Source organism: Lepidochelys kempii, chromosome 1 (assembly GCF_965140265.1).
Source record: "Lepidochelys kempii isolate rLepKem1 chromosome 1, rLepKem1.hap2, whole genome shotgun sequence".
Classification (NCBI taxonomy): domain Eukaryota; kingdom Metazoa; phylum Chordata; order Testudines; family Cheloniidae; genus Lepidochelys; species Lepidochelys kempii.
In genome coordinates, this window is record NC_133256.1 from 35,911,114 (window position 1) to 35,983,202 (window position 72,089).

General features: G+C 43.4%; 2 protein-coding genes across 4 annotated transcripts in view; one reads left to right on the plus strand and one right to left on the minus strand.

Moving 5' to 3' along the window:
- Nucleotides 1-4,976: 4,976 nt before the first annotated feature.
- On the minus strand, nucleotides 4,977-38,279 carry SLC35F2 (solute carrier family 35 member F2). 2 transcript variants are annotated; one of them, XM_073320315.1, is made up of 8 exons: nucleotides 38,078-38,279; nucleotides 26,213-26,388; nucleotides 25,251-25,378; nucleotides 19,088-19,247; nucleotides 15,933-16,089; nucleotides 14,955-15,007; nucleotides 13,611-13,765; nucleotides 4,977-5,792 (listed from the first exon to the last, which is right to left on the minus strand). In XM_073320315.1, the coding sequence occupies exons 1-8, from the start codon at nucleotides 38,212-38,214 to the stop codon at nucleotides 5,568-5,570; spliced, it is 1,191 nt and encodes a 396-aa protein (XP_073176416.1). In that variant the 5' UTR covers nucleotides 38,215-38,279; the 3' UTR covers nucleotides 4,977-5,567. The 2 variants fall into 2 exon arrangements, with proteins under 2 accessions (XP_073176416.1, XP_073176503.1); XM_073320402.1 differs by lacking the exon at nucleotides 4,977-5,792 and adding an exon at nucleotides 7,902-7,953.
- A 14,724-nt stretch (nucleotides 38,280-53,003) lies between these two features.
- Nucleotides 53,004-72,089, plus strand: part of RAB39A (RAB39A, member RAS oncogene family) — a 25,145-nt gene continuing 6,059 nt past the window's right edge. The window contains exons 1-2 of one of the 2 annotated variants that reach the window (XR_012158236.1): nucleotides 53,004-53,523; nucleotides 69,427-70,620. Coding sequence is in view for 1 of the 2 variants with exons in the window: in XM_073338858.1 (XP_073194959.1) it covers nucleotides 53,069-53,523; nucleotides 69,427-69,853 (882 nt within the window). In the remaining variant the exon portion in view is untranslated. Of the gene's footprint in view, nucleotides 53,524-69,426 lie in introns of both variants that reach the window. The other variant, XM_073338858.1, reaches the window with a different exon arrangement.

Sequence of the window (72,089 nt, forward strand, 5' to 3'; positions counted from 1 at the left end):
GGGGGAAGGTGGAGCACGGCAGAATTGAACCTGGATCTCCATATCCCAGGTGAATGCTGTAACCTCTGGTTACATCCTGAATGGGACCTGATCCACCAGGTGTACTCACAGGCCACCTACTGGATCAGGTCCTGCATGTGCCTGAGGCAGCTGAACTCCTGCCTTCCCCCGGTTCATGAATTGTGCTGGGGCGTTGGCACCCAGATGCCTAGAGGGAGGCAGTGGTATGTGTGCCCATAGGCAGGAACAGAGGTGTCTAGGGATCCTTTACTTTGAAACACTTAGGCACCAAATGACAGTAATCTCGCTTACACCAATTTTACACAGATTTAATGCCATTGGCTACAAAGCAAATGAAGAGTAGCTGATATTGGGTCCCATCTACTTACTTATATGCTAAGCTGTAACTAATCTTATATAATATGCAGACAGACTTTTCTGAATTACCAGCATTAGACTTGGCAGCACTTCATTTTGTAGATTAGCCAAAATTTGAATTTGCGCCCTTATCTATATGTATTTCCAGACAAAAATCTACATTCAGATGGCATTAAGGTTGAGTGTATCTCAGTAATTTAGCATAAGTACATTACAGGACTATTGCAATTATCTCAAAAAGAAGCATAAGCCCAGGAAATTCAGATAAGGTTAAAACTAAAAGTAATCCAAACATGTTAAACTATGGGAATAAACAATAAGTGCAGCCTAACAACGTTAATTCTGCCCTGTCATGACACCATGTGATAACCATCTGATTACGATTAAGACATTTTAGTATTTGTTGGCCCAGATTAGCTGAAAGTCTTTAAAAGTCAGTTATTAGATATTTATTTCCCTCTTGATGTCAACACATGGCAGAGTTAACGTTCTTTAATGTAGCCTACACACAACACTTAGGTGGGTTTAAACTACAGGGCAAGATTGAAGCATTTGTGTTTACTCTGTAATAATCATTTGGGACAAATAAAACTGAACCTGGGTGCTGAACTTCTTAAAGGAACTATTTAAAACCTTTAATCCCTGGAAGCATTGTGATTTTGGGGAGAATACACTTCCCCCCTTCCCCTGCCCCATCATACATAAAGGGTTGAGTCCCTGCTTTAAGTGTAAAATTCAATTTAGCATTCTCTTTGGAGATGCAGCTAAACCCTCTACAATATGTAGGAACATTAAATGTTCTAGTTCACCTTTTTTAAGGTTTATAGGCATTTCTAGGGTGTTTGCCACTGCAGGTGTATTTGACTTCCTCACAAATAGAGATTAATTAAACCTCACGAGCGCCTGGCAAGCTAGGTAAGTATTGTTATAGCAGGGGACGTTAGAGGGCTTTCCCTTCACCCTCTTGCCTGGTTCTTGTCACGCAGACAGAAAGCAGAAGACCAGAAGTCCAAAGTGCAGGCAATTTGATGTTTATTGGGGTTCATTCCAAGGAAGCATATCCACAGCTCTCCATGCCGGCAGAGTCTGTTTCCCATTGTTCCATTCCCAGCTCTGATCTTTACCCCGTGTCCCCCTTCCCAGCTCTGATGCTGCAGAGCCTTTCCTGTGTCCCCCTTCCCCATTCCCACCTCCCATCCCCCACTCCTTAGCAGGCCCAATATACCTTGAGTGCACACCCCTAGTCACACCCCTTACAACTTATGGTCATGTTCCGTTTGGGAGGGTCGTGAGTTGGAGTCTTCATCCCACCTCTTTTGTATCCCAGGGGAGGGTAAGGAGTGAGGTTGTAATCTGGTCAGAGGCAGGCATTTCTCTGGTCTTTCAGTGTTTTACCTTCCCCCCATCCAATCCCAGCTTGTCCCTCCTGACTGGTTGCTTGACCTTGACTTGAAATAAGGAGCTGAGGCAGTCTTCAAGTGTGCACTCATATATTTACATTTCCACCACCATGCCCAGTAACACTTTAGATGTATCCCTTATCTTTTCCCATTGTACCATTGCCCCATTTGGTTGTGGAAATTCAACACACAGTCTCTTTGTTCGTTGTTCTTCACACATATTAGTATAAGATACAAAACGTCAAACCCAGAATTCTATCTCAGGCTGGCAAACAAGCCTATATACTAACAAGGATCACCAGCTGACCCTGGTAGTCACTCTTACAAGCTCCTTTTTCGTGACATGTGAGCAAGTCTATGATTTTATGAAGTATTTGGTCTTAGAAGTAAATGTCGCATTGATGTGCTGGTTTGGGGGTTTTTCTGATTTTGTTTCTTTAGGAGAGATATGGTAAGCAGAAAAAGAGTTTTTCCTTTGGCCTTTCTCTCTCTACCTTTGAGAGAGAATTCTAGAGACAGAGTTGCTCCCTGGAAACCAGGCATTCAAGTTTGGGCTGATCGCAGAAAGAGGGGATGGCCCTGCATGATGTTTGTGACCACCACTAAGCTAGGATAGCATATGTGTAAATAAAACAAGTTTCACTGAGAATATACCCCGCCTCCACATAGCTGATTCTTCTACAAATAGGAAGCTCCGCTGCAAGGCCTCAACAGCTGCTTTACTCAGCCAAGGAATGACAGTCTTATCATTCTCCTTTTACATATAGGGAAAGTGAAGTGCAAAGAGTAAGGCCAAAAAAACAAGTTCTTATTGACTTTTAGACAAAGAAATACACACCCACCACACATCTTAAGTACAGGTAAAATCCCTGTTATATCCACCGCTGGTTAGCTAATTTACCAAATTCTTGCCCCATAAAAGGAAGAGTTTTTACACCAATGAGTCACAGATGAAACGGGATGAACCCAGTGCTTCATTTGTGCCAGGACTTGCCAGGTACCGGGCACAAATGGTACCTCAAATGGCACAAATGGCACCCTGGTACCTCTAGGCTTGGCAGTTCCTAACCCCTGCACCTCTGGGCTTGCTGCATCCGTTATGAACGTAAAAACGTTGCTTGAGCCCCAGCACCCAATTGCTTGAGCCCTGGCACCTCTTTCATTACAAATTAAGCACTGGATGAACCCTTACATTTTATATTATTGAGTCACTTTGGAACCATGCTGTCATGGACACCTGCCCATGCCTGGCCTACCCCAGTGGGAGTTTTCAAAGCATAGAGTAAGAGCTTGTATAAATCAGCGCTAACAGGGCACCCTCAGACAGTGGGAAAGATCTCCAGGGGGCTCTAGGAGTTTGATGGAGAGCTTTGCCTGCTGCCAAAGCACAATGGAATACCAGTTGAGTACCCCTCACATTCAAGGACTGCTGTGACATGAGGCGAATGATGCCACATAGCCACAATGCCCTCCCCCGCCACCGTTTTGAGGAAAGATTTTGGCACACAGGAGCAGACCTTCCTCTCCTTTCATCCCCTCAATGGGACATATCAGAGGGGAGGGTGTGAATAGCAGAGCTCACTTACCTTTGTTTTCACCATTCTCCCAAGCAGTGTGGTCACTGCCTCTTATTTTGCCTGTGTCCGTTTCTGATGGACTACAAGTCAGGTAGCGTTTCTGTTGGGATGATTATTAGATGCTAGTGCTGTAGCCTTGTACTTTCTTTTCTTTGTTCTATGATTAATTCACCACTTGGGTAAAGGAACACACTGTTCTTTTGTGTGTCCTACTTTCCTGCTTTAACTAAAATGGCTGTAAGTAAAGACAAAAATGCACAGTCTTTGCCATGCAGCACTGCATACGGTACATGTCAACGCGCTATGGAATATGACAAACCATGTTGTTATAATATAAACTCTTAGTTTAGAGAATGGATTCTTGACGCTCCATCTAGTGCCCACACAAAGTCAATACTAGTACAATATGCCTATGGTGTGATCGTAGAGAGACAAGGTGGATGAGGTAATATCTTTTATTGGACCAACTTCCTTTGATGAGAGAAGCAAGCTTTGGAAGAGCTCTGTGTAGTTCGAAAGCTTATCTCTTTCACCAACGGAAGTTGGTCCAATAAAAGATATTACCTCCCCCACCTTGTCTCTCTAATATCCTGGGACCAACATGGCTACAACATTGCAATACAGTCTGATCTGTAACTAAGGAATTAGGTTCAGTGTTATGTACCCTTCACCTATGAATCCTGAGTGGTAGCATTTTGCACTCATGTTGCACTGGTGCAAATGGCAACACAAGGTGCAAGGCAACAGAGAATTGGACCCAAATGCTTTTCAAAAAGCATCAGCAACTCTTCTAATCCTTGTCTGTATGAAGTATTCAGTGTAAAGGCAATATTGAAAAATAGCCACCTCACTGTGTATTGAATATTTATTTTGTGATTGCTGAAGAAAATTGGATAAACCACTTTGCTCAAATGAAGTACAACAGACCTATACAAAAAACAATCACATTGTAATTTGATACCCAGTATCTTCTAAAGAGGATCATTTACCATTTAAGACAAAACCTGTTAATTTAAAAAATAGTTTGGTCAGTAAAAATCGATAAATACAGTCTTTAACAGAAAGTGAAATTCCAACAGGCAAAAACAGAGTGAGAACCAGATCTTCAGCTGGTGTAAATTGACACAGTGGAACTATGCAGATTTACACCTAAAAGTCTGGCCACAGAATGTCTAAACAATCTCAAAACCTCACTTTCATGTAGTGACAGATCAGTTTTAATCACAGATTAGAAATGAAAAAAAATGGCACAAATAAAGACAAATTAATTACAAGTCTAACAAAAGTACTTAACATTTTGGAGAGCCAGAGATCATTGCTACAAAGAATGAGCTGATGTGGGGCACCAGCAGCATCCCCACCCATGTTCACTTAGCGGCATCTCCCCCTTTTTAAAAAAAAAAATGTGAACTGCCAATTTTGCGTGTGGCTCCAGTGAAGGAATGAGGTCCTACATCACTTTGTAGATGTACATAGGTATTATGAGAGAGAGTGAGAAGGGGGATGAGGAATATCTTTTATTGGACTAGTTTCTGTTAGTGGAAGGCACAAGCTTTCAAGCTTCACAAAGCGCTTCTTTCCTGAGACCTGAGGAAGGGCTTTGTGAAGCTTGAAAGCCTGTCTTTTCCACTAACGGAAGCTGGTCCAATACAAGATATACCTCACCCACCTTATGTGTCTCATATCCTGGGACCAACACAGCTACAACATTGTAAACATATGTATGATGGCATGTAGAGCTAGATCTTGCAAGGTGCTGAGGGCCTCTTGAGAAGTGCCGAGTGCTCTCAAATCCCACTCATTTCAATGGGAGCAGAGGACACTCCCTTAGCACCTTGCAGGATTGGGCCCTTAATAGTTAACACACAACAAAGGATTTCTGCTCCAGCTAGTGACCTGAGAGCTAGCTTTGGCTTCATCTTTGTAAGGCATTTGCTCTTAAATTAATCAAACTTTCTGAACATGAGGTTCTGTCACTTCCCAGAGGCTTCCAAATATATTTCTACTTCACTTTAAGGGACAGATCTTCAGTTGGATTAGATTAACATAGCTTCATTGATTGAGGATCCAGCTTTAACAGCTAAGCGTTTATCCAGTGTACTAAAACAAATGCAGCATGATGTACACTCTTGGCAACAGAGCAGTTCTCCATATCGATATTGAGAGATAATTTTGGCAGTATAAAGGCTTCCTTTAAAACGCTGCTAGTTTTCTAACCCGTGTTCACCCGCACATTTTCCTCTTTAGTAAACTGTACAGTAGCAGCAGGAGTTTCCTGGTGGTTCTCCTCAATTTTTAGTCCAAGGTTATCAAACCCAATGCTGGCTGGTTGTGGCAAACTGGTTGTGGCTTCTTCTGCTGTTCGAGTTGGAGTAGAACAGTACAAAATGAAGCCCACCATAATGACACCAAAGGACAGGAGGTAGAGACCTGAAAACTGACAAGGATATGGGGAGGGGAAGGGAAATAGATGTGGTTAGTAATCCTGACTTATGATTGTACCTTGCAGAAAGAGCATCAGTTACAGCTACACTTTCTTTATGACTCAATATTTAGAGTGCATCCATCACCATAGTATATAGGGCCCAAAAAACAAAATTCAGAAGCTCAGTCCACTGTCAGACTCAGACTGCCTTATTGTTCTCTCCACTTCCCCTTCTTAACACGGGTATACAGGGAATTGTTGTCCTAAGTTTAGACACCCATCTTGACGGATGTGACCAAGGATAACATGGTTCTAGATACGGTGATGGCAAGGAGTAATTGTTTATGCAAGTGAACACTAATGTAATGTACCACTGAGTGTTTTCAATTTTAAATGCAACATGGCCAAATTCTGTGATGGATTTACTCCAGACTTTCACCTGTGAGAAAGAATTTGTCCCTGTTGTTGGAATTCTGCAAGTCACTAGATCAGTAGGTGTGTTGTACATCACTTTTAACCATTTGATGTGCTATATACTTGTTATTACTGGGCCAAACCTGTTTTTCTGTCTCCTGATATACACCAGTTTAATTTCACAGAAGTTATACCAGTGTAAAGAGATAACTACTACTAGGTGGATCAGGCAAACAGGAATTGGTCCATTATTATCATCCAGTAAACTGTTAACATTCTAAAAAAGGAAGGATTACTACAAACCATCTTGATAGGAAAATAAGAGTCCACTTAAAGTGTTGACTTTATAAAATTGGATTTAAAATGTAAAAGGATCAAATTACCCTCAGCTGGGAACAGTTTGTCAGCAGACACAAAAAGCTACAGATTTTCTTTCCAACACCATAATTACTGAAGCAGCTGGATGACTGAAATCAAAATATCCCTGCAAAAAACTAACTCCCCAGTAATAATGCAGGCCTAATATTCTTTTGAGGCCGGACCCTGCTGTCAATAGAAAGACTCCTATTGGTTTCAATGCATGCAGGATTGTTCCATATGTCTTTGTTATCTGGGCTTATTGTCTTATGGCTGAGATTTTCAATTATATCTTATGATTATTGTTTAATACTAAACAATTCTGATGAATTCTGATGGAGGTTTGTATTGTTTCACTTGTCTGCTAATACTTGCACTGACAGTTCTGGTGTCAAGAGGATTCTATTACCAACTACAATTAATGGTGACAAAGTCAGTGTCGAAAATTATTTTCAGCTGAATCAGAATGCAATATAGCAACCCAGCTTTAAACAAGTTCAGTTGCTTGGCGTATTGGCATGAATACTAGCCAGAACTTTTCAAACATTGGCCTCAATTTTAAGGAAAACAAGTAATTCCTCACAGTCACAAAATGAAGGAAAAATTGGGACTTCAGACTCAAGCCTCTTTGATAGCTTTGAAGGGCACCACATGATACTGCACATGGAGAGGTGAGCTGGCTCAGAATGGACAGGGGCCTGAGCTTAATATGGTCACGCAGGCACAACTGAAGTTGAACTACTAAGGAAAGGTAAATGGCTGCTACAATTCCAACTCCTCAGCTTCTACATCGAAGGATTTCAGAAATAATGTAAATTGTGCCAAATTCTGCTCAGTTACACTGATGTTAATCTGGAGTAACTCTTACCTGTAATGGAGTTACAAAAGTTTAAACTGAAGACAGAATTTTGCCTGTGGATGTCTACATTTTATTTATTGGTTCCCACGAAGACGGTCTGTTTTCATAGAGCCTTCGGTTTACGTCCACGGTTATCTTATAGCCAGGCAGCTAAATTCTCATCAGGCACACAGACGTAGCAAAGCAGAGTGTACTGGTGCCCATAATCTCTAATAAGCATGCTCATGCACAGCTTCCCCTGCTATGCCCCACCTAAAAGGATTATTCTTCTTAGGATCTGTGGCTAAGACTTTCAAAGTGACTGATCTGGGGGCGTGACTTTCTAAAAATGCTGAGCACTCAGCCCTGAAACTCAGGCCCTTTTTGGGGTGCAATCAAAACTTGAGGCACACAAAATAATCACCTTTGAAAGTCTTAGCTTAGCTGCAGAGCTATTGCCAGGTCCAAGGGACACACACAGGCATAAACATGAAGATCATACCTTGGCCCACCCAGGAATGCCTCTGCCTCTCAAGGAGGGGTTGTAGGATAGTTTCTTCAGGGCTTTAAAGGGAGATAATGAAAACAATGATCATACCCTTTTCCTTGCACTTTCACTGCTGAACATGGGATTTCTGTACACACAGCACCTGCTGTGACTTGGCATAAGACACACAACTCATCTCCAATCTGCACTGTGGATTTCTGTGACATAACATTGTACCATGCATGAAACTCCCACTGTCATTGATAGGAGGCCTGAGTACATAATGTGCAACAGACTGCTACAATATGGACTGGAGAAAGTTTTGGCTTCTGAATAGCTTGCAGCATAGGAACTGCAAGTAAGCAAAAGGGGTGATTGGAGCCCATTTGTGAGTACCCACAAAATGACTGCTGAAACTTACATCCATCCTGTAATTAGAGATGATGGTTCCCTAAGCTTTCCAATCATATTTATGTTTTACCTAATTATTGCACTGATGTCTTGTACTGACACCAATTATTCCAGAATATTTACCAGCCACTTTAATACAAACTCCGCTGGAATTTCTTTTCAATAGGATACTGCCAACTGCTCTTGGGGCACTCTCCCTCTAGAGGTCCTAGCTTCCTCCTAAGCTGTCCCCCTTTCTACTTCACATTAGCCCATTCAATCAACTTAGCTTAAAATGAGTCAATCAGCCCTTAAACTCTGGGGGTGTCTACCTATCATTTTCTTAGGCCATGTATACACTACAAAATTAAGTCAACCTAACTTATGTCAGCATACAGCCACCACAGTAATTTCTTCACTTGTGCATGCCTACACTTTGCTCATGTCAGCAGTGTGCGTCCTCAACAAGACTGCTTGTATCAATTGTGCTGTCAGTGTGAAGCATTGTGGGACGGCTTCTGAAAGCCAGTAAAGGTCAACCTAAATAACAGTGTCTACACTGACACAACATCGACCTAACTACATTGACCTTAGCTCTATGCCTCTCATGGCGGTGGAGTTATTAAATAGGCATAGCAGGGTGGTTATGTCAGCGGAACTGACATTTAAGTTTAGACACTTCCATAGTTAGGTCGTCATAAGCTGCTTTGCATCGATCTAACTCTGTAGTGTAGACCAGGCCCTAGAGGCAGCTGGGCATGGTGCTATTGTCCCTACACTCTCCCAAACCTTTCTACCTCCCCAGCCCTCTCCGTTTTCCTTCCTTTATAACTGGGCTTGTTTTCCTTATTGGTCCAGGCTGTGGTGCATGCCTCCATGATTGGCAGTCCCAGCACCTGTGCTGGGGTGTGGTCAGCCTGGTCACCTATAAGCCAGGAAGTCTGTCCTCCCACTTCTGCCTATGCTCTGTATGGGGTTTGCACCACAGACACAAAAACATTTTAGATGCAGGCGACTCAACTTTTTAGAGATGAGTCATTAGGAAAATTAAATTTGGATTTTCTGATACATAAGTTACTCTAACCACTAGAGCATGTGCTAGAGAATAAGGTATGTATCTTAGACACCAAGGCAGAGATACTTTTCCTGAAATAATAGAATAAAGGCTAAATCCTGGCTCTGAGTACAGGGGGCGCGCAAGGAGGAGGTGGCTTCATCATGGTCCAGGCATCGTGGCTGGAGCCATTCTCCCCGTGTGTAAATCTCAATGCCTGCATAAATAGCACAGCATTAGTTAGCTAGACGGATGGCTCTGGAAGTTGGGAGGAGGGCACTAAAGCAGCAACGGTCAAAAGCTACAGCCAGCATTCCTCCAGCACAGTCCTACTAGCTCTGTGGGGAGAGGTGTAAGGCCAGGGCTACGCTCCCACCCTGCTTACACAAATGCCCCCTGAAGCGTTGCATGCTAAGACGACTGCTGGCTGGCCTCCATCACTTATGCTCCGAAGACCAATCTGAATCTGTGTAGACAACGGCAGACTTTACAGTGACGGTGATGGGCATCAGATTGGGCCCTAATAACAGAAGCAGCCACACTACTTTGCTTCCTGCACTGGGGCAGGAAAGAGTCTCCCATCCTCCTTCCCCCTCCAGACTCATAGGCAGAGACATGTAATTTAACCCTTCTGGTGCACAGCAAGCAGATGGTCTTGTGGTGAAGGCACTGAACTGGGTTCAATTTCTAGCTCTGTCACAGACTTTCCTGTGTGACATTGGGCAACTTACTTCACTTCTCTGGCCTTCAGATTCTCTAGCTGTAAAATGATGATCAAAATCCTTCCTGACCTCGCAGGGATGGTGTGGGGCTAAATGTTTGGGAGAGTGCTCAGATACGATGGGGATGAGGCCAGATAAGAATGGGGGTTGGGATTAAAGTAGATAGCAGTGCTGCTCAGTAATCCAATGTCACTAGAACTCCTTTGGGTTGAACTCACTAAATTTGGGGGTGTGGAGAAATGTGTGGCACTGACAGCAGCCCCTTCCCTTTGGAACGGAAACAGAAAGGGGGTTATTCCTCAGGCACAAAGTAAGCCATTGTTCCATTCTTTGACACCTTTTGCCTTGGTAGTTCCACAGCTCCAGTGTGTTTTATGCCTCACACTGCTGAAGAAATAAACTCTCGCATAGTTTTGCTTGCCCTCCTCTTGCTGCTTTGAGAGGACAGATTTTGTTTCCCCTTCCACTAGGACACCCTCAGCATGTCTTTTAGGCTACTATATGTGGAAGAGGGCTGAGTTCAGAGGACTAAAAGCCCCATTTTAATTAGTGCCTCATGTACCGTATCTGAAAAACCAATATTCAAGAACAAGTATTTATTTGTTTTACTCTGTTTTATTCAGTCAGGCTTTGTTGCACCAATTTAAAGCAGCATAGAAACTAATTTTCGTTAAATCTGTACAACTTGTGTATGTAGACAAGGCACCATCCAATACCAAATCTAAAGTCTACTATCAATGTGATTGGTAATCCGGTAACTCCACCTAGTGTCCAGATTTGCAATAGACTCTTTCCTAAAAGTTTACACAACAGAAGCACGTTCAGAAAATATTTGTGGCAAACAAACTCTCTGTTCAGTCTTTGGAGAGCTCCTGGGGTTTTGGTTTGTTTGATATTTGCCACTGTATTTCAGATCTCAGCTGCAGCTGCATGTAAGACAATGACAGAAGTGATGTTCCCAAGGGGTGAAAATGTAATTCTGAAAGGGAGGGTTGGCCATATGAAGGCCCCCTGTGGGCCTGATCCTGTAAGGGACCAAATATCCTAATTCCCATCAATTCCAGTGGTAGGCAAGGGCTCACACCACCACACAGGAATAGGAATGGGATCTTCCCCCACCCCAGATACTGTTCTGTGATGAGCTTATTCCAAATGGCAATAATGAAGAAGGTTTCAGAGTAGCAGCCGTGTTAGTCTATATTCGCAAAAAGAAAAGCAGTACTTGTGGCACAAGTACTCCTTTTCTTTTTGCCAATACAGCCATATGGAGTAAAATGAATTTAGCCATATGGAGAAAAATTTTAAATTGGTTAGTCTCTAAGGTGCCACAAGTACTCCTTTTCTTTTTAATAATGAAGAAGGTTAACAAAACCATCATGTACTAGAAGACCACAGCCAAGAACCCCTGGGGTTAGCAGAAATCAGAAATGTAGAGCAGAATAAAGGCACTCTGTGGCATAAAGCTACGATGAAGAAAGAGATACTCTAACTTCACCTGCAACAGCCTCTGAGGGGGCTTATATGGAATATCTTTTGGTGACAAGAGAAAAAGTGTTCTTCTTCGGTAAGAGTTGAGTGGTTCCTTGCATTTTTTGTAGTATATTCAATCCCCTATACCTTTATAATCCATGAAACACCCTTCCTGGTGTCTTTGTGCAACAGCAAAGGAAATATAACATAACTTTGCTGCTGTTAAATACGCAAAAATTGTGCTTCCTGGTGTGTAGTTACCTAGTTCTCCCCTTAGACCTGCTTGTAACTGTAGGTACTGCATTAGTATTGCTCCATTCTCTCGCTGCCTCCCCGTGGCTGTTTTAAATTGCTTATGGAAGCTCTCTGATTGTGGAGTTGTCATTCTCCAGAAAATTTCATTCCTTGATCATTCATAGTGTGATCCAGAGTTCATTACTGCTCCTTTCGCCCAGGAAAAATGTATGATGGTTTCAAACACCACTCACTCCACCTTGCTTTGTGAAGACACTAGCAAAGAATTAATTTAACCTTCAATAAATTAGTCTTGCCATCTCCTCCACTTCCCATCGTGGCCTTCACTCTATTTCTATATGTGCCTGAAATTCTCTTCTAACTTACCCCCAATGCCTTCTGAAATCCCCCCTTCTTTTTTTCCTTTTTTTCTTTTTTTTAAGCCAACATTGGCTGGTACCAGATGCTTCAGAAAGAGATGTAAGAAACTCTGCAGTGGGCAATTATGGGACAATCTGCCTCTAGGGAAAGCTTCCTCCCAACCCCCATCAGTAAGCAGTTGTCTTAAAAAAGCCTCATGCTTCAGGGTTTATATATGTCCCTTCCAAAATTCTTGATTATCTTTTAAAAATATTTACTATTAGCTGTATAAATGTCTAATCCCTTCTTGAATTACACCATTAGCTGTTTGGTGCCAAGACACGTCATTGATAAGTGACTTAGAAATGGATGCAGTAACTGAGCTGCCTGTTACAATGCACAGTGCAGACATTTTCAGTCTCTCGTATTTACTTAATTTTTAAAATGAACACTGTTGAGTAGGTTAGATCCAAAATTTATTAATGCTCAAAACTGTTGTAATCTGGTGGGGAAGGTCAATTGCTACATATCTCTTCGAAAGGAAACTCTAGCCGTTGTGTGTGCCTGACACTACAATATTTCTGTTCTTATGCTTCAGAACTAAAATAAATGGTCCTTCACCTTTACAACCAAATCTGACATAAAAGCTTCTGATTTCTGTATGGCTGAGGGCAAGTGACCTTGTAGAGTAATACAGCTAAGCCTCTTAAGCAAAGTTCTCAAGCTTCTCACTAAGCTTTTCCATCTACTGAGAAGGTCAATGATTAAAAAGGTGATAGTAAGCTCGGAATGACTCTGGGTGCAAAGGATTAGCCAGAGTGGAAGGTTGTTTTTAATAGGACCACATGGCTACAACAGAATGCTAAAGAAACAAATCTTACAGAAGCAGTTCCACAGACTGTCCTAGTCAGAGTGTAGAACAGATACATTTGTGTTCAGAACTCAGTGTCTTGAGTTCTGTTCAGAGATATAACTGCATAGGCTTGATTCTTCTCTCACAGATGTCTCTAATAACTGATTAAACATGCAGAAAACATTTACTTTTCACATCAGCCCAAGCCATAGCTTCAGATGTAGACATGCTTGAACTTTTGATGAACTTTGGATCTGAACTTTTTAACTGGCCTGTGAGGGCTGACCAGATCTGAACACTCTCAAATTTTGGGTGATTCAAAATATGGATTAAGAAAAGAATTCTGGGACTAGGATGAATCACTAATTTATTTACAGTTTCTTGTGCTGATTGCAAGACTTTCTGAGGGTTTTGCAATGGTCTTTAGCAACTTAATCCAGAAAGTGTAAAATGAATTTTAAATCACCATCTACCTAACAATGCAGTATTATCTAATTAAACTTGAGTCTTCTGATTAACTTTTTCATTTCAATGATAAATGAATGATGTAATCTGCACAAACTCACAGCTGCAAATAGCTGTTAGAGACAGTTAAAATGGTTATGCTTTGGAATGAAACTTAACTGAAACCACAATTGGATGTTTGCTTACCTTATAGCCAAACAGGAACAGTCCAAAGAAAAGACTGTAGAGATCAGCTGTCAGAATGCCCAAGTTGACAGAAGTAGCGCTAGTAACTTTAATCACTACTGGCATGAAGCTGTACAGCCCAAACATACAGAAGGCAAATGCCACGAATAGTAACACTGAAAAACAAGACAACAATTTACACTAAAAGGGATGAATAACAAGAGAGCAAAAAAGGCTGAAGTTCTTCAGAACTGTAAACCTTTGCACATTTTATCAGGTGCTACAGTCATACAAATAATAAACGTTAATCAGACTGGGTACAAGCAAATTCCTTACCCACAACTCTCTTGTATGGCAAAAGTAAGCAAGAAAGAAAATTACAGTAACAAGGGAAGTCTTGTACAGATTCAGACGCGGTGTGGATGAATGGCAGGGAGGAGGTACTGAATTTCTATACAGAAATCCCTTGATCACAGGGAGATGAAGGAGGGGGCCTGTCACATCAAAAAAAGGAATAATCCCGTTCCTTCGTTCTTCATTGGATAATATTAGAGCTGGTCAGAGAAACTTTGATGGAACCATATTCCAGCTAATATGTAATTCCATCTAAATCAAAACACTTCATGAAATCATGTCATTTTTGCTGGAGTTTAATTTCAGAAGAAATCAGAAAAACTGCAACAGGTTGAAACATCCCATTTTGACCCTTTCAAAGCAAAACTTTTCAAATTTTCATTTTGAAATGACATTTCATTTCCATTTTTTAAATATTGTCTCATATAATACAAAAGAAAAACATTGGAATTGAAATGAAACATTTTGATTGACCCAAAATGAATTCTATTTTGGAATTTTCCTTTGCAGACAATCTCAAGATTTTTGCTTTTCGCTCAGATTTGAAACAAAGCCAATTCTGAAATCTTGATCTTTTGCAAAACTGAATTTCTGTCCTCCAATCAGCTTTAGTTAAGACTACCTTTGCCTAGAGGGGACACCAGCATCTGCCTGAAATATTCTGGCTGAAACAAACCCAGTCAAGACAACAATGATGTTGGTGGCATGAACAAAATATTATGAAATAGCAGCCAATTCCATAACTTCTGTCTTGATTGGGTCTTCTGTCCTTTGACGGTCAATGTGGTTCAGTTCTATGGACCTACTTGGCTTTTGGGGTCCAAAATCTGTAAAGCTTATCTCTTTGCTACCCAGAGTCTGCACAGAGTACAGCTCTTCTTTAAACACAGTATGAATGTTGCTTGTTTTATGTCAACAAATGAAATAAAGGCAAATGAAGATATCACAGCTCTGATAAATTCATTTTTCTGAGGTTTTTTAATTTATACATTCATTTTACTGTATACATACCAATTTTCCAGTTCCACTGAATGTGAGCTATGTCCGTGTGTTCCACAATGGCTCTACATAAGAAAAGACATGCCACAGTGAAAATTATTTTGCATTGTTTTCACTGTGTATTCAGTGACTTAGAAATGGATGGATTTAATCAAATGATGGATTTAATTACAAGCATGTATAAGAAATGTTTTGACTTTCTGTCTCTTTTATAATAAGGAAACAATACATAAGAGTTAAATAAAAGGGCTCTTGCCTTTCACAGGTTCACTTGCTATTTAACATACCAGCTGAGAAAATGATTAACTGTGATGCTGAGAGGTGAGGAACATAAAATTAGTTAGTCGGCTTTGTTTGCCTGCTCTCTCTGTCTCCATGTTTGTTTGTAATAGTAAATGTTGCCTCATTTTTAAATTCAAGCTTAAACATCACAAATACCCCTCTTTAATCATTCCTTTTCTTTTGAAATAAATTTTAACACTGATTTTTTAGTCACTTTTTAGAAAATCACAGAAGTCATTCTGCCAGGGAGTAACTTCTGCAGGTTCCCACTGGAAAAACCTTTACAGAAATGCAATCCTGTGAGTAGTCTTTCCTCACATGAGTGGTCCCATGAAGGTCAATGAGACTATTCACACAAGTACAGACTATGGCCCAGATCCTCAGAGGTATTTAGGTACCGCACTCCCACTGAAATCAATGGAGTTTAGCACCTAAATGCCTTTGAGGATCTGGGCCCATACTCAGAGAGGTTTGCAGGATTGGGCTTCAAGGGTGCTACATGAAGCAGCAGCATGTATGACCTAGGCAGAAGATGTAAAAAGGAAATGAAATGCATGCTGCAGCTCAAAAAAAGGACCCCAAATGCCTACGTAAATGCAAACTTAACAATGAATTAATTTAAAAACAATAGCACCATTTGGTGGTACACAAAGAAATCATTCTGCAGTGTTCTTAATTAGGGTTAAAGTAAATATATTAGATCCTTACAGCTGTAGACCGCTGATAATAGTCCCAAACAAGCCCACCATTCCTAGAAACTCCACTCTGCTCAGATTTTTCACAATGTACTCCTCACTCACATTAGAAATGGCATAGAAAGAAGCACCCAGCAGAACTAAGACATCGCCAATCACCACGTCACTTCCTGTACAGAAATATTAATCCACAAAAAGGGAAATACTGTAAACACTTTTTAGCTTTTTTTTTTTTAATAAACAAGTTTATTTCTAATGTCTTCACCTTTCAGGATAGGGAGAGGGGAATGTTTCTGTCCTGCTTGTGACCTATCACTTGCAAACCAAAGGCTGACAATGCCAAAGGCTCCAGCCGCCCTTGCAAAGTTTGGGGTCAGCTGAGCTTTTGGTTTTTATTTTAAAGGTTAAAACACACTTTAACTCACCAGCTGTTTTATAGTAAGGTCCAGTTCTATCTAGTTCTGCTAGGGTTAAGCACTGTGTGGGAACTCCAGCAGAATCCAGAAGAATTCTAACTTTCAGACCATTGATTCAGTTCTTCTGCATTAAGGGCCTGATTCAGCTCCAATTAAAGTCAATTTATTGATTTCAGGGGGAGCTGAATTAGGCTCCAAGTCTACAAAAGCTCTTAAATGGGTGCTACAAGTCTATGATTGCATGATATGGACTAAAATAAGCCTTTTATACTATACTAATGGAATTCCCTGTAACGCCAACAGTCTTCAGGTAATGCCTTATGCATCAGTTCAATAGCCAGATCGTTGCTCTCATTAAAGTCCTTGATTTGATTTAAAACCTTTTCCCCAAGCAGTTTGATAATCATTCTTTAGGAAACATGACTGGGAGCTGGGGGAAGGACTGAGAGAGTCACTTCTTGCAAGAAGTATAGCTATGGGCTTGTCTACACTTACATTTTATAGTGCTTCTAACTTGCTGGCTCAGGGGTGTGAAAAATCACACACACACACCCCGAGCACAGCAAGTCTGAGCGTTTTAAAGCACTAGTGTAGACAAACTCCGAGTATTGGGAGCTGTGCTCCCAGCACTCAGAGCTAATCCCTTGGTGGAGGAGAATTACCAGGAGCTCTGGGAGAGCTGTCTCCCAGCGCTCCCGCGTGACCACACTCACACTTCAAAGCGCTGCTGTGGGAACGCTCCTGCGGCAGCGGTTTTAAGTTTCCAGTGTAGCCATGCCCTATGTTGTATCTATGATGGATGAATCATGACAAATCTAGATATCTCAGGGAAGGAAGATTTTCCCTTTGGACTCTATTCTGTCATAGATTCTAAGGCTAGAAGAGACCATTGTGATCATCTAGTTTCACCTCCTGTACAACAAAGGCCATAGGACTTTCCCAAAATAATTCCTAGAGCCGATCTTTTAGAAAAACATCTAAACTTGATTTTAAAATTGTCAGTGATGAAGAATCCACCACGAACCTTGATAATTGTTCCATTGGTTAATTACTCTCACCATTAAAATTTTACACCTTATTTGCAGCCTGAATTTGTCTCGCTTTAGCTTCCAGCCATTGGATTGTGTTATACTTTTCTCTGCTAGATTGAAGAGCCCATTATCAAACATTAGTCATGCTTACTAATGTCAAGCAGCACTACGACTACACCTTCACTACAAAAAAGATGTCTTTTTACATCGAGATAGCTATCACACTCACTGTAAAATCCTGGTGGAGACAAGGCACGAGGCGGTTTTACCTCCATGTAGCTAGTCGAGGTCAAACTACACCTCCCACCTGAGGTTTACCTTGACTCGTTTCTGCTAGGATTTACACTGAGATAGCTAAAAGCTGTGTAGTGTAGACAAAGCCTAAGTCATACGAAAAGACCCACTGACATCAATGAGACTGGTTGTGTAAGTAGGTGCTATTCAGTGTATTTAACAGATGCATATCTGGGCCCACTATACGTTTTTTAATTGGACTAAAGACATGTTGATACGTTAACTCTAGACAAAGAGTACTCATCCACACTCTCTTTGGTTTGCAATAGTACTAATTACTTGAAGTTTTAATTAACTCCAGAATCTAAAGGACAAGGTTTTATTTGAGGAGAGGTTAAAAGAGATAAACATACACATAGGCCACAGTACTCAGCTGCACCCAATAAGTGCTGTACACAGCAGGGTTGCCAACAGTCCCTTATTACAAGGGAGCTCCCTTATTTTTTCATCTCTGTACAACAAGATTGGGAGTTGCTGAGTGCTGCAAAAAGCTGCAAGAAATACCCCTGGCGAAGGTAGATAAGTACTGCTTATTATTAATAATGATCATTAATAATGATATCAGAAGGCGGGGTGGGGCAGGGGTACGAAGAAAATGGTCCCTTATTCTTGAAATACAATGTTGACAACCCTAGGTAATGGGCAAGCTGCAAAGGAGCTCTCTGTGGCTCCCTAATGCTGGAGCTGGCTTGAGATTGTTTTGGCCCCAGCATAGTTTAGAGCAGCCCTAATGCTGCTGTAACCGATGCCCAGTTGGCTGTTGGCCTCAAGGGGCCAGCCTTCCTGTCCACACATCCTCCATCCCCAGCATGCCCCTGACACCGGCTTCTATGCCACGCAGGGATTCCCTTATGCAAGCAGTATCTCCAGCTGCAGAGAGCTGCTAGCCTTCTGGCCCCTTCATGCCTTTGGAGTGGTAAGATAGGATAGGAGCAGGTCTTAGTGAACTTGGGTTTAGATCCTCAAAGGTATTTAGGTGCCTAACTCCCAATGAAATCAATGGGAGTTAGGCACCTAAATACCTTTGAGAATCTTGGCCTCATTCTTTGAGGCAGTAGCATTAACCCAGGTCTGCAGGCAAACGGATACCACCATCCCCATAAGTCTGAATACAAGCCCTCAAATACTGTCTTTGGGGACCGAGGAGCTACTACACTTCAATAAACGAACCAAAAGTGGGAGTGTTGTTCTCCAGGACAAGTAGAAGGGCATCCTGTAACATATGGCTCCACCTCCATGTCTGCAGTCTGAAAAGACAGAAGTCCTAGAGTTTGGAAGGGCATTAACCTGAAATAGAGGGTGTCACCCTGGAATAGAGCCAAACCCATTCACCATGAGTTTTCTCTTCTTTTGTCTCCCCTTTGAAAGTAAGAATGTCATGAAACCCATGTTTCCACACTCTGTCCAGATGATAACCAATTCCTTACCTTCACCGTTCTGCCTCCCAGCTAATATGTCTGCACCAACCATTGTTCCCACACCCAACAGGCAGACAGCAACAGCTATGAAATGGATGAGTCTGTATCTTGCGCGCAGAATGAACCATGAAAGAGCCATCAACACAGGGATCCCAAAGCAGTCCAGGAGCTACGTGTACATAGAAACAGTTTTTAATTAGAAACCTGCCAAAAAAAATCTTGACTTCACCATCCAGAGGGCAAACATGGACTTTATACTCCACCAGAGTACATGAAGAGTAAGCCTATGCCAGTCAATGAAGTTACACCAGTGTAAAGCCAGTTTAGGTCAGAAGGGAATCAGGCCCACAAATTTTGCCATCAAAGCCATTATGTGACTTAGGCAGGTGTGGATGCTACTGAGTTGAAAGTCTCTCGTATCTGTAAACTAAGTGTACTATATTCATGATGGGTCTGCTCACCTCCGCTATCATTAGGAGTGAGAGCGTTGAAAGTGTTGCTGCTAAACTCAAGTTCCTCCAGGGGCCACTGAACTACTAGAAAGAGGATTTTTGTTTGGATTTCATTTTTTCCTCTTTTTATGTGGTTTTATTTTGCCACGCTAAAGTGGCTAAATCTGGTCATGCTCATCTGAGTTTTTTTCTTTTTCCCCTTTTCTACTTTGGAATCAGAACTATGGGCTAGATTCTGATCCCAGTTACACCAGTGAAAATCTGAAGTAAATGCAGTAAAAAGAATGGAGTTATTGCAGCTTTGTCCCATTCTGACTGAGACCAAAATCTGGCCCTGCATTTTTAAAACGGGTTCTGCTGAAAAAGCTATGTTTTGTTTAATTTAGTGCTACTGAAAGGAAAGGTGTAAAGAATTTTTGAGGGGAACAGTTATCCCACAGCCAGTTTCCAAAGCCTCCTGTTTCTTCCAGAAAACATCTACAATACAGCAATGCATTATCAGTCCAAAACGCTGTAGTATACTCAAAACTGAAAATTGGGTTGCAGCATAAAACAGATTGAATGTAACAGAAAATTAAATAACACAAGGAACATTGTCCCAATTGTATTAGTCATTTTTTATATTTAATTCAGTAAAAAAAAAACCACCTTTCCTGTTGGAATTTGCCAGAAACTGATGTGGACTTTCTAGTCTGCCTTAATGGATGCCATAGAAAGTGAGGGTCATGGGACTATAGCCGAATTCAGGTCCAACTTCCCACAGAGCCCTGTACATTGTGCTTCAAATCACTGAAACTTATCAGAACTAAAACATAGGTATTAAAAACTGATCTCCTGGAGTCACATCCAAACATAAGTGCTAAATCAATGGGAAGTCTCACATAAGTACCATGATCAAGATTTAGCCCTCCGTACTTAATGTTCACTGTTACTTTTTACCTTTCTAAATACACCATTTCAGTGTTTTATTCTGCACTCCTGTTACTGAAGTGTGATTACCACTTAGAAAAGCAAGGCTGCAAAATGACTTTTGTTTATAACCCCATGTTTTCACTTGCTCATAACTATACAGAGTATTTCAACTAAAATCAAGACAGCAGAAAGAGGAATTGTCACAGGTTAAATTTTAATTGGGCTTCATAAATCACATGCTCCATCTAATCCTGCTATCAGTTTTTTCTCTGTTCCCTGGATTCTCTCCAGTTTGCCCTATTTGAGAAGCAAAAGCAAAGCTGTCTAGAAATGTCCCTTTCACTGTTAATAGACAAACGCGGTCACCATTTCACTAGTTTTCTAATCATTATACAGTCCTCCAGCCAAGACAGAAAAAAATCATTTTTAAAATAAAAAATGTAATAGATTTCTAAGCCCAGAAGGGACCATGGGATGATCTATTCTGACCTCCATAGAATTTTAGCCAGTGTTTCCAACATCTAGCCCAATAACTCCAATAACTTGTAGTTGAGCTAGAACACATCTTTTAGAAAGAGTTCCAATCTTGATTTAAACATCCAAAGGATGGGTAATTTTTCTTGGTAATGTTTCAGTGGTTAATCACCCTCAGTTAAAAAAAAATCTTATTTCCAGTTTGAATTTTTCCAACTTCAACTGGATCTTATTATGTCTTTTTCTACTAGATTATAGAGCCCTCTAGTATAAGATATCATCTTCTAGCACCATAATCGGAGAAGGGCAAAGCAGCTGAAGTATAGCAGTGAATCTGGCCAACTGATGTCACTGGGATTACTTATAAGAATAAGGGTTCATACTATAGCACTCTAAGACACCTGTGGGGAAGTAGGCAATTGACGTTTGGAGTTATTGCTACTAGCACCTCAGCAAACTCTCTGTTGCTGTTCAATTCTGCCCTCCTTTTTTATCGGGAGGACAAAAATGACCCTCCAATTTGATTTACCAGATGTTCTGTCTCAGCTCAGTTTTGGCCACACTTTATACTGAGGTTTCATTTATAAACAGCTAATAGATGTTTTAATAAATGGTTAGTCAATTATTACAGATTCAGAGATCCCAACAGGTCAATAGGTTGCTTATAACCATTATAACACCTTCAACTAATGTGCTTATAAATATCTATAATAGATAATACTCTTGTCTATAACATGTTGATAACATCTATAATTATTCAGAAACCATTTATAAATGGGCCCTTAATATAAAGCGATCTTTCTTTCAATATTGCATATTTTGTGCTGTGAAGTATATGGTCAAACAACTTGTTTCCGTTATCAGCTCAGCTAGACGATGGCATGAAATTAAAACATGTCCTTGTTACAATTCTAATTTCCACTGGCATTGTCTGAACTGTGGCAGGATAAACCATTGCACATGTGCACCAAAATCCTTTTTTCTTTATCTACCAGGAAATAGCAGTTGCCATCTCAATGTTATCGCTGTAAAAATCTACAAGATCCTTCCTTGGCAGTACAAACATCTGCTAAACTAAAGAAAATAGTTTTGCTTTTCCATTGTTGAAAGCATGTGGAAGTTTCCCACTGAGTGGAAGTTTCCCACTGAGAAGAATCATGAGGCTGATCTCAAGCTCCATCGATTCACTGATGCACAGAGGATCCTGAACTTGCTTTAAGGGGGCAGCCCACTGGGCCATTTTGTCAAGTAGCCTGTCTCCAGCAGTGACCAGGGCCTTGGGGAAATTCAGCACCAGAAATAGGGCTAAACGTTATGGCTCGGGCCTCTCTCTGTATTTTAAACACCTCTTTCTCCCCGCCTGGCTCATTCACGGTCATATTCCCAGATGCAGGCCAGACCAGTGAGGGGCTGTGTCACCACGGCCCCTGCAACCTTGGGTGCCTCAAAGTGCTTTGCTGTTGTAGCTCCCAACCTGGGCTGCACACAAACAGCCAAACAGTATGCACGTTCTCACCCCGAGTATCTGTGTATAGCTACACCCCTGGTCCAGCAACTCTGACCCCAGCAGCCTGTCAGCAACACACCAGTCACACTTTGGCTTCCCTCACCCTTGGTTACTACTTGCAGGGTGGATCCCAACACAGTCCCAGTCCCAAAATTTCCCAGAAATGTCTGTTCTGCACTGCCTCTTTACTCCTGAGGAAATTCTGCACCAAAAAAATTAATATTCTGTGACAAAAAATTAAATATTCTATGCATAATATTTTAAAATTCTGCAAAATTCTGCACATTGTATGTGTCAAAATAACACAATATAATCACACCATTTTCAACTATTTGCTGACAAGTATTTTGAAATAAATTACCAAAATAATTGAAAATGGTGTGATTATATTGTTATTGTGTTTGTGTGTTATTTTGACAATTAAAATATGCAGAACTTTGCAGAATTTTAATTTTTTAAATTTTTTGGTGCAGAATTACCTCAAGAGTTCCAGGGTTCTGTGTGGCGCAATCTGGGTGTGGGCAGCTTGGTAGGGGTTCTGGGTGCAGGAGGAATGGGACTCTGTAGGGGACTCCAGGTGAAGGTGGTTAGGGTTTGGGTAGGGGACTGGGGGAGTGGGTCTTGGTGGGGGGGTCTGGGGAGCTCCTGATGCAGAGGGTGAAGCTCGGCAGGGTGGGAGCTTGGACAAATCAGTGGGGGGGTTCTGGGTGCGAGGGGCTCCTGATGCAGAGGAGGCTCAGGGAGAGGGGGGTTCTGGGTGCATGTGTGGGGGGAAGGGTCACTGTACAGGGAGCTGCTTCCCCTGTCCACCTAAACCCAGTGCATTTCCCCCACACACACACCCAGCCCCCGCCACTGAGCCTCACCCCGCCACACACCTGGAACACCCCCCTCCCCGCCCCCGAGCCAGATCCCCACCACAGTGCAGGGCTTCCTGCAGCCAGGGTAAATTTCTGGGGCTTGATCTGACCCAGCCCCTGCTGCTTCATGCAGGGAAGGGAGAAGGGGAAGGGGAACTCTCTCTCCATCCTCTTCCCGCGCTCTCTCCCCCAGCTGGAATTAACAGTCTCTAGTTTGCTGGGGCATGCCCAGCGCAAACAGAGCATCTGAGCTGCCTGGAAGGGGTGAGTGAGTACTGGTGCAGCTTCTCTTTGCTTCCCCGCAGAAACCATTTTCTGCAAGGAAGCAAAGGGAATTCAGGGGGCATTTTTCTGCTGCACTGCAGTTGCACAGCATTTCCCCAGGAGTATCTCCTGGACAGTTCCAATATTAAAGGTTTATTGTCCCTGTAAAGGGTCAATAATCAACAGTTTGCTACTTTAACTGGAGTTACCAAACAGTTCAATTTATACACGGCACTGGATTGGCTTATTTTAAAAAATAAAACAAGTTTATTACAAAAGAAGATAGGATTTTTAAGTGAATTCAAGTACAGGAGATGAAAGTGAAAACATAAATCTAAAAATCTAAAACCTAATCTAGCAAATTTTGGGTCCAGGCTTTGTTTAAGATGGCCTTTCTCACCCACAGTCTTCCAGAAAGATGATGACTGACCCTTTCCTTGGTCAGGATCTCTCCCAGAGGCTCAAAGGCCTTGGACACTTTGTCTCCTTAGGTGAAGGAGAGAGATATAACGTGGGGTTCTCGGCCCCTCTCTTGTATAGTCCAGTGAACTTCTGAAGGTTATCCCAAAGCAAAGTTTAATCAAACTGTAAAGAAGGTGACAGGGAATGTGGTGGTGAAGAAGGCGCCATTATCTTCCTTCTCACCTGTGTTTGCTGAAATGCAAATTTTGCTTTGTCTCCTGTCATTTCCTCCCCCTGCTGTCCCGAGGACCCTGTTTACTACTCATGTCACACATTCCTTTGTTTAGGGTAGGCCTGTTTAACAACTTCTGCCTGGGCAGGGCTATGTGGGTTGGAAAGTATGCTAATAATATCATACAGGGGGATTTCATAATATTACATATAATATTGCTCCTTACATTTCACCACCATGATATTATTGACAAGCCTCGTGATACCTCACAGGCCTATTTAGTACTAAGATTATTACAGTGGTGCATAAGGTGTGAATACAGGGTTGCTTTCAGTCACACTCACAAATCTCTGTCTCTGCTGAAGCTCCTTAGGGTGTGGCTGACTCCCGTGCAGCTGCTCGAGCAGAAGGGTGTGAAAGGAACCTTCCCATTCTCCTCACATTAAGGGGCAGCCACAGCTGCAGTCCTTGCTCTCCCCTGTGTCCTGGGACTGCTCCCTGCAGTGCTCCTTTGATGCGGGTACAAGCCGCATCAAAACAGGGTGAAGAAGAACAGGAGGCAGGTGGGATGATGGCCCTGCTCCCACTCCACACTGGTCAGAAATACTGGTTGACCGAGGATGAGAATGCACCCACCTAAGTGTCGTGCAACAGGTGTGCCCCACTGTGTTACAATGCTTCCCAGAGCTCCTTGGGGCAGGGACAGCACCACCCTGCCCCCAACAAAGGCCTTTGCCAGAGAGACACAATCTGGCCCAAATCCTTGTTTTGCACCACCCAGGAAATGGAGCTGTTGTCAGCAAACTCTTAAAAACGCGTTCTATCAAACGAATAAGAGCTGTACTCAAGAGACTTGGCACTGGATACCACAAGCAAATGTTCACTGCTTCCCAGAAGTATTACTCATGGCACAGCATGCTCCACTCCCCAGACTGCAGAGAGGACTCCATATATTGACAATCTTTTCCATTTTAAAACAGTTCCATATTTGTTCTATAAAAATCTCATGATAATAACAGATTCAAACGGATTTAAAAGCAGCAAATCAGAAAGGGAAAAGGACCCATACCTGAACGCTCGTTAGGGTTGTATACTGGTAAGCCTTTACAATTGTGTAATTAGCTTCGACATCCACTAGTGCCAACAGAATATACTTCCACCATTTCTTTTTCAGAATTTGCAAAAGGTTGTCACTGCCTGGTTAGAGAAAACTTCAGTCAATATACGTTTGTTTCAAAAGGAATGCTGAATGTTTTTTAAGGTATATCTGATATTACTGTGTTTGGTTCTAGTTGGCCCATCTGAATTAAGATAAAGTAGAAACAGACCGCAGCCCACAGACAGGCAATAGAAATGATTAAAGGCATAGAAAGATTTCCATTTGAAAAGAAACTGACAAGACTAGGGCTGTTTAAAGAGAAGATGAATAAGAAAAGCAGCAGCCTCAGGACTGCTCTAATTTATTCAAAAGGCTGAGCATAGCCCTATATAGCCCCGAATACAGGAAGTGCAAAGGTATCTTAAAGCTGCCTTTGCCATCACATCCTCCCTCTTCATTCCTGCCAGAAGTATAGGAATTCAGTAACTGAGAATTAGGTCCACAGACTTCAGTGGGGTTCTGTACAAGTAAAGGGGTCCACTCGTGCTTATCTGAAGGCAGGGTCAGAGCCATAAAATTGCCAGCTTCTCACTATGCTATCACTGATACTTTAAAATATATACAAAATGGGTTTTTTTAACTAATTATGAAACAAATAAAACCTCCTTTGCTCTCCCCACAATATTCAGGTGAATTCACACTTCTACAGCACAATCCTGCTTCTACTGGAGTCATTGGGCATTTTACCATTGATGTCAGTGGGTGCAGGAGTGGACCCCTACTTTTATGATATCTCTCATATCTCTCATGGTGTTCAGTTGGCCCATACTTCACAGAGTGCATGTCTCACTGTTTTAGTGCATTAATCTGAAAAGTATGCAAGGAAAACAGAGTTTTATCAACCAAAATCCCTCCCACAGTATTTCACATACCTCTCCTAAATGCCAACATAGTCGTATAAACTAGAAGAAGCAAACAATAGTTGATAAAACTTTGTAGCATTGGAGTGTTCACTTTGTAGTGTTCTGCTAAATACTGGCTTGCAACAGCAGTCCCACAGATAAACAAGGAAAGCATCTGACCCAGCGCAAGTGTTTTCAAAATATGACTGTAAATGTAAAAGAAAAATGTAATTAATTTAGAATTAAAAAAATATTAATTATCTTAATATTTACAGAAAAAAATCAGAAGCCGTTTCTTCCAAGCTAGTTCTTTCTTCCACTCCCTTTCATTAGCTCCTCAGCTCATACACGTTGTTGAAACCAGTTTTTAGCGCACCTCCTACTTACACATGCACATGGGGCCCTGTCTACACGGGAAGCATTTTCTAACCTCATACAGTCTTGGAACCCGTTCAGTAAAAATAGATCAAGCCAACTTAAATCACCTAAAACTGAGTCCATACTATCTCTTTAAATAATTTTAAATTCAGTTTAGCTGAAGTGGTTTTAAAACCAAGCAGAGAATATCTCCAGTGTAGCTAGGTATTCTGATACCAAGGGCCTATGGTCTATTCCTTGCTCTGCACCGACTTCCTGTGCCACCTAAACTCTCTGTGCCTCAGTTACCCAAACCATAAAAGAGGGATAATACTTATCTAACTCAAGCATCCTGTGAGACTCAATTCCTGAGTGACTTGAAGTCAGCTGAGACATTTGGAGGGAAGGTGCTACAGAAATGCAAAGTGTTATTATTAGGTGTGGATATGTTTGCTATTTTCCATCACATTCCACTGCAGTTCTTGATGGTGATTAGAACGAACACTTCCTGCGCAAGCATTGCTTTAACTCACATGCCTCTTCCTATGCCCAGCTAAAACTAGGGAAAGGGTTCTAGCCCACTTTGGTTTTCAAGCACGTTATCTATTTAATTCAAAGTAGTTTTGAGCTTTGTTGTATTTCTAGACATTCAAAGTTAATATATCAAATTATATTCCTAGCCTAGTTCACAGGCTGGTTATGTTGGTGACATTCTGTCTATTCTATTCAGTGTAGGATATTAAATCTCACTCATCACTGCAGTATCTGAGCTCCTTCCAGTTGTGCATTAAGCAACACAACTACACATCTGTCATGTGTGGTTTATTCTCTCTTCCTCTCCCCAGACACAGAAATATGTGCAGTGGCATGCCTTGTTGTGATAAGGGTTTTGTTGTTGTTTTGGTTTTGGGGAGAGTGGTGGGGAGCTAATAAATATACCTGTTGCTATCTATGTTTGAAAAGGCAAGCTCAAAGAAAAGTGCCTTGCACTTGGGAGTGAAAGATGGTGAGGTTTGTGATGCTTCTTAGTTTCTGGGGGTATTCATTCCACAATCTCAGATCATGCGGTCTCCTGCACAGATGAGTTTTAGTGCTAAGAACTCCCATGTACCAGAGGAGTGGTGTTGTCAGCCACCATCTTTGTCCTGGAGCTTTAGTCGATCTTTTAGATATACTGGCCATGGAGTGCTCTGAGCACAAGGACAAAGACCATGAACTTGATTTGAAATTCTATGATCGTTGAATGCTTGAAGTTGGCAATATTGCAAAGATACAGCCAGGTTTTCATGTACATCACAAAACAATGTGGTTGTTGAAAACTGTCTGACTATGGGCTTGTATTCACAGCTGAGCTAACTCGAGTGTTGCCCCAGTAAGGGTTTTTCTACAATCAGAGGAGTGACTGCAGCATGGGTAGACATAGCTAAGCTGGCTTTGATCTAGCTAGTTTGAATCACAAATAACAGTGAAGCCAAAGCAGCTTGGCTGGCAGCACATGTGGTAGAAGCCTACCCAGGACCCTGGGACGTAATCATGCGGCTAGCCTATGCTGCCACAGTTTTTGTAGCATGAGAAGACCTATGCCAAAGCCCTGGGCACCATGTCTACACTACTACTGGTAGCTGTGCTAGCTATATTAAAGCTTGCACGGGTATGCTTACCTGTGCTACAATCACATCTTCGTTTGCTGTGTAGGCACACGGGTACCTCTGAGCTGCAGCTGCAGGACATGCAGATGTCCCGGCATTAAGCTAGCTAGCTCACTAAAAACAGCAGTGAGAGCGTGGGCTTCAGCTTGGGCTAGCAATGCAAGTACATGCTTAGAATCATAGAATCATAGAATATCAGGGTTGGAAGGGACCTCTGGAGGTCATCTAGTCCAACCCCCTGCCCAGAGCAGGACCAATCCCCAACTAAATCATCCCAGCCAGGGCTTTGTCAAGCCTGACCTTAAAAACTTCAAAGGAAGGGGATTCCACCACCTCCCTAGGTAACACATTTCAGTGTTTCACCACCCTCCTAATGAAAAAGTTTTTCCTAATATCCAACCTAAATCTCCGCCACTGCAACTTGAGACCATTACTACTTGTCCTGTCATCTGCTATCACTGAGAATAGTCTAGATCCATCCTCTTTGGATCCACCTTTCAGGTAGTTAAAAGCAGCTATCAAATCCCCCCTCATTCTTCTCTTCCGTAGACTAAACAATCCCAGTTCCCTCAGCCTCTCCTCATAAGTCATGTGTTCCAGACCCCTAATCATTTTTGTTGCCCTTCACTGGACTCTCTCCAATTTTTCCACATCCTTCTTGTAGTGTGGGGCCCAAAACTGGACACAGTACTCCAGATGAGGCCTCACCAATGTCGAAAGGAGGGGAACGATCACGTCCCTCGATCTGCTGTCAATGCCCCTACCTATACAATCCAAAATGCCATTGGCCTTCTTGGCAACAAGGGCACACTGTTGACTCATATCCAGCTTTTCGTCCACTGTCACCCCTAGGTCCTTCTCTGCAGAACTGCTGCCTAGCCATTCGGTCCCTAGTCTGTAGCTGTGCATTGGATTCTTCCATCCTAAGTGCAGGACTCTGCACTTCTCCTTGTTGAACCTCATCAGATTTCTTTTGGCCCAATCCTCCAATTTGTCTAGGTCCCTCTGTATCCTATCCCTACCCTCCAGCGTATCTACCACTCCTCCCAGTTTAGTGTCATCCGCAAACTTGCTGAGGGTGCAATCCACACCATCCTCCAGATCATTAATGAAGATATTGAACTTGGGGGGTCAGGCAGGCTTGTGCAGCCCACGCTGCCATATCCTCACTGCTATTTTTAGCGAATTAGCTAGATTAAAGCTACCAGATAACTCACACTCCTGGCTGCACTGTACACTAACCCCAAGGGTATTTCTTCTACACTGCAGTCAGCACATGTAGACGTACCCCAGATAGCTTTGAGCTAGCTGGCTCAAATCACAGTAGCAATGAATCCGCAGCAGCATAGGCTAGCCACTCGAATACATACATACCCAGGGTCCTGGATGGGGTTGTGCAGCCCTTGCGGCCACTCAACCTGCTGTGGCTTCACTGCTATTCTTATTCGAGCTTGCTGGATCAAAACCATCTTGGGTATGTCTACTCTATACACTGTCGTGCGGACATACTCAAGAACCCCAAAACTGACTGCATGCTTTTAACTCAAGTTGGCTGGCCCATGATGGGGTACAGGCGACAGCTCAAGTTACCAAAACTCATCAGCTGCTAATGCAATCACTAATACAATTATTTTGTGCTGTTCTAGTGTCATTTTGCAATTATTTTGCACTCAAGCTAAGCTAATTCAAGAGGAGTTAACTTGAGTTAACTGCAGTGAAAACACAGTTTTAGGAAAAAGAAAAGGAGTACTTGTGGCACCTTAGAGACTAACAAATTTATTTGAGCATAAGCTTTTGTGAGCTACAGCTCACTTCATCGGATGCATTCATAGTTTTAGGGTATGTCTAAACTGCAGTTGGGAGGTGTAATTCCGGTCTGGGTAGACATACATGTTCTAGCTCTGAACACCTTAGTACAGCAAAAATATAAGGGCCTGTCTACATTTGAAATGCTGCAGTGGCACGATGCCTGGTGGCAATGAAAGTTGCGATCTTGTACACTCACAACCCATAGGGCCAGTGCCACACAGAGTAGTCACCATAAATGTACAGCAAGCATGCCAACATTATTAGCTGCAATGTTGGTGACATATGCACAGATGTGCAGCAAGCATCACACGGTTCCTAACAGGCCCCCAAACTGCAGCGCCAGGTTGAGTGCAGTACACCAGAGCACATTACTTTGGCTTGCTGTTACAGTGCTCTTTCAAAGCCTCCCTACACCGTATAGCTCCTCGTTGAGTTTGTCCAATAGCCCTTGTCTTTGTGCAGTGTTGTTGTAGCCGTGATGGTCCCAGGATATTAGAGTTTGAACAGCCAGAGACACAAGGGCTTTAGAGAGACAGGGTGGGTGAGGTAATATCTTTCATTGGACCAACTTCTGTTGGTGAGAGAGACAAGCTTTCGAGTTTACATAATCTCTTCTTCACGGCTGGGAAACTTGAGTGTCACACCTAAATTCAAGGTTCAACAGATTGTTTAGTATAAGTAGTTAACACATATTTCAAGGAACCACTCAAGGTGAAATGGCCCATTAAGACCACTCCAGTCACAGGAAGGAAAGGAAGCCAGGAGGCAGGGGGTCCCGCCCTCTGACGTAAGGGAGAAGGAAGAGAAGAAGCAGGAAAGAAGTAATCCAGAAGTGACATCAGTAAGGTCAGGGAAGCTGCAGACCTTGACTGATTGGTAAAGTGCCCTTGGCAGGTTCCTCTACAAACCACTGCAGAGTGGTACTGTTTGGGGCGATGAATTAGAAGACTGCCTGGATCACTGCAGGAGTGACAGGGTCAGGGCAGTGGATGTGAGGAATGCCTGATGCCACTTGAACAGAAGAGACTTTGAAGGACTTTACCCTGGAAGGGGAAACCGCTGAGTGACCTGGCTGGAGGACAGAGTCACAAAGAGGCAGCAGCAGCTCCTATAGCGAGAGCGGGGCTGCAGACTGGGAGAAAGAGACAGTGGACAATGGAAGGAAGGGGCATTGGCCTGGCAGAGCTAATCACCAGAACCACCAGGAGGGGACACCGTTCCATGGTGAATAGAGCCCACATCACAGGTCCTCGTCAAGTATGGGTTGTAGCTGTGGGATGGTAGGTGACAACAAGGTGACAATAAATCCCCTCCGACTACACACCCCTAGTTGTCACCTCCCACCATGACTGTCATTCTGCACCTGCTGAGTTGGTAGTTAAATCTTTCCATGGTGCTGTCAAGATGGCTGGTACACGGCTTCATGAGCCCAGGGCGTAAGGAGTAGGTTGTGTCCCCCAAAGATCACTACTGGCATTTCAACATTGCCAGTTAGCAAAGAAGGTCCCTGCTTGTAGCTGTCTGAACAAGAGAAGCATCATGCAGCTTCCCTGACCAGCAAGCATTGGTGGCAATGAAGTAAATCCCCAGTGATCCAACAGCACTTGCATAAGCATAGAAAATTAACCCTTTCTGTCGATGTACCCTGTGGCAAGGTGCTCTGGGTCCAAACTAGGGATATGTGTACTGTCTATTGCTCCATCCATGATGTCCTGCACATTGCTGAAAGTCACAGTCCTGCGTAGCAGGAGACTATTAATGGTCCAGCACACCTGCATCACAACGGCCCTAACTGTGGATTTTCCCACTCCAAAATGACTCCCACGGACAGGTAGCAATCTGCCATTGCAAGTGTCCACAGTGTGATTGCCACTTGCTTCTGCACTATCAGAGTCTGTGCTGGGGCCGAGCCCCATCCCTTGAGGAATAGGCTGAACCAGGCCAGAGAGGCTGTGCGAACCAGCATCCAATCAGTGAAGGCCTGGGGAGAGCCAATCAGGGTGGGGGGAGGGGCAGCCAATCAGGACCGGGCAAGGTCCTATATCAAGGCTGCCCAGCTAGGAAGCAGTGTACTCTCTCCCTGACTGGGAAGGGAGGAGGACTGGCTTCTAAGCAGAAAGGTAGCACTGTGGACAGAGCAGTGCTGGGGAAGGGCAGAAGGCGCTGGGGAGCTCCGGCCAAGGAAAACCCCAGGCTGCAGGCCTTACTGCAGAGGGCTGACCAGGTGTGCAGGGCCGAAGGGGAAGCAGCCCAGGGACAATAGTGTGACAAGGGGAGAGAAGGAGGGCAGAGAGGCTGCTGCTAGAGGGTCCCTGGGTTGGGACCCAGAGTAGTGGGTGGGCCTGGGTCCCCCCTCCTTTCCCCCTTGTACTACACCTGGCTGAGGAGGAGCGTGGCCTGATACAGGCTGTGGCTGGCCCCTGTGACAAAGGGGCTAGACTCAGAGGCTGCAGCCGGCCACTACAGCACGTGCAGATTGTGGACTACTGATAACACCAAATGCCTGGAAGGGGGTGAGGCTGAAGCAGTAGGCACTGCCAGAGGGCAGTGTCCTGAAGAAGACACCGCCAAGCGAGGAGCAACATGGGCCCAAATGCCAGCAGGGTGAGAGATGGATTGGACACCACTAGCAGAGGGCACTCTGCACTAGATAGAGCTAATTCCCTGAGGCTCTGCGGTGGTGAGTCTCAGACCCTGTCACAGAGTCACTCCCAGTTTAGGTGTCCCTGAGTTGGATCGTTGGGGTGAGTTCAGTGCACAGATCCAGGAGTATGGCGTTGCACAGCCAAAGGTTCTGCAGCCACTGCCTGTCATCCCAAATCCGCATCACGATGCGATCCCACCAGTCGGTGCTCATTTCTTGATCCTAGAAGCGGCACTCCACCATCTGCAGATACTCTGTCAATGCCAACAACCACCTTGAATTGGTTCTCATGTCCCATGGCAGTCTGTCTTCCAAGAAATTGCCATGTTCCCTGCAGTTTTTGCGGCTTTGCAAATACCAGAGGACTGGGCCTCCTGTGCTTGCAACGCTCACAACAATAGTGCAGAGCTGTGCAGGCTCCATGCTTCTGTCAGAGATGGCAGACAGCAACAAGTTCCACATGGGTTTGTGGGAAATTGATAACAGGTGTGAAAATTATGGGATGGAGAACATTGCTTTATGGGAAGTTGAACCCTTGCTCCCAGTCACCCTGCCCAACTCACTTATGCCCAAGACAGAGTGCTGAACAGTGGTGGGTTGCTCACTGAATACCCACAATGCAGCACCGCACTGTACATCGACACAAACTCTCCTGATGGGTACACACAGTGCCAGTGCAAGGAGCCAAGTCTGCATGCACACAAGCAATATGCTAACTGCAGCGGCTGTATGCTAACATAACTTGCATCAGCAAAACACTGTAGTGTAGACAGAGCCTTCAGTGTAGAGACACACACACAACTAGGTTGATGCAAGGCATACATCGACCTAACTTTGTAATGCAGACCAGGCCTAAGTGTGGCCGCTGTGGCTCACGTGGTGGCTCAGTTTAGCTGCCTGAAGTACATACCTAGGATCCCGTACAGGACTGTACTCTGGAAGCTAGCCCAAGCCACTGCTTATGCTGCCATGTCAACACTGCTGTTTTTAGCACACTCGTTCAATCAGAGCTAGGACATGCACATCTACCCAACGTGGGAATTATACCTGCTAGCTGCTGTGTAGATGTACCCACAGACTAGCAACTAAGCTTGTGTGAACCCTTGTAACAGCCAGGCAGCTGTAACTCAAAGCAGTTTTTAGTTGTGTTGTGAGGCTAAATTAATTAAAAAGGTCTGCATTGAAGATAGATTATATAAAAATTACATTTTTCTTATTCAAGAGCTCTGCCCGTGTGTATATTTCAGTCAGATCTGCTGGCGGGAGTGCTAATAACAAAACTTACTACTTTTTATTTTTGTTAGCCCTGCACAGCTAGCGTGAGCTGGGTTCTACTCCTTTCAGTGACTCTTCAAAAGAGTTGTTTGGTGTCACCTATGCAAACCTACTGAAAGTTAATGGCATTGCAGAGGTGTCACTGCAGGTCTTTGTTACTGTTGATGATGTATGAAAAAGAAACAGATTGCAGGCTGTGAGTGCAGAGCTGGCAGATAAAAAAAAAAAAAAGTAAGCTGAGCATATTTAACACAGAAGTTATTAGACACTAATAAATATGGAGCCCAACAATGCCTTTTTACAGAGATACTTTTCAGAATAGAAGTGCATTTAATGTTTGTAAAATGTATTAAGAGCCTTGAGATAAAAGTCCAAAATAGTATATGAATTATTATTACAGTTCCTAAAATGGTTCTCTGAGAGTAGATGGCTCTGCATGCATACACTTCAGGGTATATATACTGCCTTTCACAACTTTGCCAAAATTCATCCATAGGAACAAAGAAAACTTTTTTCTTTCCCTTTTTGAGATCCCCATACTTAGCTAGCTTTCAGAAAACAATCCTGCATTGGCAGTGAGATAGTTTGTGCACCACTGATCTAGGCTATGAGGTGTGCCTCTCTGGGCATGGAGGAATGTTTGGGGGGGGGGGCGAGGCGAACAGCGATGCCAGATGGCTCATGCCAGCTCCCACAGGGGGCTGGGGATGGAGCACCACCTACTCCCCAGACTCACCTCAACAGGCTACCCAGTCTGTGGGTCAGTGTCCACGCTGATTTCTGCTTCCACCAGCCTCCACGCCCAGCATTGGCTCTGCCCCCAGAGACTATCATACTTGCCCTCCCCACCCTGAAAACCCTAGAGGGGAGAGACAGAGGGGCAGGTATTGGCCCTGCCCTCGCGATGCAGCCTGGCAACAATATAGAAGCAGCATGCTGCTGAGGAAGCCTTGACTGTGCAGTAATGGGGGGTCACGGACAGATTCTGTTAATGGTAAGGGGGAGCGCAACTGGAAAAGTTTGTGCACCATTGGCCTAGATGACCTAACAGACCTTGTCCACCTCTAACTAAACTAGGGCTGGTTAATTGTTTTTTCCATATGAAGGCTTTTTTTGTTATTGTTGAAAATGAGTTCTTTTCTATATCAGAAATCTTTAGAAAAAACAAAATTTTCACAAACTTTCTGGGGGCTTTTTCATTTTCACAAGATTAGAAAATGAAAAATGTAGTCTCAGTAATGTTGTTTATGATTTATTTATTTCCCACTTCCTTTTCCTTCCTCTTTTGTCTTTCCCCCTTTTTCTGTGGCAAATGGAAAAAGGGGTAAAGATTTGGGAAAATTAAAATGTGGGAAAAATGGGAAGGGTGAAGGAAAAAAAGAGCCCCAAAACATTCAAAAACCTGTAAACCAAAAATTTCTTTTAAAAATTTGAATGAAAAATTCTGAAGTAATTTTCAGTCTATAGGTTTTAAAAAGGAACTTTTGTTATTCAACATGTTTGTGAATATTTTGAAAGAATGAGTTCCTTTTCTTAACCCGTGGAAAGAAAATGACTTCTAAAATTTTAGTGAAGATTTTTCCCATTTGTGTTTTCACCAGATACTAATACTCTCCAATACGAAGCTTGTCTCAGCTGAAGTCACTCGTCAGACACTGAGATGCAAAAGAGATTGTAGTCTTGAGTGTTGTCCTGTGTTAGACACAAAAAGGATCCTCCTTGAGAGACTTGACTCTTAGAAACCTCTCTTGTCATCCTGGCCCGTGATGTTACAATGCTGTAAAAAATGTTCCTACTATGTCGTGGTTCTGGGATACAGACGGATAGATGAGTGGGGATACAGGCCTGATTCTGCAAGGTACAAAGCAGTCTGGTCCTAGTCCAGCAAAACATTTAGGCGCAAAGTTTTAAAAGGTATTTAGGCTTTGCTATAGTCAGCCTTGCAATGCCTCACTGATTTAAGAGCCTTAAGCACTCACTTAAATGAAAGCATCTGAGTAGTTTTTCAGTGGGACTACTGGCATGTTTAAAGTTAAACATATGCTTACAGGCTTTGCCGGATCAGGGCCAGCACATTCCACATCTTACAGGACCAAAGTCACACAGGAAGAGTTAAAAGCAGCCTTTCATGGTGATGGTTCATTTAAGGCAGTGGTCACCAACCGGTCAATCACAATTGACTGGTCGATCCTAGAGGATCTCCCAGTTGATCGCAATCTCTGGTGGAGAAGCGGGGCTGCCGCTAAGGCAGGCTCCCTGCCTGCCCTGGCCCCACGCCGCTCCTGGAAGCGGCCAGTGTGGCCCCAGGGGCAGGGATCTCCCTCCGCACGCTGCTCCTGCCTGCAAGCACTGCCCCCACAGCTCCCATTGGCCAGGAACAGGGAGTTGTGGTGCTTCCAGAGAGGGGCAGCACACAGAGCCAAGTTTCCCCCCCAACGTTCCCCCCCAGGGGCGCATTGGCCCCTTCCAGGAGCAGCGTGGGGCCAGCGTAGGCGGGGAGCCTGCCTTAGCGGCAGCCATGCTACACCACAGACCAGGAGCCACTGGGGGTAAGTGTTGCCCGGCGGGAGGTCACAGCCCAAACCCCAGCCCTGAGCCCCCTCCCGGAGCCAGCATCCCAAACCCACTCCTGCACCCCAACCCTGACCCCACTCCCAGAGTCAGCATCCTGTACCCCCTCCTGCACCCCAACGTTGCCCAACCCCTGACCTCCCTCCCAGACCCAGCATCCCATGCCCCCTCCTGTATCCCAACACTCTGCCCCAGCCTAGAGCCTGTTCCTACACTCAAACTCTCTCCCTGAGCTTGCACCCCTCATCCCCTCCTGCCCCCCAACCCCCTGCCCCAGGCTCTGCCAAGAGCCTGTGCCCCCTCCCGAACCCCAACCTCTTACCCCAGCTCGGTGAAAATGAGTAGGGGGAGGAGCGGGCAATGGGGGGGGATGGAGTGAACAGGGCGGGGCTTTGGGGAAGGGGCAGGGCCTCAGGGAAGGGGAAGATCCTGGGTTGCCCTTACATTCAAAAAGTGATCTTGTCCTAAAAAGGTTGAAGACCACTGATTTAAGGGTATGTGTGACTACACCATACCCAGACTTCACTACTGCAGGTTTTTAAAAGGCAGAAAGATGGATGGGAGATTACATCATGCTTCCCTTCCCCCAGTTTATCCACAGGACACAAAGCGTGAAATCCAGAGTCCATTAAAATCAATGGGACTTTTACCAATAATGTAAATGTGGCCAGAATTGCAGCAAAGGTGGACAGAGTGAGTCTGTTCCCTGTTCAGGTCACTAGCTCTGCCCTGCCACTCCTTCCCAAAAGATTGTTACTACCTTACAGAGACACCAAACAGGGATGAGTGGAGGGGTGAAAGGGGACCCATCAAGGGTTGCCCCTCAAGCACTCATCCCCCTGGTACTGACTTTTTCATGGTAATCCCACTAACTGTAAACTCTGTGCGTGAGCCATTAGCAGGCCTAATTCAGCTTTAGAGCCTGCAGAATATCAGCCCACAAGCCAGGCCCAGGTTACATTGCACCCCGGGGCTGTTTTGTTGCAAAGGGCGGACACGGTGCCAAATCAGGCTGCAATTGTCCATCCTGTTCGCGTGTGGCAACACCCAGTTGGGTGCTCAATAAAGTGGCTGGTAGATCAGGGAAAGGGGGCACGTTTGCTCTGAAGCTGGGGGCACCGATTTAATAGCAAAAGCTACAGAATACCGTGCTTTTCTGTAGCACCTTCCACCCGAGGATCTCCATGCGTTTTACAGCGTCCCCTCAACCCCCCTGGGTCAGCGGCAGCGCTGAGAACTAGTCTCCTGATCCTGCAATTCACCCACAGGCTCGTTCTCCGCCTCCCAAGCAGTCCCGGAGCGGCGCCGCTATTATCCCTGGTGCTGGGGCTTTCCCAGAGAAGCACGTGTAAACGCCCCAGGCAGCCCACACGCGCTGGTAGCTGGGCACAGCCAGGGGGCTGCTCTGAATAGGGTGGCCCTCTGGCGGGGGGGGGGAGGGGGCGATTAGGGCATCCCTTCCAGGAAGGGAGCTCCCCGCTGCCCCATGTGCGGATCACACGTGGCTCAGCCTCGGCAGGGCTCCTCCGGCTCGCAGCAGGGCAGAGACGCGCGGCAAGTCCGCCCGCCGCCTCTGCCCTTTGTACTCACCAAGTGCAGAGTTTGTCTTTGATCCCAAGCAAGAGGCTGCGGGGCGATCTCAGAGGCGCTGCTGCAGCCGCGGGAGCTGCTGCTGTTTCCGACGGTGCCCGCGGGCAGGGGGCATCCTCCGGACCAGCCACGTCCATTGGGAGCCAGACGCCGCCGAGCAGCCGCTGTCTAGAGAGCTGGGTGGGAGGCGAGCGCAGACTGGGAGGAAGGGGGGGTGGGGGGGCGGTGCTAGCGCGCGGCTTCTTTGCTGGCTCAGCTGCTCTGCAAAATCTCTCTCCTGTGCGGGTGGCTTCCGCAGCAGATCATTAACAGTCAGCCGACAAGACCCAAACAATCCAGTCAAGATCGCACGCTGGCATCTCTCTCCGGGGCTGTAACCTGCTCCAGGAGCGGGGAGAGACTTCTGCTCCTCTCTCCTGGCTGATCTGGGGAGCTGCCAGCTCGTCATTTATTCCCTCCTTTTCTACCTGCAGGTGAGGTTGCACAATGCTTTTAGTTCTCGTTTTTCCCCTCCCAGGTGTCTTTAGGGCAGAGGAGGCCATGCCCCAAATCTCTGGGATTTTCTCACTCAGAATGGATTTGTTGTGCGCCACTATTTGCAAGAGGCAACACTTAAACCAGACTTGCAATGAATCAGAGCTGCTTTCCCAAGGCCTGATTCTCTTTCCAGTCACACACGAGTTTTACACCAGTGTAACTCTTGACGTCTACAGGGTTTCTTCTGATTTCCATCATTTTAAGTGATGGGAGAGTCATTATTTTGAGCGAACAATAGATCTGTGGGTGGTTAGAGACTACAAACCAGGTCTCTAGCATGGCCCAGAGTTTCCTTTTCAAGATGTTGAACAAATCAGGAAGGTCACTGGCTGAATCATAGAATATCAGGGTTGGAAAGGACCTCAGGAGGTCATCTATTCCAACCCGCTGCTCAAAGCAGGACCAATCCCCAATTTTTGCCCCATCCCTAAATGGCCCCCTCAAGGATTGAACTCACAACCATGGGTTTAGCAGGCACAATCTGAAAGGGTGAACTGGCAAGGAACAAGCAAGATTGTGAATATCTGGAATGTACACATGCCAGAGAGATGCTTTAACATGAATTCAGTCACCCCAAGCAAAAGTTGGCAGATCCAAAAGGGAGAGTGAATAATTTCCCTCTAAGTTTGGTTGACTACCTTCCTTTAGAATGATTTTTAGATAGCCCTTATTATTCCTGAACCAGGGTGAAAGTACCTTGTGTGGCTATGTGAAAAGTTCATGATCTCTCTCAAGGGAAATTAAAAGTGCAAAACTATCAATCAGTTATTTTACATTGATTTTCCTTGTAAGAGGGTTGGCCTAATTTAATTGTTGATTTGCTATGTCCAGGTTTTTGCATTCTCCAGTTACTTCTGTTTCTTTTTAACTTTTGGTAATGATGCAGCATATTCCTGCTCCACAAGCACAAAACCTACTGGCCCCAATAACAAATAAAATTTCAAAAATTAAGTAAACCAAAAAGTTGGATTTTTAGCAAGTTTTCTCAAATGAAAGTGGAACAAAACAACACACTGCAAACCTACTTTATAAGCCCTGGTCTACACTGGGCTAGACGCGATAAATCGACCCCACTGGATTGATCGCTGCCCTCCGATCCGGCGGGTAGTGTAGACATACCCTAAGATTCCAGAAATCTGGTGTTAATGTAACTTTCTGGTTCAGATTTTAAAAGTTTGAAAATTCAAGTGATTGTCACCAGAGTAACTGCAGTTTGGTATTTTTTTTGGTATTTTATAACCGTACATGTTTTTTTTTCTGTATTATATATATATATATATATATATATATATATATATATATATATGTCTAGTGTAGAGAAAGATGGGCCCAAAGCCAAGCCCTGGGCTTTGGGAAACTTCAGATTCAGGTCTGACCTTTGCATCTGTATACCCTACCTTTACAGTAAAGGCTGGAACATAATCCTCTTAGTTTTTGTGGAGTTCCAATCTTGGATTCAGATGCAAACTTTGCAGCTTGAGCTCATCCCTAATGAAGTGAGTCAGAGTTACTCTGGGAACCATAACTTTTAACTTCCCAACCTTTATACCTATAAAATCTCAGTGATCTCACCTATTCACAAGGCTTCATTATGCCAATGACTCACAAATGTAGCTTTCCATTCCTGATGTCTCTATCTGTCCACATCCACATCTCAGGTTGTCTCTTGGTGATATTTCCTGAACGAATTGCTGGTAATTTAAACATAGCCCATCTTTCCTCACTAATCCTTCCTCTTGTGCCACATTCTCTGTCACTGTTGACTATCACTATCTTCCCAGTCACTTGGACATATGACTTGAGAATATTTTAGTCCTTCTCCTCTGCATGTCACAGCCAGGTTGTGTCCAGGTCTCACTCCTTCTTCCTCCATAATGATAAGATAATAAAGCAGTTGATATGTGATTCAATTAATAAAGAACTAAGGGAAGGTAATATAATTAATGCCATCAACGTGGTTTATGGAAAATAGATCCTGTCAAGCTTACTTGATATCTTTTTTAATGAGATTACGAGTTTGATTAATAAAGGTAATAGTGTTGACGTAATAGACTTCTGTGAAGCATTTAACTTGGTACTGCACAATATTTTGATTCAAAAATTAGAACAATACAAACGTAACACTGCACACACTAAAAAAAACACTTGGGAAAATAGTTAAGAAGTTATTAATCTTAGCAAAGTATTAGTGACCTTTATTGAGAATTAGGTTTATACCCAAGTTGAAGTTTTAAATCCAAACTATTTTGAGTGAAAAGGAGCCAAGATCCTCCACTCTTTTTTAAAGGTTGAAAACCAATTATAATGTCTGAAAAACAAGTTGGATAACAGACTGACAAGCTTTTCTTATATTTTCCAAAACCAATTACGGGTACTTCATGGCTGAGACTGAACAAAAAAATATCAGCCCAAAAGATAACATTTGTGGGTAGTAGGAGAAGTTTGAAAGGGGGAGCTTGAAATCTAGCTGTTTTTTTTTTTTAAAGGAGTTGAAAGCAGATTAAAAAATGACACCTGCCCTTGAATCCCCATTGTTACAGGAGTGCTCCATAAAAGAGAGGTGTCTAGGTGTATAGCTAAATACCTAAATAATATGCCAGTAGGTGGTTATCCAGAATATGCAGCATAGTTCATGGGTTTTGTAGGACCAGTACCACTTCTTCTTGTTGTTCATTGCAAATGGCTTCTTACGTGAAGCTCTTTACATGCAGCTCTTCATAACTGTGCTGACTTTTGTGGATTTACAATAGTATTTTCCTTTTAACATTTTTTCCTCCTTGGTTGGTGGGTGAAAGCCTGCACAAAACAATAAGGGAAACTGAGTCGTGCTCTGATACTGCAAATATTTATGCATATGAGTAACTTTTTTTCAAATGAGTAGGCCTATTGAGATCAAACTGATTATTCATTAGCATAAAGTTACTCACATAAGTGTTTCAGGAGTGGAAGGAAAAAAACCCTGTTAGCTTCAAGAGCTTTGACTCAGGTCCTAAACAAATAAAGGAGAAACAATTAAACAAGTGCTGTCAAATGCATAAAGAAAGAAACTTGTGGAGAGAAAAAGAGAAATCTTTTTTTTTCCATTCAACTTCTCTCAATACACTATTCAATCAGAAGTCTCATTTTTAAGTAGGCAGTGCCCATTACAGTAATTGAAATAGGAGCTTAAAATGGAACTGCCATCTCAAGCGTAAGCATAATATTATGTTATTAATATAACACAATCAAAACACAGATCAGATTTCCAGATCTTTAAAAAACAACAGGAAAGATTGTATCCCATTAATGCAGTGTCAATTTCTGAATGTGAACAGAAATTTTCCTGTACGATGACAGTACAGAGAAGCAGGTTTGCATTATTTTGTAAAATGGAGACCATTTTCACCACTAGAGGTTCCACATGATCCATACATGTCTCTGTGACATCTGAGTCTCAATGTCCATCTCTTCTGCCTGGTTTATGGTGCTGTTCTACTCAAACAAAAAACATTATTTATGCCATTTTTTTTCTTAGTTCGTATTTCTCCTTCCATAAGAAACCCCGGATTGCTATCCATAAAGATAACTGGTTTTGTTTAGTTTAACATACATATACGTAGAATTTCCTGCAGAATTTTTGAAGGGTAAAAACATCCTGAAAATCAAGTTTTCAGTTGAAAAATTTCAGTTTCCACTTTATTTGTTTTTACTTCAAATGCCTGTTTTTTAGACCAAAAATTGTGGGTTTTTAAAAACTTTTCTGGGTTTTCTCCACCCGCTTTTTTCTCTTCGTTACACTTCTCTTTCCCAACCCCTGCACACACACTTTTTTCTGCTAAAAGGGAGATAAAGGTCAAACTGTGAGAAAGTGGGGAAATCTTAATGAAAATAGTAAAAATTCACAAAAAGTAGTTTTTTCTCCACAGTTTCCTGATGGTTTTCCCAATTGTAAAATAGTTACTAAGTGTTTGAAAAGCAGGGGGAAGGGAGGGTAAACCCACAATTTTGAAACAAAAGTGTTCATTTTTTTCCAGATTTTGCCATTTCAATTTTTTTGTCAAAAATCTAAATTTCTCTGCTTAAAAAAATTGTTTTTTTTTTTAATAAAACTGAAACTTCTTCTTTTCCCTTTATGCTGCTTTTCTTGGTGAGGGTCGCGGCGGCAGCATGGAGAGTAGGGAGGACCAGACCTCCTTTTCCTCCCCAACAGGTTCCAGCTCCCCCTGAGGGATTCCCCAATGTTCCCAGCCGGGAGATATCATCCCTCCAGCATGTCCTGGGTCAGCCTCAGGGCCTATGCCCAGTGGGACATGCCCAGTATAGTTCCAACAGAAGCCTCCCAGGGGGCATCCTTATCAGGTGCCCAAACCACCTGAGCTGGTGCCTCTCAATCTGGAGGAGTAGCGGCTCTCCTCTGAGGCCCTCCCATATACCCGAGCATCTCACCCTGTCTTGAACAGTAAGCCCAGCCACCCTGCAGAGAAACCTCATTTCCACTGCTTGTACCTTCAACCTCATCCTTTGGTCATTACCCAAAGTTCATGACCATAGGTGAGGATGGGGAAGTAGAGTGACCCAAAGTTCATGACCATAGGTGAGGATGGGGAAGTAGAGTGACCTGTAAACAGAGAGCTCCGTCCAAGAACTCAGCTCCCGCTTCACCACCACGGATCGGTACAGTGCCTGCATTACGGCTGCTGCTACACCAATCTCCTCTGAGGACCGTTACCTTGTGGTGGTGGAGGGGCTTGTGTGTTCCAACAAACCCCAGGGCTATATCGTCTGGAGCCTAGTGCTCCTGGTAGGGTCACCGTAGGCAGATAGGTCTGGGGGGAGGTTCCAGACTAAAAATGATCCACGTCAAGACCCTCTTGAAAGCCCAAAATTACCATGTGAACTTCGCCTAGACTAGGGATACCCGAACCTACCCCTGGGGGTGGAGTCAGGCGAGCATCTGGTGGTCAGGCTACCCATGTGTCCCATGGCCCCGAAAGGCAATGTGGACCCAGTGATGAGCTGCCAAAATCTTAACAACCGGTTCCCTCCTCACCTCATGAGGGGGTCGTGGCCCACCCCCGCCCCCCAGGGACTCCTGCCTCATCCAATCCCCCACGTTCCGTGACGCGCTCCCCCCCACACCCCTGCCCCATCCACCCCCCTCCCCGTCCCCTGACTGCCCCCAGAACTGGGCAGGAGGGTCTCATGGGCCACCATAGTGGGTGCCCACCCCACCCCTAAGAGCCAGAGAGACCTGCTGGGGGGCGAGGTGGGGAGTCCCGGCAGTGCTTACCTGGGGCAGCTCCCAGGAAGCATCCGGCAGGTCCCTCTGGCTCCTAGGGGCGGGGGAGCATAGCTGGGGGGGAGCAGGGGGAACAGCTGCTCCCCCCAACTGATCACATCAAAAGTGGCGCCTTAGGCGCCGACTCCGTGGGTGCTCTGGGGCTGGAGCACCCACAGGGAAAATTTGGTGGGTGCAGAGCACCCACCGTCAGCTCCCCACCCCTTCGCTCTGTCTCCTCTCCTGAACGCACCGCCCCGCTCTGCTTCTCCACCCCCTCCCCCGGCTTCCCGCGAATCAGCTGTTCGCACGGGGGGGCTGAGAAGCAAGTGGCGGCTTCACGCTCAGGCCCAGGGAGGCGGAGGTGAGCTGGGGCAGGGAGCGGTTCCCCTGCGCACCCCTGGGTTACCTGCTGCAGCACGGGCAGCCCTCCTCGCACTCCCCCCCCCCCCCCCGCCCCAGCTCACCTCTGCCTCCCTAGGCCTGAGCGCGAAGCCGCCACTTGCTTCTCAGCACACACACCCCCGCCGGCTTCCCGCGCGAACAGCTGATTCGCGGGAAGCCAGGGGGAGGGGGTGGAGAAGCAGAGCAGGGCGGAGCATTCAGGGGAGGAGTCGGAGTGGAGGTGAGCTGGGGCCAGGGGCGGGGTGGGGAGCTGCTGGTGCGTGCTCTGCACAATTCAAATTTTCTCTGTGGGTGCTCCAGCCCCGGAGCACCCACGGAGTCGGCGCCTAAGGCGCCGCTTTTGGCCAGTTGTTAAATTTAGAAGCCCTTTTAGAACCAGTTGTCCCTCATGGGACAACCAGTTCTGGACAACCAGTTCTGAAAGGGCTTCTAAATTTAACAACCGGTTCTAGCAAACCGGCTCCAGCTCACCACTGTGTGGACCCATTTAGTGGGCTCATCGCTCATGAGGCGGAGGTGAGGATCAGGTGTGATGCCAGAATGGCAGCAGGAGAGACGGACCATGCAATGGAACTGGCCCTCAGCAATGGAAAAAAATAAAACTGAAACTTTTTGTTGGCAAATTTTAGACTGATTCTATTAGAAAGCCAGGTGTTAAAATAGGGGATGAAGGATAATGGTATGTATTTTAAGTGTGTATGTATAATGATATGTATTTTATATAATCTATTTTTATAGTGTGTCCATCACTGTAGCAGCTGAATAAATACTTCTGAATTTACCAAGGTGCAAATGTAAACACAATGTGTGAAAAGACCCAAGATAAGACACAAAAATATTATTCCTGGTGGAAACTTAATATGCTATGGGTTTAATTCTATTAGTATAAATGGCCGCAGTGCACTAATTCATTGTTTCTGATGTAAATAATTTTTCAACAATAAAACTGAGGGAACGCCAAATTTGTGTGAATGTGATTTTGGGAATAAAATTAGGTACACTTGACAGTTATGGCTAGGTACCAAATACAGATCTGTCTCTGGACTGTGAAAAGGATGTCTTTTATATCTCCCACCCTTGTTTCCCCATAGGCCTTGCCAGGGCCCTAAACTACAATAATGTTTGCCTTTAGGACTACATTTCCCAGCAATCCGTAAGAAGAGTTCCATTCCACCCTGTTTATGGAGTGTTAGTCTTGGGCCTTAAAAGCAGTAGCAGTATGAGATTTTCCCCCAGGCTGCTGCTGCCTCACTTACTACGCCCTTGGTCCACCAGGTTTTGTTCCTAGAATGGAGACATTCCATACGTAGAGCTAAATCTGAGTTACACGTGCAGCGTCACATATACCAAAACTCTTGAGAAATGTTAAAAGGAAGTATGGGAAAGAGAGTTCTTTGGTTGCTGGATCAAAATTGCTCTGTTGATAAATTCCTCAGCTGTATGTGTTTTAGGAGTGTGGTGAAGGTCTTTGGACAATTTAAGTATGTCATCTTTTATCAGAAAAGCTTTTCAAAATCACGTCATTAGGTTTTAACGCTAGTTGCTTTGCTAGATTTTCTCCAATGTTATTTACATAGCACTATTCACAGGGGAGGTCAACTGAAAAAAGCCCCCAAAACAATACTATTTTGAGCCCGAACAGCGAAAATTGCATATTTGTACAGGAGTTCTTGTTGTAAGTTATATGTTCCCAAGCCAGAGTGTTACATGTGATTCCCTGAAACCATAGTAGAGTATGACTCAGAAGGAAGGAGCCAAAATATTTTTTAGGGTTAAGAAAGCAGCCTCCTCATTTGGATGTTGGAAGATAACTGCAGGGAGATCATGTTTTTTTCTTATTAATCAAAGTGTGTTAAGTAGCTCCAAGCTTTCTGTGCTTCCTGCCTTTGTTATGTCTGTCTCTAGAAGACACAGCATAGGATTTTTTCTCACTGTAATCTCTGCCAGACTGGTTCAGAAATGCAAGATTTTCCCATCAGCTCTTTGGATTCTCATTTGTCAGGCCATGTCAAATACACTAGCAGGACAAGATGAATTTGAAGGAGCTATGTTTAGGCTGGCCATAAAGGCAGACTGTCCTTCCAGATTTTGTTAGCTATTACTGGAATTAGCAATAGGGTCAGTGAACTCAAAAACGCAAGTGCTTCATGTGTACAAAATCTGCTATAATATCACACTTTGTCTGGGCATAGTGTAATGCATTATTTCAACCTTTTCCCCCATTGTGCCTGTCAGATAGGAACCCACTACTCGCTTCTGTTGATATCTAGCTTTTGTAAAACGGTAAAGATGCATAGTGTGTGGGGCCAGAGCTAGCTGTAGCCAGAATCCTATACGTTCCCTAAATTATTTACCCCCCATGTAACACCCTAATGGTAAATAATTCATCTGCCTTTTAGGTGTGTGCACCCTTTAAGTATTTATACTCTGTTACAGTGATTTTCAATGGTCACCCACCTCCCTTAGGCTCCTTTAAGGCTGACATTTTCAATCTTTACTCATAAAAAAATCCCTCCAGCCCCTGATTGATTGAACTCCTTCCAATTAGTCAACATCTTTCTGGCAATGAGATACCAAAGACAGAACGTATATTTTTTCCAGATATCATCTCACTCAGGCTCTTGAGAGAGGATCCTATCATCACCGTGCTCTGTGACATGGTATCTCTCAGGCAGTGTCTTAACTGCAACAGAGGTGTGGTTTTATGTCAAGCTAACTCTTGCCTAGAAGATGAACCCTGGGTAAGCAGCCCAGAATGACACTGACGCTTTCTGCAGATCTAAAAGTTATGGAGGTTTCTTGCTGGATCATTCACAGAATAGTTGGATAATGTTCTTTCCAGACAGGATGCTTAGATACCAAAGGTGACAGATGCTTTGGAATGTATGATTAATGAGCCCGATTTTTCAGAGGTCCTAAGCACCTGCAGGTTCCATCAGCTGCAGTTATGAGTGCATAGTGCCTCTAAAAGAATCAAGCACATGATCCCCTTGGATTACAGTGGCACCGAGAGGTTCCAGTTAGCATTGGGGACTCACTCTGCTAGACAGTGTACATTCTTACAGAAAGACACAGTCCCTGCCCTGAAGAATTTACTGGCTAAGTGCATGATTCATCTTCCATTAAAGTTAACCAGAATCTTTCCATTGATCTTAACTGGCTTGTTGGTCTAGGGGTATGATTCTCGCTTAGGGTGCAAGGGGTTCAAATCCTGGATGAGCCCATTTTTAGGCGACCATATGGCCTAGTGGAAAGAGCACTGAGCCAGGATTCAGGAGATCTGGGTTCTATTCCTGTGACTGGCCTTCTGGGCACTTCCCTCTTGGATGAGGGATAAACCGGCTCAAGCCTGGTCAGGCAGGTATTAGTAATGAACCCTTTAAGAGTTTACGTTTAGCAAAAGCTAGTTTGAAGCAGTTTCTCCCTGCTACTTTCCTTCCTTCAAGACCTTCTCTTATTTTCTCCCCCACCTGCTCCGCACTCCCTGCCATCCTTGCTTGCACAGCAGTACAGTGGGAAGCTTTGGGGTTTTTTTCTTTTGAGACAATTTCCCTTTGTCTTGTTACTGCAGCTGCTTTTACTTTATTAGTTACTTTTAAAACCATACATCCTTCTCATACTACAAGTAACACTACTTACTATTCTCAGGGCCTTCATTTACTTGCTAATTAGGGCCTTTTCCATACTGGTCACAAACTGTAAGAGAAAATGTTACTTTCTTAACCAAACTTAAGCTAACTTTTATTATTGTTAATTATTATTATTTTATTTATGTATTTATTTATGCATTTATTTATTAATTATCCTACAAACACCATTTAGGCAGGGCAGATGCCTTTATACATTTTTCCCTCATGCTCCATTTCTATGGGGACCAGGCTGTGGTCTCCAAAAAGCTTGAGGTTATGTCAGTGTCCAGCATTCTACTCAAAATGTAGATAAAATGTACAGAAGGTGTGCCAATATACTCATAATATGGAAAAGAAACCAAAATGCTTTCCATTAATACTATTTTTCATAAATAATTGTTATGAATGTAGCATATATAAAACAGAAAACTTCAAATAAAATAAAATAAAATAAGTACCATGTCTCCTACCTTTTGTTAGTTCTTTGCTTTTCTTGTTCATAAGGTTGAGGAGCTGTCCCTTAGAATGGACATTTTCCTTCCTTCTGTATATTTTTATTTCTATTATATCTATTTCTATCTCTATTCTATCTGTATATATATTTCAATTATATATTCCTCACAAGATTCTTTTTTCCCTTTATATTTTTCTCTGTGTTTTCTTCATTTTTGTCTCCTCCATGCTCTTTTCTTCCGGAAAATCTCTCTTCCTCTCTTCCATGAATACCCTATTTTTCTTATTATTATCAAACCTAATGCCCCTCCACACTCTGAAATGACTCATCACTCCTGTCCTTTCTCCAGTTTCTGCCTCCCCTGCTGTCCTCCACTTCCAGTTTACCCTATGTCATATGACAAGGGTAAAAAAAATAAATTTTCTTTTAATACTGAACAAGGAACTTTATTAGAATAAGAGAAACAATAATAAAGTAGCAACTGGCTACTTCCAAACTCAGCTTTCTGGTTCTCATCCAGCCTATTCATTCCAGCTGTCACACTGCCTGCTCCTCACCTCCCTGTCCCAGCTTTGAGGTGGCAGTAGCTGCTGCAAGATCCATCTAAACAAGTTCCCTTTCTGCAACAAACCCTTTTTTAAGGATTTCCATCCATTTTGACCTTTTGGACAGGACAGTGATCTGAGGCGTGCCTTCTCTCCTGTTGACCAATTATGTACAACTGAGGTATTCCTGGGGCTTGAAAAATGAAGAATCTATAGTGCAGCAGGTTGATCACAACATGATATTTTATTGACACTCGTAGGCAGAGAAAAACTATCCAGGTTGTCTTGAGAAGATAACATCCATGTTGATAGAAGGCGCTCCCTTCAACACTTATGTGCTTAAAGAAATGGGGCTCGATCATCTTTCCATTGTTATTAAGGAATTATTTTAAAGAGGGTCATCACCGGTGAAGATTTTTTTAAGACACACTGAAATAGGGGTATTTTCACCTATCTCTAATATACACAGTTTATTCCATGGTGTGATGAGGATGTTAAAAGCCTGAGAAGTAAGACTGTAGAGGCTGTGTCATAGAGTAATTTAGGATAATTTTGTCATAGGACCAGAGTATATGTGATAGAGAAGCTGGGGAGTGTTGACACCTCCAACATTTTGCACTCTGTTACTTTAGTTGAGTAGAATTTTGCTGGAATCCAACAGTATATTTAAGATTTTTATTTAGAGTTAGCAGGGAACGGATGAAGACATTAGTGTGACATTGTTGACATATCATAGCCCAGTTTTCTTCCCATAGGGACTAAGCTCTTCGTCCTAACCTTCTGGAAAGGGGCAGATTATATACAGATATTTATTGAGCTAATAGCAGGAATTGCACGCAAAATGAGGTTTGGCCCTAAAGTTGACAATCATGTCTTCTAAAAGTGACTAGTTGTTTCTGCAGCATAGGGTTAATTCCATGGAAAATGCCATGGACAAAGGAACTGATGGGAGCCTAACTGTAAGGTGAAAGGAGAAGAAACTTCGGATAGAACATCAACTTTTTCTTAACCACCATGTGACGTTGCACCCCATAATTCTTTATAGAAATATGCTTATGAGTGTAAATGTGACATAACTGGAATATGTTTTATGCTAGATATGCCATGTAACATACCTTTGCAAAGATTATGTTCTACTGAATATATTCATCCTATTTGTATGCATGTATCATTTTTATATCTGAAGTTATGAGAGTTGGGCTTGTGTTTAAAGTGTTTGCTGTAGGAAGCACAAAAGGCAGATTTGGTCAACATAGTGTGAAGGGGTTATTCAAGTAATTGGGAGTACTTATCTAACAATGGACTTTGGAGACGTCAATCCACATCTGAGCATTACTGGGAACATTCAAACTAACATGTAAACAATGATGTTGGCCTGCAAAAAGCTGAATCATTCATAGACATGTGATTTGCCTAGGTGGCTAGAGACCCCATCTTGTGGCTGTGAGGTGGGACAAGAGAAAGACTATATAAACCCCTGGAAACCCCTCCATTTTGTCTTCAGCTGGCTCAAGAGATAGCCTCTCCACCCCAAAGAGATGCCTGAAAGAAACTGGAACAAAGGACAGTAACTACCTGGGTATGAGTGATTGCTGGACCCAGACTAGGAAGGAGTCTAGTCTGTGAAAGAAGCTTATTGGAACATCTCTGAGGGTGAGATTTACCTGCATTTAGTTTCCTACTGTATTAGGCTTAGACTTGCTTGTTTTATTTTATTTTGTTTGGGAATTTACTTTGTTCAGTCTGTTATTACTTGTAACCACTTAAATTCTACTTTTTATATTTAATAAAATCACTTTTTACTTATTAATTAACCCAGAGCAAGTATTAATACATGGGGGAGCAAACAGCTGTGCATATCTCTCTATCAGTGTTATAGAGGGCGAACAATTTATGAGTTTACCCTGTATAAGCTTTATACAGAGTAAAATGGATTCATTTGGAGTTTGGATCCCATTGGGAACTGGGTATCTGGGTGTTGGAGACAGGAGCACTTCTTAAGCTATTTTCCGTTAAGCCTTCAGCTTTTGGGGGATATGGTTCAGACCTGGGACTGTGTTTGTAGCAGGCTAGCATTTCTGGCACAGCCAGGCAAGGTATTGAGTCCCAAGCTTCCAGGGAAAATGGGCTTATAGGTAGTCTCAGCACATCAGGTGGCAGTCCCAAGGGGGTTTCTGTGACCCAACCCATCACACACCACTGGATGGAACATGACATAGGGCCACCTAGGAGCCACTGAAGTCTCACTCAGTTGCAAAAGCCAAATCCTCCAGCTGCTGCTTCTCAAGTAACCATTTTATTTTAAGCTGCCACCCAAGTTCCACATTTTCCTTATTTGGCTCTCTCAACACCCATTTCATGCTCTTTTTCAACTCTTCTTACATGACTCTCTCCTCAGTCCCTCTTTATATGACTCATCCCATGCCTTCCTATCCCTTTTCCAGGCCTCACTCTTCACTATCTTGCACTCTCGCCCACCCATGCTTCTCCTTGACTGTCTAGTGTTCCTTTCCTAGCTCACAGCTCTCCACATCAGTCTCACGCCCTTCCTTGTCTGTCTCCCACCTAGAGCTCAGCAAGTAATTGATTTTTCAGTTCAGCGGCTGAAGTGAAAAATCCTTCCCAAATTTTTTTGGGACAAACTGAAATGGAAATTTTGGGGGTTTTCTCACCAAAGTGAAATACAATGAATAAATAATAATAATTAATTGCAATAATAATTTTGAGTCAAACAAAACATTTATTTGACGTAAAACATTTTTCAGTTTTTTAATTTGTTACATTTTTGGGTGATTACCACTTTAAAAAAAAACATTTAAATAAATCTAGCTAAATTTTGAAACAAAGCATTGTTTTGAAGCAAAAGGTCAAAGCATTTCATTTTGAAAATGTCAAAACAAACTGTTTTGGCTTTCAATTATTTATTTTTTTCATTTGTTATTTGGTCACAACCATTGCCCAAAGTGGACCCAAATTCATAGCGAGTTCTGATCACCCCAAAACTACATTTTTCAGTGAATAAACTATTTGACAAAAAAAAATGTCACCCAGCTCTACTCCCACTCTTGCACAGCATCTCAATTTTACGCCCTTCACTCCTTCTGCAACTCCTTACTCATCTCCCTCCCTTCCTCTTCATATCTCATGCTTCTTTCTACCATCCTTGCCCATCACCCTTTATTGCACCCACCTTTACTTTGCAACACACCCTTTTTTCTCAGCCCTGCTCACACCTTCCCTTGCCCATCTCATGCCCCACAGTCCATTGTCTATCCCACATCATACCCCAACTCCCTGCTCATCCTTTTCAGTGCCTAGCTTGTACACCCCCCCCACTGCCTCTCTAATTTGCCCCCCTATCCACCCATCTTGCAGCCCTTGTTGGATCTGTTGTGAGTTGTTACAAGCTGTTGTATAGGGGAATAGGGCCTAGCATGTGTGAATTGGAGTTTGGGGATGGAGGGGAAACTCTTGCTTCAAGGAAATGTCTTCGCCGCAGGGAGCCTGGGTAATTGGCACCCAGGTCTTAGCACCCAGAGTAGCCTAGCTGGGGGATGAACCACCACATTGCAACACCACCTCTGAGTCACTATGTCCTCTTCGGGGTTGGGCTCCCACGTGTGTCACTAGGACCTGTGCAGGGACATACCGCAGTTGGTTATACTGCAAAAAGCTAAGCCACTCTATGAGTCTTTCCCAGTGAATTGTGGAGATCTTGTCTGTCCTTTGAGGCACATGGGGGGAATTGTGGGAAGGCACTGGAGTCCTGAGAGGGGCTTAGCCTGCCTCCTCACTGCAAAGTGATTGGGTAAACCCCCAGCAGGGCCAGCTAGCACCACCACACGGGGGTGAGAGGATGGGGGGGAGGAGTGATGGGGTGACATCCCAAGAAGAGCATGAGTTAACTCTGCAGGGAAGATACAGGGTGTGTGATGCAATGAATGGCTCAGGCTGACCTGTTCAGCTCAACCTGAGCAGAACAGGTGCTGAAGGGACAGCACCCTCCCTCCCCTACCTGTACCGCCTCCAATCCCCCAGGAGTACAATCAGCCCTCCCCCCTGCATCACGGGGTCCGTGGGACACCCCCTCCCCCTTAGCAGGACCCCAACCCTCCCCTCTGCACCACGGCGGCCGGGGGGGACCCCCAACCCTTCCCTTTGCCCATGGGGATCGGCGAGACCCAAACCTTCCCCATCACCACCAGGAGCCAGGGGGCCCCGCCCCTCCCTGGCATCACAGGGTGCAGCTGCTCGGGTCCGAGCCGTCCCCTCCCCCGCAGCCGGCCTGCAGCGCCGATGCCCGGGATAGGGGCGGTGGGAGCGCGGTGCAGGCACCGGCCGAGGAGGAGCCCCAGGAAGGGCCCCGAGGCCGAGCCGGGCCAGGCCGGGGCCGCCATGGACGCAGCGATCTGGATCTATCAGTTCCGGCTGATCGTGCTGGGCGACTCCACCGTGGGCAAGTCCTGCCTCCTGCACCGCTTCACCGAGGGCCGCTTCCCGGGGCCGCTGCACTGCGACCCCACCGTGGGGGTGGACTTCTTCTCCCGCCTGGTGGAGATCGAGCCCGGCAAGCGGGTCAAGCTGCAGCTGTGGGACACGGCGGGGCAGGAGCGGTTCAGGTACGGGCGGCTCGCCTCGCTCCCGGCCTCCTTCCAGCGCCTCTGCCTCCCCGCCCATCCCCGCGCCGCCCCGGACCGCGCTCCTGTCTCCCCGCCCATCCCCGAGCCGCCCCGGGACCCCACCCCTGCCTCCTCCTCGCCCAGCGCCAGGACCCTGCCCCTACCTCCCCGTGCTGCCCCAGGACCACCTGCCTCCCCGCCCATCCCCGAGCCGACCCGGGACCCCACCCCTGCCTCCTCCTCGCCCAGCGCCAGGACCCTGCCCCTACCTCCCCGTGCTGCCCCAGGACCACCTGCCTCCCCGCCCATTCCCGTGCTGCCCCGGGACCCTGTGCCCGCCCCTGCCTCCCCGCCCATCCCCATTCCACCCCCAGGATCCCGCCTCTGCCTCCCCCTGCTGCCCTGGGACCCCCTTCCTCCCCGCCCATCCCCCCGCCACCCTAGCACCGCGCCTGGGACCTCCATCCTGCCCCCTACCCTTTCCCGAGCATTCCTGTGCCTCCCCTGCACCACACCCCATACCCGGGCTTCCCCTTCGCCCTCCAGTCTCCACAACACACCTTGGACACACCCTGCTGCACCCTGATCTCACCCGGGCCTCCCACCTGCTGCTCCTCCCCTGCATAGACCTTAGTGCTCCCTATTCCCCCCATCCCTCGGGACCACACTGTCCCCCTAGCTGGTTACACTGCTTTCTAGGGTCTCCACTCTCCCTGGAACTGCCTGTAACCACAGGAACTCACCTCCATCCCAACCCCTACACTCCTGTCCTTCATCACACACTTCCCAGTCCAGCCACTGGGACACCCCTCCTGTCTCTCCTCCCTCTGGAGAAGGCAAAGCCAGACATCCCTCTTTCCCCAAAGGCACATCCTCCTCTCGGGCCTTCCCCTTCCCCACCCCACCCCACCCCACCCCACCCATACAGAAGGGATGAATAGTGCCATTGTCCCATCTCTTCACCCCTCCATCTCTGCCCCTACACCTCCACTGGGAGTAGCAATTCCCTCTCCCTCATCTGCCTCCTCCCTTGCAATAGGGGATCTTTACTCCCTGCCTCCCCCCAGTCTCTTACTTTCTCATCACCTTAAAGCTAGTCCCCTCCCCCATCTCTCCTTCCTCTGCAGTAGGGGGGAAGCTAGCCCCCTCCCCACTCCAAGGAGCTACCACCTGTCAGTTGTACCAGTGCTAGAGCATAGTGTAGACACCTTGCTGTCCGGACTGTTGGTTGCCTGTCTTCTCTAGTGCCCTTTAATGCCTTCACACTCCCAGTCCTAACCTGGGCTCTCTCCCCTCTACTTTGGCCCGCTCCTGGAGAGTCTCTACCTGCACCCTGGGCTGCGGGCGGCTGCCCTGCTGCTCCACGCTGAGCTCCCTCACTGGCCACTGCCGGCGACAAAAGGGAGCAGCACCGGCGGTGGGCTGAGGCGGTGGCGCAGCTGCTGCCAGAGGAGGCGCACACATAATGGCAGCTCTTCCCCTGAAACCCACCACAGGGGAGGCAAGGGGGCTTCCTGGGCCTGAGAGGGGCCTGGCCCCTAGGAGCACGTGAAGTGATGGTGCTGGGTGAGTGTGCTGCCAGGGGGAAAAGGAGGGCCCCTCCCCCAGAGCTTGCTGCTGCCAGGTGGGAGAGGGCTGGGGGGACTATGGAGTCCTCCTCTCTGTCCCCAGCCCTGGGGCAGCCTGCCTGTACCCCAAATTCCTCAGCCCCAGCCCACCCCCAGATCCTTCACCCCCAGCCAGAGCCCTCACCCCCCCCCGCACCCTAACCCTCTGCCCCAACTCTGAGCCCCCTCCTGCACCGTGAACCCCTCACCCTGCACCCCAACCCTCTGCCCTAGCCCTGAGCCCCCTCCCACACCCCAAACCCCTCACCCCCAGCCAGAGCCCGCATCCCCCCATACCTCCCTACATTGTGCAATAAAGGGAAACTGTACTGTTTTCAGTCCATTTTTACATTATTTTAAAATATATATATATCAGCTTTCCAGGCAGGTATAGGGAGGGGGTGGGACTTGGACCCGTTCTGGACACCACCAAAAATTATACAAACCTGCCACCCCTGAAAGTAACCAGCAACTTTCCTAGGCTTGCATGAGTCAGAAGTGCATAAATATTTTTTGATGAGTCAGGCCTCTCCAAGATTAGTGCAGGATTCACGATTGATAACAATAGCCTTGTCAAGGTTCCTCCCCCACTCTGAACTCTAGGGTACAGATGTGGGGACCTGCATGAAAAACCTCCTAAGCTTATCTTTACTAGCTTAGGTCAAAACTTCCCCAAGGTACAAAATATTCCACCCTTTGTCCTTGGATTGGCCGCTACCACCACCAAACTAATACTGGTTACTGGGGAAGAGTTGTTTGGACACATCTTTCCCCCCAAAATACTTCCCAAAACCTTGCACCCCACTTCCTGGACAAGGTTTGGTAAAAAGCCTCACCAATCTGCCTAGGTGACTACAGACCCAGACCCTTGGATCTTAAGAACAATGAACAATCCTCCCAACACTTGCACCCCCCCTTTCCTGGGAAATGTTGGATAAAAAGCCTCACCAATTTGCATAGGTGACCACAGACCCAAACCCTTGGATCTGAGAATAATGAAAAAGCATTCAGTTTTCTTACAAGAAGACTTTTAATAAAAATAGAAGTAAATAGAAATAAAGAAATCCCCCCTGTAAAATCAGGATGGTAGATATCTTACAGGGTAATTAGATTCAAAAACATAGAGAACCCCTCTAGGCAAAACCTTAAGTTACAAAAAAGATACACAGACAGAAATAGTTATTCTATTCAGCACAATTCTTTTCTCAGCCATTTAAAGAAATCATAATCTAACACGTACCTAGCTAGATTACTTACTAAAAGTTCTAAGACTCCATTCCTGGTCTATCCCCGGCAAAGACAGAATATAGACAGACACACAGACCCTTTGTTTCTCTCCCTCCTCCCAGCTTTTGAAAGTATCTTGTCTCCTCATTGGTCATTTTGGTCAGGTGCCAGCGAGGTTACCTTTAGCTTCTTAACCCTTTACAGGTGAGAGGAGCTTTTCCCTGGCCAGGAGGGATTTTAAAGGGGTTTACCCTTCCCTTTATATTTATGACAAGCCTCTTAATGTTTTTCAACTTTTTAGTATTTTCCTACAAACAAATGTAAAATACTTATAAACACATGCCTAATAACTAGTAGTTGTTGAATTTTGATTTTGCTGGCAAAGGGCCAATATGTTCAATGACAAGACTATTAGTGGACTCAAAGGGGTGTAAATAAAACACCATTTGAAATCAAATAATAGCCATCATTTAACATGATGATGCTCAGGGGATATGCAATTATGAGTCATGCATGCCGTTGCTTTGACTTTTACCCACTAGTGTACAGGATATGTGTATTTTCGAATACCCAGCAGATACTTACCAGAGGAAATACTGTTAAATATATTTGGTTTGCTAATAGACATTTCTTGACAGTTGGCATGCACAGAAATTATGAAAGCAATTATTGTGTTTAGCCTATTCAAGCATGTTATAAATAGATTACTAAAATATAAACAGTATGTTGGAAACTTGTATATTCTGTCCTCTGTTCATTACACTTAAATGAAGAAAACTGCAACCTTTGGCACGTGGCCCATCAGGGAAATCTGCTGGCGGGCTGGGATGGTTTGTTTACCTTCAGCGTCTGCAGGTTTGGCTAATTGCTGCTCCCACTGGCTTCGGTTTGCCGTTCCAGGCCAGTGGGGGCTGCGGGAAGTGGCGCGGGCTAAGGATGTGTTGGCCGCCGCTTCCCACACTCCGAATTGGCCTGGAATGGCGATCTACGGCCAGTGGGAGCTGCAATCGGCCAAACCTGTGGACACTGCAGGTAAACAAACTGTCCCGGCCCTCCAGCGGATTTCCCTGACGGGCCACATGCCAAAGGTTGCCGATCCCTGCTGTAGATCATAATCAAACTATAGCCTTCGGGAGATTAGAAGATGCCAAAAGGTCTAGGATGCTTTTGTTGTAGCAATAAAAATGACCAAGCAGTGTATAGGTCTGTTTCTCAAGTCTGCTGCAGCTCCTTTGCACTGTCCCACTGGTGCATTAAGGCTGGCTTAATACACTCCCAGAGGATTTCCCTGTGTAAGGGGAATCCATAGTAGTTAGATGCCAGCCCCCCTGCTGGTCCCAAGCCTAGGGGACATCCCCAGAGAAGAGTACATTTGGATGGTGTACTTGCCACCACCATCCTATTCAAATCTCTTTCCTTCTTCTACATCCTATGGTAAAACTTCTGAGAAAGTTACTGGATCTGCCAGTGGTGTCTTGGGATTGGGATCTGATTCTAAGTAGGCTCATGGAAACACCATTTACATTGCTGAGTGTATTACTTCGCATTACTTTTCAATTAAAGTGGCATGGTTTCTACTACTTCTGCAAGTGGTTAAGCAAGTTGCAAGCCTGGATGGCTCCTTATACTGAGATCAGATAATACAGTGATGGACACAGTTTTATTATTACTAATTTATTTGTATTGTGGTAGCACCAAGGGGCTGCAATCATGGACCAGGACCCCGTTATGCCAGGTGCTGTCCAAAGAGAACAAAAAGATAGCTCTACCCAAAGGAGTTTACAATCTAGGGGACAAGAACCTAGATAGACTCTGTTTAATGACGATAAAGTGGTTATTCACCGTGTATTTCTGACCAAGATGGGATAAAATTTAACCTAAATTAGTTAATTTCTTTGCCTACCTTTTTTCCAAAGCCTCACACTCTGCCAGGGAAGCTAGCTTCAGAAAGTCTGTTTGTGGACTCTAAGAAAAAGTCCAAGGAGAGATGATCTATGCTCACAAGCCATCCAAGTGGATTTAGTATTGCCTATAGTCAAGTTTGTTATGACAAATTATTTGTACAAGGGAGATTATGGGAAGTTTTAAAGCTCATTCTACCAGAGTGTTAACATCAATAGCTTCCCTGTAAAGTGTTTCGAATTCTGATATTGCCACTTGTTGCTCTGTTTATTTTTTCACAAAATTATTCTTGGTTCTGAGACTCAGGCTCATGCCCAGATCAGGAGACCACTGCTTCTGTCTTTATTGAATTAAGTATTCACCAGCAAGCATTAGCAGACAACTCCAATAGGAGGGCTCATTTACTATAGCAGGGATCTGCAGAGACAATTTTATGATAGAGAAAAAAAGGTTACTTACCAGTAACTGCAGTTCTCAGAAATTTTTTGCCTATGCCCATCCATGCTGACTCCACTTCTGTGGAGTGTCTTTGCTGAATTAGATGAAGCTAGGAGAAACTCTGGATTTATTAGGGGTGGTGCTTTTTATAAAGGCCTCAGGTCAATGGTGCTAATGTTCCAGAATGGTCATACTGCTTTGGAATAGTATGTTCAGAACCACATGAAGACTATGGATGTTGAAAGGCAACCATATTGTCTTTGGCCTCATTTATTCTTCCAGAACTCCGCGGGCTCAGCTTTGGAAATGCATATCTTTTATAGTTAATCTCTTATGAAGGGTTTTGAACATTTTATTAATGTTAGCATTCTTCATTTCTACACACGCACATCCCAGCTTTACTTATTTCAGGTGATAAGGAAGAGGTACTGACAGAGATACAGGTGTCAAAGAGAAGGCACTAAGGCATTTTGATAAAGAGCAACAAGACACCATGGTTTGATGGCATTTATACAACAGAATGTAAATTGGGCACTCCTGTTTACTCTCTTATAATACAAGAGCAAAGGTCTATTCAATTAGACTGAAAGATGTCATATTTAAAACTGATAAAATAAATACTTTTTTACGCAGTGCATAATTAACCTGTGTCGCTCACTGTCACAAGATATCATTGAAACCAAGTGCGTAGGCTTGGTGAGAAAACAGTTCTTGTACCAATTTAACTACTTTGATTAGAGGTGTATATTTTTAATCAAATTAGTTAAATCAGTACAAATCATAGTGTAGATGAAGCTATTTTGGTATAAAGGTGCCTTATAACAGTATAGTTTGTTATCCGTCCCTACACAAATAAGCTACATCAGTTATTTCATTTACCAGTAAAACTGTGTCCACACCAGGGACACTTCAACTATTCTGGTATAATTAAAGTAGTACGATACGTGTATAGACAAGCCCTTGGTAAGATTTTTTAAAGGATTAGATATTTACATGGCTAATAAGAACATCCATAGTAATGTCAAATAGGATAAAACATTATAACAGATATAAGCTTCATGCTTCAAATCATAAATCAACTTCTAATTGACAGGGGTTAGGAAAAACTTTCCCTCTGGGCAGATTTTTTCCATAACTGTCCATCACAGGGTTTCTTGCACCTTTCTCTGAAGCATCTGATACTGGCCACTGTCAGAGATAGGAACTAGATTAATGGACCACTGATGTGATCCAGTATGGCAATCCCTGTGTTCCTATCACATTCTTCATAGCTCTGCATTCTGTTTCTGCAACGTAGAAGGAGCTTCTAGAGAGGAAGTTGGTTATGGAAGGAGATTTTAAGTAAGCAGATCCAACAGGTGAGTCAGAATGTGATTCTGAATTGGGAGCCAATCTTATTATTTGCACAAAATTTGCAAACGTGAGTGACTGAAGTTAGTCAGGCTCTGAATCCATCCTTAAGTACTAAAACCATGGCCTGGTTTTCAAAGAAGATGAGCAATCCCAGTTCCCATTGAAGTGATACTGTACCAGAGTATATTTGTCTACACATTAAAGCAAAAAAATTAAACTTCCAGGTTAAGTGAGAGGAAACTTTGAACAATCTGTATGTGAACTTCACATGAATCCAGACTGGATAGTTTTTTCACATGACCTTCTCACATATTAACACATTTGTTTTTTTCCTATGCTTGACTGAATGCAAAGGTACCTCGTAGGAACAAATAATTTGCCATTGGCAATGTCAGGACAGAATTTAGGAGAGAATGGATCTGTTGCCAGTTTGACTGAGTAATGCTTATCACCTGCCTGGTTCGGTAGTGAGTAGGCAGTGTGGACTTTAAATGATTTGTTCAGCCCTCTCTGGGATTGAACCACTCTCATATAATCTGAGCTGCAGACATACATGCTGTGGAGTGAGTTAAAGACAGAGATTGAACTTGAATGTAGCTTGCCTTGTTGCTCTGAGTTTTTCAGATGTTTACAAGTATCCATGTTTTTAATACAGATTAATTAGTTTTAATACAGTTTAAATATAAACTGTGTGAAAGAATATACCTTTATTACTGGGGTAATGGTAAAGGCTCCACAGTTAGGGTCAAAATAGACTACCATCCCCAAACTCACAGCACTTCCTCTTTGAGTAAAGAATGGATTTTCCGTTCACATACAAGTAAATCTGTAAATCAGTTGAAGTTCAAATTAATTAAAAACTGAGTCCTTTAAGAAATTTAGCATGTTTCAATCTTGTCATTGTTCAGAATTATCTTAATAATGGAATAACACAGACTCTTCAACTATCCATATAGTTAAAATGAATTGTAATCTTGTGCATAGGCTGTATTTGAAAAAAACAGACTGAAATTAAACTAAGTTATTAATGATTGTTGTATTTAATTACTATGATTATATAGACTACCAAAGGGCTCAGGTAGGGTGACCAGACAAGTGTGAAAAATCGGGACGGGGGGGGGAGGGGAGTAATGGGAGCCCATATAAAAAAAAGACCCAAAAATCAGGACTGTCCCTAGGACATCTGGTCACCCTAGGCTCAGGTAACTTTTAAGTGGAGCCATTGTGACTGCAGAGATAAATCAACCAATTACCCCCCTTCTCCTACAGCTAATTTGCATGCAATAAGTCTATTGGCTGAAATGAGACAGTGGTATGAAGCAGACTGGACAGTGTGTCAAGTGTTTTCATTGGTTGATTACGTGACCCAGTTATCACTGCTCCCTAAAGATTCTTTGCCTGCATACCAGCTTGGTCATCTCCGCTTGAAAGTCTCCCCATAGCACTGCTGCCTGAGCTCCACTAAGCACCAAGCCAGACCTTCTGGGGAAACTGAGGGAGGAGTGCATGGGGAGCCTTAAACCCCAGAGTCATTGGGATTCTGGCACTGGGCTCATCAAACCTACTCTCATATTTTGCCTGTCTCATTAACACCACCCTCTAACTCATACATCAATAAGAAATTAAGGGTCAGAGTCACCAGTAAAGTTTGCCTGGTTTTCACTGCTGTGATGCAAAGCCGCTGTACACCTATCTTAACTGGCTAATGCACACTGGCTGTTTTGCTCTGCACTGATGTACCAGTGAATTTGCCTGTAAAAGGTATTTTTTAAATGATTTATGGTTGATATTACATATCATCAAACCATTAGAAATTTCACATGGTCAGTTTTGCTTTAGGTTTCTTGTTTAATGTTGTTTGAAATTTTTAATAACTTTTAAATAGCAGGGAAATTCCAAAACTGAAAACTACATTTTGATATAGATTATATAGATATATAGATATAGGTTGAGAATGTGTATTAGTAGTGTAAGGGTAAAAACATTGCATAGATGTTGTAATTATCCTAAAACTATGCATTACAAAGCCAGAATATTATATGAATGCATTCTAGCTTTGTAAAGAATGGTTTGGGGATAATTATACCATCCCTGTAATTTTTGAATTGATTGATATGTACTCTCAAATTTAACTCCATTATAATATAGTTCGTAGGCTGGGAAGAAAAATAATTCTCTTTCTAAATTAGATAAAGATAAAGCTTTCATTTGGAAAGTTTCCTTCATTTTAGTAAAAATTAGTGAGATCAGAATCAGAAAGAAACTGGTAACTAAATAAGCATGACTCTAAAATGAGCATCACTCTAAGAATACAGTTTGATGTGATTAATATAGCCTCTAATTTATTTTCAGAAACAGTTGTCCAGTGAATAATATCTTATCATTCCTTTCACTTAGAATGACTATCAGGGACATATTTTTTAACCTAATTACTCAGTTTAATCTAAAATGATTTCTGAAGTAAACAATTTCCCCTTTAGTAAAACCAGTTTAATCAGAATTAATTAACCTACACAAGGATTCCGCTAAATGAGAAGTCATAATTTCAATAAAGCATTTTAGAATCTACATTAAACAATATGCTCTCAATTAAAACTAAAGAGTGTGAAATTATTATTCTTTGGAGGGTCAGTCTGCTGCATGATTTTCTGATGGAGCAATCTCATTTTCAACAGGAAACTGTTGTAGAATACAGAGTTATTTTGTGGGCCTTGTAATTGTAGAATTCAGGATCAAAGCCATCTGGTTCCGGTTTAATAGCTACTGTAGCTTTATTTAATCTATTGAAAAGGCAGAGACTTATTAAGATTTATTTTAGCATGTTTTGATCGACAAAGATTAACTTTCTCAAAAAAAACCTGCCTTTTTTGTTGAAAAGTTTTGTATGAAGATTACAAATGTATTATTGATAGCTTTGATACAAACTCTCTTGTTGCAAATCTGAAATGATAGCAGTCCTTTCAAGAATCTGATATCCTTTAGTTAACATCGTTTATCCAGGGGAGGGGGTTGTTTTTGTTTTTTTGAGATAGATTGTTTTACTATATTTAGCAAAAGCACAAATGGTTCATAGGTTTCATAACCTGTAACTGGTTTATATGGAATAGAGAATAAATATAGCATTGTTTTTTCTAAATGATTTTTAGACTCAAGTTTAGTAACATTCATAAACTTGGTTTGATTTGTACTTAGCAAATCTTTGTGATATCATGACTCTATCTGGTAAGAGGGAAATATATTTCATTTTCTCTTTTACAATAAATTAAACTTTGTTTAGGGTCTGATATTGCAGCACTTATTTGCACATTGCTAGTGATGTCAATGGGTTTTGCTTATGAACTGCATCATGCTGTTCAAAATTATTGTGATGGTGGTCACAAGAAGAATGTCTGAGATGTAATTAAGCTCTTTTCCTTTAAGGTTGGGCAGGACAGAGTGAGTTGAGAAATAAAATTAATACCATCGAAAAATACTATAAGATTTTCCCTTAGTATTAGTGAGGACCAAATTCTGCCCTTTCATATGGTTTCACAGAATCTATAGATGGATAGACCTATTGTGCATCATCTAGCCCAGGTATGTAGGAGACTAATTCCCATTGAGTTGAATGGGAGTTAGGCACCTAAATAACTTTGAGGATCTGGGCCCTAATCCATTTCCCAACCAATGCTGGAATGTTCCCCAAAATATATATTTCTAGTGTTTGCTCAGTCTAGTTTTGAAAACCTCAAGTCTGGGGTCTTCCATGACTTCTTTTGGAGTGACTGTTCAACAGCCTAATAGATCTCAGTGCTAGAAAGATTTTTCCTGATTGTCAGCCTCAATTTCCTACTTCTTAATTTTATCTCATCACTCATAATTATACTTTCATGTAATACACTACTCTAAACAATTGCTTTCCTTGAGGTTGAACCTCTTCAAATATTTGTACACTATTTCCACACATATCTGCCCTCCTTAGTTGTCACTTAATCAAACTATACATATTTAAATCATTTTTAAAAAAATCTTTCTTCATAAGTTATTCTCTCTAACCCTCCTCTCTTGCTGTTTTCTGAACTCCTCAAGTTTATCAGATTTTCTTTAGTAATAAGATCTGAAAGTGAAAGATTTATTTGAGTTATGATTGTACCCAAAGATAGAAACTGTTCTCTCCCTGATATGATGCCACTTCTTATGTAGTCCAAAATTACAGTTGCTTTTTTTTACCATTTGTTTATTTTGCAGAACTGTTTTTAGGTAATTAAACAAATAATATAGGCCATAAAATCAACATTGCTATAGTGAAGCCATGGAGCTACACTGATATACAGCTTAGGATCTGGTCCTGTATATGTAAAACACACAGGTGTACATGTGGTATTATTTAAAGGCAAATAGTTCATGGGTATTTGATGCCACATAATTCTATATAAGAAAGTATGGTACTTGTATAGCATTATTTCATTTTCTGTCCCCTATTGCTTATATCACTGTCTGCATTACTGTTTTCAAGGATTTTCTTCAGATTGCTTGCATTATTTACATTATTCCAAGTTAAATCTCATTTTCCTATATTCCTATATATTTCCTATATTCCTATATAGGCAATATTCCTAGTCCCTCTAGATCCATTTCAATTATTTCTTATGGCCTTGCTTGCATTTGCAATTCATCCAAAGCATCATCTGAAAATGTCAACAACATGCTAGTTATGCCCTCTTCTAAATCATTAGTGGAAATACTGGGTAAGACAGAGCCTGACACAGATCCTTTTGGTATCTCCATTAGACACTTCACACAAAGTATTATCTACCCTGTATTTATGTTTCTTCAGCCAGTTTTCACCAACGTCATTTTCCAGATCCAAGCCAATTTGAATTAATTTTGAGGGTACGATTCCATTGGCTTCACTTTAGAACTGCACACACACACATCCACAATAGAATTTGGCCCTAAGATTTTGGAAAAGATCAGTCCAAAATATTAGAATAAACAGTTAGTCTTACCCTAGTATACAGCTGCTACCCCTTTCAAATGCAACTTGCTGTGACTACCAGAATTTAATTATCCCAGGATTCATGTACACATCTGCAACATCATTATTTGAGTTCGTTATGCCTTTATGTTCCAGTTGTTACAAAAAACTTTACAGGTGATAAATTGAACAGTTAAGGAGAGTTGTTGCTGTATAAAAATATGTTATCAAATAGGGTTTACCCTGATCCAAACTATTTTAAGGCTATATACACTTGCTATATAGCATTTATAAAAGAACCTGCCCCCCCACTGTAAAATTAAATAGAATAATTTGTTGGCTGTATTTTTACTCCAAATACTTACCATAAACACAGTAAGTGTATCATTTCAATTGGAAAGGCTTTTTACACTAGTAGTGTTTCTTGTGTCTTCTCCTAGATGCCCCTTCACTTCCTCAAATTAAAAATGGCTAAAATTGAGCTAATCTTTTTGGCTTTGTGAAATACCATTGACAACAATATCATTCTCCCTGTTGCCCAGGCTTGCAACCTCATGGTCATTTTCAACTCTTCTCTCTCTTTCCCGCCTCACACATCCAGGCGTTTGCCAAATCACGACATTCCCTCCCTCATCCCGCACACAGAACATATCAAAAAACTTTCCTTTCAGCAAAAGGCTTGGTTATCTCCTATCCAAATAACTGCTTTTGAGGTTCAGAGTAGGGATGGCAGTTACACTCTATCTCAAACCCAATCATTGTCTCCTTCAATCTCAGGTCAGGCTCACCTTTCTCAGAGAAAAGCTTTATTTTATTGGTTTGCTTGTTAGAGGCTAAGAGAACCTGTTTGATTCTGGTATGAATATCGTTCAGCTGGGTGAAACATTCTACTCATAGTTTGGTGGGACACTATTCTAATCTTTTGTCCACAACTATGGTTACAATAGCTCTGAAACCCCATGTTCCCCAGCTGCATCCTCAGACGTCATCATAGAATCATAGGACTGGAAGGGACCCTGAGAGATCATCTAGTCCAGTCCCTACACTCATGGCAGGACTAAAGTATTATCTTAACCATCCCTGGCAGGTGTTTGTCTAACCTGCTCTTAAAAATCTCCAGTGATGGAGATTCCACAACCTCCATAGGCAATTTATTTCAGTGCTTAACCACCCTGACAGGAAGTTTTTCCTAATGTCCAACCTAAATCTCCCTTGCTGCAATTTAACTCCATTGCTTCTTGTCCTATCCTCAGAGGTTAAGAACAATTTTTCTCCCTCCTTGTAACAACCTTTTATGTACTTGAAAACTGTTATCATGTCCCCGCTCAGTCTTCTCTTTTCCAGACTAAACAAACCCAATTTTTTCAATCTTCCCTCACAGGTCATGTTTTCTTAGGGTGACCAGACAGCAAAGGTGAAAAATCTGGATGGGGGTGGGGGATAATAGGAGCCTATATAAGAAAAAGACCCCAAATCAGGACTGTCCCTATAAAATTGGGACATCTGGTCACCCTATGTTTTCTAGACCTTTAATCATTTTTGTTGCTCTTCTCTGGACTTTCTCCAATTTGTCCACATCTTTCCTGAAATGTGGCACCCAGAACTGGACACAATACTCCAGTTGAGGTCTAATCAGCACGGAGTAGAGCAGAAGAATTACTTCTTGTGTCGTAGTATATTGAAGGCCTGTGACAGATGAAGTGGGAGGAATATTGATTAAAAAACTAGAACAATATATAATTAACATGGCACACATTAAAAGGATTAAAAACTGGCTAACTGAAAGGTCTCAAAATGTAATTGTAAATGGTAAATCAGCATCAAGCGGGTGTGTTTCTAGTGGGGTCCTAAAGTCCTCTGTTCTTGACCCTACACTATTTAACATTTTTATTGATGACCTGGAAGAAAACATAAAATCATCACTGATAAAATTTGCAGATGCCACAAAAATTGGAGGAGTGGGAAACAATGAAGAGGTTAGGAGTACTTGTGGCACCTTAGAGACTAACCAGTTTATTTGAGCATAAGCTTTCGTGAGCTACAGATCACTCACTGATACAGAGCTGTCTGGATTGCTTGGTAAACTGGGATCAATGTGTTTTAATACTGCTAACTGTAAATGAATATGTCTAGGAACAAACAATGTATGCCAGACTTACACAATGGGGAACTCTATCCTGGGAAGCAGTGACTCTGAAAAAGAGTTCGGGGTTGTGATGAATAATCAGCTGAACTTGAGCTCCCAGTGTGAAGCTGTGGCCAAAATCCATGGCTGCATTATCAGGGGAATATCAAGTAGGAGTAGAGAGGTTATTTTACCTCTGTATTGGACATTGTTGCAGTCACTGCTGGAATATGTGTCCTGTTCTTATGTCCACAATTTAGGAAGGATGTTGATAAAGGGAGAGGGTTTGAAGAAGAGTCACGAGAATGATTGAAGGATTAGAAAACATGTTTTATAGTGATAGACTCAAGGACCTGAGTTTATTTACTTTAACAAAAGAGAAGGTTAGGGGGTTACTTGATTACAATTTATAGGTACCTGCCGGGGAACAGATATTTGATAATGAGGTCTTCAATCTAGCAGAGAAAGATACAATGCGATCCGATGGCTAGAAGGTGAAGCTAGACAAATTCAGATATAAAATAAGGAAATAAGATATAGATTTTTAAGAGCGAGGGTAATTAACCATTGGAACAATTTACCAAAGGTTATGTTGGAGTCTCCTTTAAAAACAAGATTGCATATTTTTCTAAAAGCTATGATCTAGGAATTATTTTGGGGAAGTTCTATGGTCTGTGTTATGCAAACTAGATGATCACAATGGTCCCTTCTGGCCTTGGAATCAATGACAAATGTCTAGAGCCCCAATGCTAAATGTCTCATTCCAAGCCTGAGTGATTGTAGCATAAAGAATTTTGGAAGCCCTGTGCCATAGATAGGCAAGAGGTAAAGAAAGGTTCCTTGTCAGTGCTGTAATAAGTGCATTTGCCCCTCTGATTTCTTTTTGGCCAGAGTTACAGAACTTCCTTTCTTGGTCTTGTGGTATATTTAAAACTGTTAAAATTGTAAAATATCACCTTCAGTTGTCAAGGGCTTTCCTGGTCCTGCTTGTAAGATATGGGGCTCTGTAGGAAAGCGTGCCATCTGGGTCAATCTGCGCAAAGAGCCAGCCTAGAGCAAGGTGGGGTGACTTGTGCCTCTTTGCGTTAGGGAGCAGCTGCTTTTTCTCTCTCTGTCTTTGGTTTTTGCAAGTTAGAGTTCAGGATTCTAAGAAATAAAGTGATGTTATGTTGCAACCTTCCAGAAAGAGTGTTTTGTTTTTTCTAACTTCTCTTTCCGTATCCCATGAACATAACAAGCCTTATTCTTGCTGACCTCAACAGACATGATTATCTGCATGGAGTTTAATATCAAGGAATTGGTTTGAGAGGAGATTACAATAAGTATACTTGTCTATGGCAAACTTAGGTCCCAATTCTGACAACACTGTTCCATGTGCTGAACTATAGAACTATTCACATGAGCAGTTAAGTACATGCATGAGTGTTTGCAGGCAGGGCCATCCCTAAGGGGATGCGGGGCCTGGGACAAATCAGCCTCCCCGCTAGCCTCCTCGCTGTCTGCCCAGCCACCACTCACTTCCTTATCCTCCCGACCACTGCTCTCCTCCTTGCCATCCTTCTGCCTGCTCTCCGCTCGCTTCCCCACTAGTCTCCTCACCGTCCGTCCGGCATGCCTCCCCGCCTGATCACCACTCTACTCCTTGCCGTCCTCCCACCCGCCTGCCTCCTCACCCCCTGCCCGCCTGCTGCTCACCTCCTCACCCACCTCCCCGCCGCTCGCCTCCCCGTTAGCCTCCTCCCCTGAATACCGGGACAAATGGCGTCCCAATCGTACATTGGTCAGGACTCAGGACAAAGGGCTAGATATCAGGACAGTCCCAATTTTATTGAAGTGTGGGGCCCCCCTAAGTGCAGGGGCCGGGGCAGTCACCCCGATTTGCCCTATCCAAGGGACGGCTCTGTTTGCAGGATCAGAGCCTTATCTTTAAAAAAAAAATTGTCATTAATGCTGTAAATTTTTTTCTTCTTGAATAAGTGCAACATGGTAATTTTTTTACCAGAAATACCTCTTTCCAAACTGAGTCTGCATCCAAAGTTGATATCAGAGATGTTGAGTTCAAAGATGCTGCATGCAGTGACAGCTTTTGGCTTTAAGACAATGTGGAAAATGAACATGATCAAAGACAACTTCAGTAAATAAATTCTGGTTGTGAAAAAGAACCAATGTGTATTTTGTGAAGAGATGGTAGCAAGCAAAGAATGTACTGCTGCACTGAAATATCAACTTGAGAAATGTAATTACATTCCCTTTAAACTTTTCTTTTTTTCCCCCCTTCTTTCTTCACTTTTCAGATCAATAACACGATCTTATTACCGCAATTCTGTTGGTGGCTTACTGGTGTTTGACATCACAAACCGGCGATCTTTTGAGCATGTGAAAGACTGGCTAGAAGAAGCTAAAATGCATGTACAGCCATTTCAGATTGTGTTTCTGTTAGTTGGACATAAATGTGATTTAGTGTCACAGCGTCAGGTTACAAGAGAAGAAGCTGAAAAACTGTCATCTGCCTGTGGTATGAAATACATAGAAACCTCAGCAAAAGATGCCACAAATGTTGAAGAATCCTTTACAATTCTGACCCGAGACATATATGAACTTGTAAAGAAAGGAGAAATTTCTATACAGGATGGATGGGAAGGTGTTAAGAGTGGCTTTGTTCCAAATGTTGTCCATTCATCAGAGGAAGCTGTAAAGCCTAGAAGACGATGCATCTGCTAAACTCATAGCATGCCAAAGAGCATATCAGGTGTTCAGAGAATGATACCAACATAAATAACATCACTTTGAAGACATAATAGATCATGATGTAGCTGAATCACCAAATGATAATTCATTTTTGTATCATTTTGTCTCATTCACAACTTCATAAAATTTAAAGTGCTTTTTCCCCACAATACAATAACTTTGAGCAGTCTTCAAGAAAATAAATTAGATATTGCTTAAGGAAAAATATGTGCTAAGTAGCAAGATGTTGAGAAAATGCAATAATCATCATGGTAGCATCCTTTATGGGCTTTGTATTTTGAACAGAGTTTAAAATCAGGCTCTTGTGTATAGGCTAAGTGTTGATAAGCTCATTGCTTCAGTTCATCCTGCCTCCATTTGGGATAAATATATTATAACCTGTACTTTTTTTATTGTGATTTTTCATTCACTAAGATGGATTTGCTAAAAGACAGTTAAGATTTAGAGCACTGTAGAATTTAATAATATAAATCACTTCGAAGAAAGCAAACTGAAAGATTGCTCCATCAGTGAACACTTTTGTTATGACTGTGAATACAAGCCTTACTAAGGAACAAGAATGTATTTGAGAAGACTAATATATTTATATACTAAAACAGGGAACAGAAGAAATGCAGTTTAGTATGAAATATTTTCCGAATCACCAGTGTAACTAGATGTAATGAAACAAATGGTACAGCCATTATTCTAGATGCACAGAAAATAGATTTTCCAACTACTAGCAGCTATATACCAAGAAGGTAATTTAAAATTTGTGAAGTGTAAAATTTTTGTTCAAAAGAGGAGTTGCTTTAGGCAAGTATGATTATCATATATTTTAAGGAATCAGTTTATACTTCTGAACTATAATAATTAATTCATTCACGAAAATATTTATCACAGTTGATAACCTAATATTCATTGGGCCAGATCCTCAGCTGGGATCACTGGCGTAAAGTTACACCAATTACACAAGCTGAAGATCTTGCCCACCAGCTTTAGAGAATAATTTTGATTCTGACTAGGAGTAAAATTCAAGAAAATATTTAGGGCTGTGTCCTAAGGGGACTCCTGCCCTGAATATGGAGAAAATAGGGATTGGTTTATTCTCAGCCACTCTTTGTCTAACTGTGGTCCACAGAATGAAAGGTTCTGAGAATCTAGCAGTTGGGAATTGGCATGTTGGGAGGGGAGGGAGTCCATAAAAGGATTTCACTCTTAGGAGGTAGGCACAGAATGAAAAAAGGTGGAGGATCCCTGCTCTAAGAAAACAAAGAACACTGAATCCTAAACTAAGAAATTTGACCCAGCAGGCCTGCTGCATTTTATCTGACCTTGGGCTCGCCTTCCTAACTACCTATGGGCATAACACATACTTGCTTTGTGCAAAATATTCCCCTATGTGTCACTTTTATGCCAAGGAACCCAATGTCACTTGTATCTTGGCAGCAAAACAGATGGATGGCTCACAGCTGATGAGCGCTCACCTCTGAATCGATTGCACTAAAAATCCCTTGACTTCAAATGGCATTGAACTGAACTCTTCAAGGGCCTGATTCTCATTTATATTAAGACCCCTTTATGCTGGCAGAGTGATACAAAGGGGCCTTAGTATAAATGGGAATCTGGCCCTAAGACTCTAGTGCCATACTATAGCAGTTAACAAAAATCTGCTGTGTGCTGTGAACCAACCTATTCCTGTGTGTGACATGCTGCTAGAGGCAAGGGGCCTGATTCTCCACTGACTTTCACCTTTTAGAACTTGTCTATACAAATACTTAGTTTACAGCTAGCTGGGGTGATGCAGCACATTAAGGGTATGTCTACACCGCAAGGAACACCCAATGGCACCAAGTCTCAGAGCCCAGGTCAACTAACTCGGGCTCGTGGAGCTCAGGCTGCAGGGCTAAAAATAGCAGCATAGACATTCAATCTGGTGCCATGCCCCCCACTTTTTAACATGAGTGTAGTTTTTGGGGGCAGAGTTGGCACCTGCATGAGGCTTGCAATTCTGGGGGGGCAACGCCGCTCCCTGCTACCCAAAATATGACCATGTTAAAATGGGGGAATGCATAGCCTCCTGGTTCCGACATGGCCCTCCCACTGTTACAAAGGTTCCAGGGCCCTTGCTTATAGGTCTCAAAATATTTCCTCAAAGCTTATAAGGGAGACAGAGTGGTTTGAGCATTGGCCTGCTAAACCGAGGGTTGTGAGTTCAATCCTTGAGGGG

Excerpts from the sequence above, each read along its gene's own strand:
- SLC35F2 (XM_073320315.1), bottom strand. The coding sequence starts at position 38,214 with ATGGACGTGGCTGGTCCGGAGGATGCCCCCTGCCCGCGGGCACCGTCG. Across the intron at positions 16,090-19,087 it reads TGGGAGGCAGAACGGTGAAG|GAAGTGACGTGGTGATTGGC; the intron begins GTAAGGAATTGG and ends ATTTCTGTACAG. Across the intron at positions 5,793-13,610 it reads TGTTCCTGTTTGGCTATAAG|TTTTCAGGTCTCTACCTCCT; the intron begins GTAAGCAAACAT and ends TATCCTTGTCAG.